Source organism: Punica granatum, chromosome 1 (genome assembly GCF_007655135.1).
Source record: "Punica granatum isolate Tunisia-2019 chromosome 1, ASM765513v2, whole genome shotgun sequence".
Lineage (NCBI taxonomy): Eukaryota > Viridiplantae > Streptophyta > Magnoliopsida > Myrtales > Lythraceae > Punica > Punica granatum.
In genome coordinates, this window is record NC_045127.1 from 16520499 (window position 1) to 16578589 (window position 58091).

General features: G+C 35.6%; 4 protein-coding genes across 5 annotated transcripts; 2 read left to right on the forward strand and 2 right to left on the reverse strand.

The window, feature by feature from the left end:
• Positions 1-7840: 7840 nt before the first annotated feature.
• LOC116188987 (PITH domain-containing protein 1) lies at positions 7841-12349 on the reverse strand. Its single transcript, XM_031518467.1, has 9 exons — positions 12168-12349; positions 10843-10923; positions 10332-10381; positions 9893-9970; positions 9081-9138; positions 8945-8994; positions 8653-8761; positions 8500-8561; positions 7841-8102 (listed from the first exon to the last, which is right to left on the reverse strand). Exons 1-9 carry the CDS (start codon positions 12249-12251, stop codon positions 8060-8062), a joined length of 615 nt encoding a protein of 204 aa, XP_031374327.1. The 5' UTR covers positions 12252-12349; the 3' UTR covers positions 7841-8059.
• Positions 12350-31903: 19554 nt separating this feature from the next.
• On the forward strand, positions 31904-34838 carry LOC116186977 (probable protein phosphatase 2C 72). The gene is made up of 5 exons (XM_031515576.1): positions 31904-32275; positions 32760-33074; positions 33718-33835; positions 33990-34213; positions 34377-34838. Exons 1-5 carry the CDS (start codon positions 32072-32074, stop codon positions 34569-34571), a joined length of 1056 nt encoding a protein of 351 aa, XP_031371436.1. The 5' UTR covers positions 31904-32071; the 3' UTR covers positions 34572-34838.
• Positions 34839-36499: 1661 nt separating this feature from the next.
• On the reverse strand, positions 36500-41299 carry LOC116193064. Of its 2 annotated transcripts, none has more exons than XM_031521814.1 (5): positions 41138-41299; positions 40615-40874; positions 40071-40176; positions 38320-38463; positions 36500-37095 (listed from the first exon to the last, which is right to left on the reverse strand). In XM_031521814.1, the coding sequence occupies exons 2-5, from the start codon at positions 40863-40865 to the stop codon at positions 36859-36861; spliced, it is 738 nt and encodes a 245-aa protein (XP_031377674.1). In that variant the 5' UTR covers positions 40866-40874; positions 41138-41299; the 3' UTR covers positions 36500-36858. The 2 variants fall into 2 exon arrangements, with proteins under 2 accessions (XP_031377674.1, XP_031377673.1); XM_031521813.1 differs by having other exon boundaries at positions 36500-37092; positions 41138-41297.
• Positions 41300-42851: 1552 nt separating this feature from the next.
• On the forward strand, positions 42852-47881 carry LOC116190925 (vacuolar-processing enzyme-like). Its single transcript, XM_031520193.1, has 9 exons — positions 42852-43145; positions 44112-44276; positions 44374-44530; positions 45089-45174; positions 45300-45499; positions 45961-46009; positions 46227-46436; positions 46789-46995; positions 47399-47881. The coding sequence occupies exons 1-9, from the start codon at positions 42921-42923 to the stop codon at positions 47579-47581; spliced, it is 1482 nt and encodes a 493-aa protein (XP_031376053.1). The 5' UTR covers positions 42852-42920; the 3' UTR covers positions 47582-47881.
• Positions 47882-58091: the final 10210 nt, after the last annotated feature.

Here is a 58091-nt window from a genome sequence, read left to right on the forward strand (position 1 = left end):
ACACAGATATATAAGAGAATAAAAAAAAGATAATCATAAAACTATTTCAACTAAAATATCATTATATCAATTGAAATATCATTATTTCTTGTAGTTAAGAGATTTGTTGAAGTTTTAGGTGTACTCGTTATGAAAGAATTACAAAAACCAATGAAGAAATCCAAAATGGTAAAATTTATTTAAGAAACAACAACCAAAGTCTAATTTTCGTAAAGATTCAAAACCATAAAATTTCTCTTAGAAGAATTAAAGTTGAACAGATGCTTAATTGATCGTGAATGCAAACTTTTACACACATATCTAACTCTTATTTCCTATAATTGCTTGTTAATGCGTGTGACAACTTTGCGCTCCACAACGAAAAAACAATTGCGTTTGCAATTTCAACTGTAAAACAATAGCACTAACCAAATTGATTCTGTTAATTTTATTTAAGAAACCAACCACAACTCACACCTCCTCCTCACATCTCCCTCTTACTTCCTATTTCCACTAAGTTAAGTGTTTTTCATGCTTGCAGGCACCATTTATGCCTTTTCACTCTTTTTTTTTTTAATAAAAAAAATTGATTTTATTTTTGTCCTGCAGATATGCCCTTTCTCCAAATAAGTGTTCCTTTTTAAGCCAGCCTACATCAGGACCCCTTCTTCGTCTTTCCCCCCGTTTCCCGCCAATTCAAAAGCACCACAACGCCTGTGATCATTATCGTCAAATTCCATCGATCAGATCAATTTATGTGCCCGTGCCCGCTCCCTCTCCCTCAGAGACGCCTCCGTCATTATGCGTCGAGCCCAAAGCTTTGACCTACCATCTTCCCCGCCCTCATTTCTCGGACCTTTGCTACAGCCTTCATTTACATAATTACGTCCTCACTGTTCTGACATCTCACCAGTTTATTGCACGTTGCTGCTCGATGACACTCACTGTTCTCCCTCTCCATCAGACGTCCTATATGCTATCTTGATGATGTTCTTAGTCTTCCTTATCATGTGCGGATTAAACTTCGATAAAATGCCCCAACCATACGCTATGAATATTTATATCATGGTTTGGCCCTTCCATCCTTGATCTTCTGTTATTAAATATAAAATTGTCCAACATTGACTTACTATTCTCAGAAAAGCTTACAACTCATTGCACTATGAATCTTTAATTTGAATTAATATCCTTTTTCTTTGGAAATTTTAGACATGATTATAAGCCAAAGTGACTGCGTTATGGCTTTCTTGTGCTGGTCATGTTGCATAATATATGGGTCCAGTGGAACCATTAGAACAAGAAGACCTAGCATGCATGTGTCACGAGCTTGCTATTTTATCTAGCGTTCCCTACCCGTGCGGCCCTAGAATTGCTATTCTAGGCAGCCTTTCCCTTCACAGAACTTCTAGAGAGAGAAACTAGAGAGAGAAGCTCTAGAGAATGATATTTGTATTCCTTTTTCAAGTGTATCTATAAATGAGAAGGTGGGGCCTTTATATAGGCACTCGGTATTTAATGTACATCAAACTACTTCTACCATCTACTGGTATAAATGCAATTATCCCAACTACCGACATTAATTACAGAAGACTCGGGAGACTTCTAGAAGGTTCGGGGACCGAGGCTCTCTAAAAGACTCCATCGCACGCATTCCCTATCAAACCTCAGTAACTTCGGGCTCTCTCGATTATCTTCATGGTTAGGAAGGTCCGTTTGTAACACATGCATCTTAATATTCATTCTGTAATTCTTTTCCTACAATTTGTTAAAATGCTTAGAAAGAAAGGATCGATGCTCATGATGTTTGTCTTCATTCTTTTCGTTGACACATATCTTCTGCAGATCCCGCGATTGCTTTATAATCTAGATTCGTTATGGATCCTCTTGTAAATACAAAGATTGCTATATTACCAAGACACCTTCACTGTCATGCAAATTGTATGGTAAAAAATATCGGCAAAAGCAACTCTCTCTTCTTATAATTGTTTATCGTGCCTCCAATCTCAAACTCCGAATTCCCAGTCCTAGAAAGTTCTTTTGGTTCGAAACGGGAGAAGACATCATCTTGTGGAGTTCTAGGTTTTTATTATTCATGTGCATTATCTCCTACTTATCAGCATCTTTCGGATGGATTGTGTACAGGTTTATCGGGATAGTAGCCACGATCATTTTGTTCTTCTTCCTTTTGGTCAGTGGTATTGTATATGTATAGATGAGTTATTCTTATATATTTACTATCAGGTGCTTTTAAGGGCTGAATTTGATGATTATAAATTTTGTGATGTGAGCTCGATAAATGTGATCAGGAAGCGGAACGCGTACCTACCAAGACATAAATACACCAGCAGAACGCGTACCTAACTTTTGAGGTTCATAATTGGAAAAATATTCCTTGATTCTCATGATTAATGTCGTGTTAAACTATTCATGTAAGGATGTTTCATTAAACTATTTTATGAAATTAGGTGAAGAGCTCCGGTATGATGCCAATTATATTCTTGACATCCTAACAAGCTCTTCCTAGAACACTAGTGCACGCTTTACCAGTATATAAGTGCTTTAAACAAGACTGTAGTTGCTTGGCTCTAGGAGGTGAATTTGTCTCTTAAAGTTGATTCTATTTACAAATGTCGCATTTTTGCTGGTATGAATTTTTTTCCCCTGCAAATGCTCTTTATCTTCCCACCAACATATTACTAATCATTTTTTTTCAACTATTAATACACGTTTCTACATTCGAACACCAATGATGTGAGCGGACAATTGAAACAACAAGGAGCATGAACTGTGGAACTGCTGACTAGATAGATTCAATTTTTGGTTGGTACCCTTATACTTTATTATAATTTTTGTACTTGCATCATGATTCATGAATTTGAGCTTTGCACAACTTATATATTATGTACTTACTTATTAACTATTCAAGTGAGATGCACATTTTACGAACTAAAAAATTTTGGACAAAAACAAGAAAAAAAAAAAAGAAATTCAAGCTTATCTTATATTTGTTCGCTTATCAAATGAAGAACTTATGGACATGCAAAATACGTGCAACGCGCGTAGCCTTCCGACTAATAATATATAAAAGTTGAAGTCCACAATATAAGAGCTCCGTTTGAAAACCCTCAGCTCTTGGTTCAACATCATTAGCGGTTAGAATGATTTAGTTCAAAAACCCTCAATTACTCCATTTCAAGACATTATTTGTATATTTAATGAGGTTCATGTGTTACGCTGCGCCACCTATATTTCTTCTTTTTTTAAAATTACTTTCCCAAATATAAATTGTTCGATTTCATGGGAAATACATAATACGACTTAACCGGGGTTAATGAGAGCATATGCATGCACTTTAAACTCAAAACAAACATAAGTTAACTTTGATTCCAAGAAAAATCAATAACACTCACATATGAATAAATAAGTAGTTAACATAAAACTCATAGGTTGTGATTCCGATTCAATTCATATACTTCCGCAAAATTTTATGACATGTATCTTACGATCGAGGATGTCGGTGGGCTCACTCTACCGGCAAGCTTGGTCGGAGGGTGGGGTCACCAGCGAGGGCAACCCCACCCCGACACCAGATCTGTAACTTCTATAATTTCTATACCATTATGTAACTTCTATAAAACATTTTGTACTATTAAGTTACAATTTCAAAAAAGTTTGCACCATCATGTAACTTATGTAAAATATTTTGGCACCCTTCTGTTTACTGTTTTGGTCATGTTACAAAGGTGCTGACACGTAGTGTGCCACGTTAGCGTCGAACTAACGGTGTCAATCACGAGATGACATAATGTACTATATTGAAATGGTTTTGAAACTTAATGTACCAAAAAGTTATCAAAAAATATTTTGGACCAACTTGTAATATTTATGAAACTTTTTGAACCACCAGTGCAATTAACCCCAAAAATTAATATGGTGTCATCTTAGAGTGACGTTGATTTCATGAGAAATGCATAATACGACTGAAGCAGGGTTACAAAGAGCATATGCATGCACTTTAAACTCAAAAGGAACATAATTTAACTTTGATTCCAAAAAAAAAAATCAATAACACACACATATGAACAAATGATTAGTAAACAAAAATTTACCGATCATGATTTCGACTCAATGCATATATTATCACTTACGTAAATTTCTATGAAGTGTATCTTATGATCGGGAGCCTGCAGATTTGATGATTTTTTTTAAAGCGGCAAAGGAGAGATTAAAAATTAAAATAAATATGATAAATTTAAAAAATAGTAAATTTGAAAAGAAATTTCTAGAAAATAAAAAAGTAAAATGATAATTTAAATAAATTTCTTTTAAAAAAAGAAATAAAAAAGATGATTGTCCAGTAGAGACTCGGCTCATTGAGAGCCCGAGTAGCACCGGCGCAAACGAACCCCACCAGGAGGTGGAATAGGTACTTCACTAGCCAAAAACCGACCCCACCGAAAGGTGAGACCTTGGAAGCGGCACTCCACTAGCCGAAGGCACGCAGCCGACTCTCGGCTAGGGCCCAGGCTTGCAGGTGCAATTAGCACATACCTACCCCAATGATAAGAAGCCCATAACCCATCGCCTTAATGCCCCCACTTGGATCACAAGCCGGTGCTACCGAGTTCGGCGGTTAAATACCGTCGTCACACGTATAAACTTGTGTAGAAACTAATATATTTTCAATGTGGGAATCTCTTGCCCATTATTTACCTGAAAAATTGCATTAAACAAATGGGGATGAGTAGGCCTGACACATGCATGCGCCAAACCATATCTCCGGCTGGTATGCCACGACATTTCTGCAAATATATATATATATATATATATATATATACACACTAGTTATTTCCCAATTCTTTGAAAAAGTTGATTAGATAAAATTTATTTCGCATTATCAAATTAATATTGCAAATTGAGATAAACTTTGTTTTGCAGGACCAAATTAATATTGAAAAGTAATTCAATTTTTGCACATTTATTTATATGTGTCGAAAAATATGATGAGTATGGTACATTTTCTGGAATGTATTTAACTAACAAAGGCTAAAAGGAGGTCGTGTATGATATATTGGTATTCATAATCAAGTAATTATAATATTATATCAATTAACAAAGTTAATATCCAGCATTCAATTAATCAAAAAATTGAAAAAAGGAAGCTTGATGTAATAATTATAAAACACGACGTTTTAATATATACAAATATTTGAAATGTCTATATATGGAATTAAGTTTATGATTATATAAATATTTATCCTATTACCTACATAGGGGTAAAACTTATATATTGATAAACATATAGATATGATGAAATTTTTAATTGACTCTATTTCATTTATTTAAATCCTACAATTGAATCTTTTTAATATCCCTATTAACTGCATGAGAGTAAAAATTTCATATGTCTATTGATATATAGATATGATAACTTTTTAAAAAATAATTGATTATTTATTTATTTATTTAAATGGTAAATTGTATTGATGGTCCAAAAAGTTTTACAAATGTTTCAATATGGTACAAAAAGTTTTTTTTTTTTGCTACTTGATGGTACAAAATATTTCAAAGTTATTTCAGTATAGTACAAACCGTCATCTCGCCATTGATGTCGTAAAGCCGTCCTTTACAAAATCTGTAAATTTTACACCATCATGTAACTTACGTAAAATATTTTGTATTATTAAGTTACAACTTCAAAACATTTTGCACAATCATATAATGTCCCACAAAAATCGATTTTGCACCATCAGCGTCGACTTGACGGCGTTAATGGCGAGATGACAATTTGTACCATATTAAAACAACTTTGAAATATTTTGTATTATCAAATAGTAAAAAAAACTCTTTGTACCATTATTTATAAAAAAAATTTGGACCACCAATACAATTTACCATTATTTAAATCTTAAGACTGAATCTTTTTAACCTATATATTATTATTTATTTTAAAAAATTGTAAATTATATTAAAATAATTTTTTCATATAATTCAATATTTTATTAAAATTTTGCATTTAATGCGGTGTCAAACATAGAATTTATATTTTCCTTATGAATAGTATTTTTAAAGATATTTACCTTTCTAATACAACATTATTTAAATATTTACCTTTATAACCTTACATATTGTCTTATTATTAAGTATATATAAATAAATATATATATATATATATATATATATATATATATATATATATATGTAGAATATAGATTATTTTAAGCAAATTATATTTTATCAAATACAGTCTCGCGTTGCGGTGGTACTTTAAAATATACGTGAATATTAATAGGGATTATAATGACCTGTTTTTTCCTTCGAACATTAGGCACATCTTTTGAAGGATTTAACATTTTTTTATATTTATAATCTCCCGTATCATAATCGTAAAATTATTTTAAAAAAAAACTGTCATATCATAAACCCAATCTCCGTTTGTTTGTTAAGTAATAGTTTTTTTTTTTCCAATTCCTTTTAATTTTTTAAAACCTCATTGGTTGAACAAACAGCGAATCAGACCTGCTGTCAGCGGTAAGGTCTGGTGGGGACTCGTTAGGGTTTTGGTTCTCCTCCTCCTCCTCCTCCTCCTCCTCCTATATAAAATCAAATCCTCACTCTCGCTCTCACTCATCCCCATTTCCTTTCCCTTCCGTTCCCTTCCCACAATCACAGTCTCTCCGGCGGCCGCAGACGTCTCTCCTCTGGAACATTGAGGTGAATGCCCCGTTCCCCGTCCCACCAAATCCGAAGCAACGTTGTGATTTCTTACATTTGTTTATTATCAATTGTTCAACTGATTTGATTGCTCTGCGTCGACAGTCAGTCCAATTTTGAATACGAAGTCCGTCGTCCGCGTCAATTAGTTGATTAGTTGCATGAAGTCGATATTTTTGCGTGTTCCGTTTGTCGTCGGAAAGCTTTGGATCTATGTAGCTAGGGATCGATGAGAGGTTGGTGGTGCGGTGACTGATCGGATCGGATGGATGGATGGCTCTACAAACCGAGTCAACAGCGGGCACCGGTCGATGGTGACCTGACTGCCGCTTGGAGCCTACATTGATCAGCTATATAAAAAGCTGCAGCCGGTTGAAGATCCCTGAAACTCAAAAGAACTTGGTAGTTTCATGATACAATACCCGGCTACATTCCCATCACCTCCTCACCATCAGTCACTCTTGAATATCGATCGATTCTTCGATTTGATCAATTGATCTTTTCACTGTCGATTTACGATTTGGCACTTCAGTCAGACACGGGTGTTTGTTGATGATGTTGAAAACAAGCAACCTTTTGCATGGTGCCCATATAAAGGCTACCCAACACGATTGGAGGCTGCCGATGTTTTTCTACGGCTTTCTTCAAATTTAAGGTAGCCAAATCTTTTGCCCACATTTTCAAAGTTCAACTGAATATCATGAAGTGTTCACACACTTTCAACTCGGTTTTGGCGTTGTCTTCTGCATCGTGACTTGATCCTCATCGGGAGTTCATCGTTGTAGTGCTTATTGGGAGTTGTTTGACGGAGTCATTGAATCATTATGGAGTTGCACGTTCAGACTCGAAGATCCAATAACATTTCATGACACATTGTTAACTATAATGACCTGATATTTGATTGATTTAGTGAAATATTTGTATGTATGTTCAAATAATTTTAAATTCTAGAGAAGGAAAATGATCAGGAACGAATGGGAATAATAATGAAGTTTGGCTTGGCCCGGAAGAGGAGAGCTGTTGAGGATAGAGTTTTTGCGATAATCATACTGGATTACCTTTCTACCAAGTGAAACTGATGTAACTCCATTAGCAATTCGACCTGCGCCTGTGGTGCCTCGGCATGTAATGCATAGCGAAGAAAAAGTTTGCAGAAGATGACAAACACTATCTTACAGATAGCTGATAATTGCGATTACATAAGCTGCTTCAAAGTTTGGTTTGGTTGAAAATTTGTACAGTTTAAACAAACAGGATCAAGCTCCCGGGAGATTATGCTATTGAAGAAAGCCGCCTGTGGACTAAGGAATCAAACAACCTCAGTTAGGCAACATCATCAACTCTTGTCTGGAATAGAGTGATTCCATCATTCAATGTGCGATAGACCGCCACCGCTTTCAGCCTTTGTCCTGTGTACATAAGCCCGAACATATCAGTAGAAGCACCAAAGTACAACAGAATTCCACATCAAGAGTCAAACTTGTTCAAGAGTGAGTCAAGAATGTAAAAGTTATTCGAGTTAAAGATTGAATCAATTCGACCCCATCAAGAGCAACGTGCTAATAAAACAAGCAAGACTAACTGGTCGTGAGCCTCTTATGAGGCCATTAAGCACAAGGTGAGGACAATGCCAAGAAAAAGATAAGTAAACCAATCATCCTAATTGTTGCAGTTAGCGACCAGGTTGGTTCAAAGATTAACTACACTATAAACTTCATCTATTTCAACTTTCAAATCCAAACTGAAGATTATGAAAGAAGGACAGAGGACAAGCAAGAATCAATTTGAAAGAGAGAAATGGCTTACTTATGGTCAGAGGGGTTTGGCATCAGCTCGTATACAATTGTTGCAACCACGTCCCTCTTCAGCTGTTGAAAATGGACAAACAGATCAGTTGCATGGGAAGAAAAGGAAAAGGAAGAAGGAAAGAACTAAGTCCTGATCTTGGAGAGAGATTACCTGAGTGGCCTCTCCTTTGAATCCAATATAGTGTATCTGAGTTGTGTCGCCCCCAAAATTGTCGGGAAAATGCAAAGTGATATTGCCTACGCTTTGAAACTTAGAATATCTAAAGAAAATAAAAAGCTGTAAAATATCACTTTCTGGAAACAGGAAAGGTGAATATCACTGAAGTAAGGGCACGAGTTGCTCAGAACACCATTATTATAGGAAAAGGGAACAAAAATATGTAGGTATTTATAAGCAAAGAAAATGCAGCAAGACAACTAAGATACTGGAAAGTTTTAATTACCTCGTCTGGTATTCTAAGGCCCCATTCAAGTTTTCTACCAGATCCCATTCCTAAAAAGAAGCATGCATCAAAGTCAATAGGTTAAGCACAGGAACTGTTCAGTAAGATTCACAAAGAGGCTAAGTATGGGAAATACCTGTACAGCTTGCATACTTTGTGCATCTGAGAAGTCAATACCTTCTCGGTTGATAAACCTTAGATATAATCAGAGTACCAAGAATTTAGAAAAAATATGAAATGTCTAAATATAACCATAAGTTATGCAAACCGCTTAAAAAAGTGCGAGTCGTTATTCCCTTGAGAAATCAATGCCAATTCCAAAATGAAACTTACGAACATATATATGGAAGAGGACATGCATCTGTCTGGTGAGCTCATTTTTTCTTTTCTTCTCTCTCTCTCTCTCTCCCCTTCGCGGAATTGTCTAGTTAGATTTTGGCCTAGCAATCGAACTAAATTTTGATAATAAAGAAGTTCTAAGAATGTATCAGATATTCATTCTTAAAGGAGAAATTTGATTATGCTACCGCATTATATGTTAAGAAACTCATGTCAGTCTTCTTGTAGACAGCAGAGGAGAAGCCCCACACTAACCTCTTAATCCATCACTTATGGTTCTGATTTCCCGAATATTTGTTGAAATTAATTAATCAAACCTTTCCCAGTTTCTTACAGTAATGTCTGAAAATTGCTCTAGGAAAGGCTTAACCAAGACTTTTAACAAGTATTATTCAAAACATCCAAGTAAACCATGAAAAGATAAGAGCCATGGCTAGGAAAAAACTTATGCTGGAAATCATTCAAAAATAGATAGTTGTGTAAATTTATTTATCCTAACCTCATCTGCTAGTGGTAAAAATTGTCAATTAGTTCTAAAGTGCAAAACTTCAGTAATTGCATCAAGATAAGCTAACTTATAACAAGTATGTGTTGAAGAATTGAACTTACACCCTCAACTTTGACGGGCTAGTTCCATCAGCACCCCCAACAACAGAAATGCTTTTGATTTTAACATCTGACGTGAAGCTGTATAAATTGAACATGTATAATTTTATGAGAACTATCTTTCCTAACCAATAAAAAACTGCTATATATATAACACATAAGTTTAAAGGTCAATGACTTGTCTTATAAAAACATAAATATGTATTAACAGAATGTCATCTTATGCATATTTTGTAATCAAATGAAAATGAAAAACAAACCAAGATAAATCAGAAGAGCTTTCTGTAACTACCAAGTTCTTAAGAAGCATGGTAGAGTATATTCACACAGAGAAAAGAGTGGCCAGGTTGTACACTTGTTGCATGAAATGATGAATGACTTCCAACAGATGAAGAACTGCATTGAAGAGAACGATAGCAAGAGAAAAGGGTAGGGTACTCACGGAATGAAAACAAGTAACTCAGGATCACCATCGTTGCTTTCTAAGTGCCCCTGTCATGGCAAAAGTGATTTCACTATGCTATCAAGCGTGGTTCAACGGGATTAGCAGCTCAGCAAAGGCAAAATTAGTTATAAGAGTAAACTTGGCAACGCACAATTGTTTATTGCCAATCTTCTAATTTAGGAGTAAAGTCTCCCAGTGCATCAGATCAATGTGCTGGAGCATTTATGTGGGATCATGCTTTTACATAAGAAGATTTGAAGCTACAATGTGAAAATATAGAGGCATCAGGGTTGCCAACTGAGAAAGCTTACTTCATAAAAAAATCTCTTAAGACATTTGCTAGACAAGCAAATGCTTTAGCCTCTGTCTCATATAGAACGCACAAATAGTTTGGCTACTAGAAACAGCTTCGAACTAACTATCCTTGAAATGTTAAAGCTGCAGGTAAAACACATAAGGTTGCGTTCTAGTGATAGATATTATTATATTGCCTGTGGGTTGAATTTACCTCGGAAGAATTAAGACGCTGCTCCCAAGCTTTAAACACTGACTTTACACTTCCAGGAACAGCTTCATTTAATGCTGATACCTGAATGAAATTTTGAAGAAGAAAGGGGCTGTATAAGACTAGCGGTATAGACAACAGGGAATTTCTCAAGAGTGAGAAGAAAAAGCAGTCTCCCATCAAGAGTTCTTCTCTTTTATGTAAAGCACATAAAAACAACAAGAGAGAGGACCTTTTGATGAGTATTAACAGAATGAGTAACCAGCAGGTTCCTAGCAAGTAATTCTTGCTGCTCCATCCATTTGTATCATTACATACTTTACTACATTAACTTGCAGAACACCATTTCTCTGTCTCACTTCTTTAGTTCATACATTTCATGCTTTCTGCAAATTATATATGATGCAATAAGAGCCGTAAGTAAAAACAGAACAAGTTATAGTTGTCATGTGAGCCTATAGCTAATCAACTCAAGATGACCTTCAAATTATCTCTACTAGGTGTTTTTACTATTGCCAGAACCATGAAAATAATGGTATCATCACTCTGTACTTTCGCAGCTTGAGGCAGATAATATAGTTGAATACCAGCTCACATGGATCATTTTATGAATTCCCCGGACGTAGTGTGTGCAATGGGTTATTCAGTGGAGACCCAGCTCAATTATTTTAAGGTTAAAAGAGGAAACAACCCCAATAATGCACAATAACACTGGAAAAAGTTCTAGAACTATTTGGTGGAAATGATGGGAAAGGCAAAAGGATCTCGACCGAGATCACTGTATTCACTCGGAACACAACATGTCAGGAATCAAAGATGGACAGCACATAATGCTGGATATGATAAGAATTCGCTACTAATGTACAGTTTTGCTCGATATTAGACTCGACGTCACTGCAAATGCATCATTTGCTCTTCATGATGCGTGCATTTACTTAACGATGGCCAGTACTGAGCATTTTTTGTCACACAAGATGGAAAACAATCTCAATGTTTTGGCTCATAAATGAATCACCGGAACAGTCGAATAAGAGATAAAGCGCACCTGAGCTAGTCATCATCAGAACCAGACAAAAAACGAAGAACAGCGTGTAAACCAAGCGACGATGCGAAACAACAGAAACCTCAAGAAAAAGTTTAACTAGTCATGAATAAAGATACTGCAGAATTCGTCCCAACAGATTAAACATTGAGCTTAATCGAAGATTCTATGGACAAGAAACCTTAGCAAGCTCGAGATGAATCTGACAAGGGAAGCGATCAAACAGACAGAAAGAGCACGAAGAGAGAGAGAGAGAGAGAGAGAGATGGGATAGGAAAAACGGGACCTTGGAGAGGTCGATGTGCTTGTAGAGAGACCAATTGGAGGAGCAATCGTGGTCCTCGCAGCTGTGATCGTGCATACACGCCATTGTCGCTTTTTCACCTTCACTCCGAGAGCTCTCTGCTCTGCTCTGCCCTTCCTTTCTCTTTCTGCTGTTTCACGCTTTCACTTCCATTGATTCCATGATTTCCATCCAAGGAAGAAGAAAGGCAGAAGAAATGGGGGCTGTTCCTGGGCTGAGCATGAGTTGGGCTGGGCCAATGATTCGGCCCATGGGCTTTGGGTTTCTCTAATTCTATTATGATTTGATCATCCATTTTTTGATAAGTTGATAATTTGATAGATTCATTATTTAATGTTTGTTAACACCTGATTTCAGATTTTTCAAAATGAAGGCTCAATCGATGAAATTGACTGGAAGCCTGTCGCAATATTGTGCCGAATTGATTTGTTGGGCCCTATTTGGAAATTATATGAGGATTGAGTCAAAGCCTAGCATGGTCGATAAAAAACCCACCATTGTGGATTTATTGCTTATAAAAATAAACGAAGAAAAGAAAAAAGAAGAACCTCAGCATGTTGATTTGTTCAGCCGTATTCAAAAATTATATGAGGCCTAGGTTTGTTGGAAATATAAAAGTCAATTGAAAAAAGTTAATTTCACATCGAAAGACTTATCAGCTCGAGCTTTTAAGTTGAAAGTTGAGTTTAAGCCTATATAAGTCCGATAGAATTTATATAGTATCAGAGCCCCATGGTAATGATCCTGGGACCACACCAGTGAAGTCTGATACCGGAAGTAGAAGCCCAGCTCGTAGTAGTTGATCCCTCTCGCTCGAGTGTGGAAGAAATAGCCCACATCGAGGCAGTTAAGGCCCGAGTCCGGAAGAGATGAGAGACCAGCTCGAGGTAAGTTGTTGAGGGCGAGCGATTAAGGTTCACGTGGCCCGTGTAGGCAAATCATGAGAAAGACCGCACGGTGCCACGTGAGGACTGGTGTTGGGAATATAAAAGTCAATTGGGAAAAGTTAATCCCTCAAAGACTAAAAGAAAATATGATGGGTCTCACAACTTATCAGTTCGAACTTTTAACTTGAAAGTTGAGTTTAAACCCATGTAAACCCGATATAATTTAGAAGGTTGAAGATTAACATGGTAGATAGAAGCCCCGCGTAAGAGGAAGGAGGCAGATTTGGTCGTCGGAGGCCAATGGGGCTCCTGGCGACCCAATCTCAGCATGGTTGGCGGGAGCACCCACCTTCTTGGTCGGAAGATCGTCCGAGAGGGAGGAGTAAAATAAAATATTAGGATGTTATTATATAAATATGTGATTTTTTTTGTCACATTGACTATTTACTCAAGCAAGTCCCTCTATAACACTTTATTGTCTCAATTAGCCCCCCCTTTAACTTAATGAATGTTGGATGGAAGGACCTCTGTTTTTTCGGAGACCCAACAGATGTAGTCATGATCTAATTTATGTGCGAGGGACTTAATTAATGTATTGCCTTTAGTTGGGGATATAATTGAGTAGTGAGGTACTTAAATAATGTATTCAAGATCTAATTGATGCAATCAGGGACCCAATTAATGCAAATTTTATATATTAGATATCCAAGTTAAGAAAGAAAAGGACTGAAGGATTAAAGTGATGCAACCCCATCTCTCAGGGGTCTAATTGTCTATTTACTCTTATAAAAGTTTTTACGTAAATAATGTACAATAGATGAATGTGAAAATGGATATTGAATGGACTTGTATTATAGAGTAAATTGACTATATTTTGCAATAATTGCTATTAACAGATGCAAAAATTATTCTAAGATATTACATGAATAATATATGATAAATAAGTGTGGAATTGATTATTGAATAATTAACTGGAAAATAACCAATTAAGCATAAACATAAATTATCGCAAAATCACTAATCATATGAGTATGTGATCCTATTAAAAAGAACAGAAATTTAACACTTGAAATCGAGAATTTCGAACAACACTATATTGAGAAAAATGTGGGGAAATGTCATTTGTACAACTAAATTGAATATCTGTAATTTATCTGTGTATTATATTATTGATAAATAAATATGATGCATATTAAATAAAGCTAGACGAACTATGAGCGGGCAAGATGTATTATGCCTAATTTAATTTTCTAAAATTCATATATTTGTTTAAGGAAATTCTAGAATAAAAGTTAGTCTTACCTCCGGTCCGAGCAAGTTTTTATTTCCCTTCAAATCTAAAAATTCTTTTCTTCAATCACTTGCTATGCTTTTCAAATGAATTCAATCCCGACCAACATGATCACAAACAATTTTTAAATCACTTCAACTACCTCTACGTAAAAATGCAAATAGAACCTTACAATTTTATAGAGCAGTCAATTCAACTGAAGAACATTACCACTACCTTTATAGAATACTATCCCAACCTACAAAGGATGAATTTTTTTTCTCATAATCGTGAAGAGTGACTTTCACTCTCAAATGAGATATATTATGCAATCTCACTCCCTTCATTGAAGCCTCATCAAAGCCTATGCATCAGAGCAACTATACTCAATATTACAATATTACTCATTTCTCTTATAAGAGATTTTAATTTCCGTGAATTGAAATATCACAAAATGTGATAATTTTATTTATATTCATTATAATATAGTCTTATCATCTTTCATGAGTACAAGTTTTTTTTTTAATTATTTCCAAGAGCAAGGTGGTGACATAATATTGTGTCACTTGTGACATTTCTATTTATGGCCACACGAATAATCACATAATATAAGGCTTCCTTTGTCCTGCGCGGCGCATTCTTATGTCTTGTTCCTACTTTTACTATTGAATATCGATAAGCAGTTAGAAAATTATTGAGCATAATTTTCATTATAAAACAACTGATACAGAATATTAGAAAAATAATTATATATCAAGTACTAATTGATCTAGAACGATCTTGAGTAATATGTAAGTAGGTCTAGGAGGGTTGTTGCTAATGAAAAAGTGCTGAAACAGAATTGTTAAAAAATAAATATTAATTCCAAAATAAGTTAAAGTATTTTGGAGATACTAATTTTAGTAGTGTTGAAATTAAAATTAGTGCTTAAACTAGAGAATAAACATAAACAATTTTCTTAAACATCTATTAACTTACTGGAAAAAATTACATTTGCAACTGCTAAAAATAGGCGAAGTCATAGTTTTGAAAATGATCACAAAACACCATTTATGCTTTAAAAAAATGAAAAAATGTTTATTCAACTTTCTACGCACTCCTAAACGAACTTGTACATGATTAAATAAGTATTTAGTGCACATTAAATATAAGAATCAATTGCAAAATTGTCACTAAATAAACAGTTTAATATTAGTCAAAAGTTTAATGTATAAGACATTATTATTCAAAATTAAAAATTAATTATTAAAAATTCTTATTAATATATGTCAATAGACCCGTGCAACAAACGGGACTAGATTAAAATCTAATTACAAGATAAAATTTGCACTAACAATCTTATTAATAGTGCCATAACTTTTTTTTGGGTATATTGCCATAACTCTTGAAAATATAAATACCCAACTCATATTTGCATAAAATTTCACTTGCAACGCACGAGTTATTGTCTAATTGGTATAACTCCTAGCCGAATTTTATTCCTTAAAACAGATTTACCTGTATAAAGAATACATGGACGCACATATCATTTTTGGAACTAAATTTAAATAAATGTTAAAATACAAACTTTTTTTTCGATAATGAAGGTTGATAAACTTAGTATAATAAAATGAAAATATAACTAGCTAATAAAGGGGAATGGGTAGTCCCAACACGAATATCTTTCGGAACCTTTTAGTCACGAGGGTGTGTGCCAATGCATTACCCCTCTTAAATATACAAATTCTCTAAAATCGGAATTTGGTAAGTGTATCTTTTCACATAGAATTTATTTATAAAACAATAAAAACGGCTCTGTGTTCACATAATTGTGCCCCGTGTTCCCCAATTTTTTATTCCAAAAACTTCCATCAACTTTTCATTATTTCTCATTTGTAACCTTTTTATTGGTTTTTATATTCCGTAAGTTCTTTAAGTAGTTTCTTGTAGGGGTCTATGGGTCCGAGTACCCTATTTTTTTCATAATAGCCGGACTCTACCTTGTAGAGGTCGTGTTTCAAGATTTTGGAACTAGACCCTATCTTGTTGGAACTTGGAATCGGAACTTACTTGGAACTTGAATTATACTAAAGGTTCCGAGTACTCTGTTAGAACTTGTAATATTTTTTTTTAATCTTCAACCACAATAAATTAAATAAATAACCAAAATCGAAAAGATCTCATTCACAATCAATCAAAAAAAATATATATATATATATATATGGACGTAAATTAATCGGATCACATCCATCCATAGAACTAAATGAGTATGTAACTCTCCTTAGGATTATATAATAGACAAACTAAATACGCAACTAAAAGATTATGTAGCTATTTAGCAAAAAAAGGATGATGTAGCTCTTCTTAGTAAACAAAGCAAATAAGTTCTCCTTAGAATTCTATAGCTACTACATCGCATATAGAGAATTATGTAAATATAAAACAATTTTTTCATAAAAAAATATAGATCTCGAGTACTAGTTCCGTGGGTACCATGTATGTTGAAACCGGAACCGGAACTTATTTTAACCGGTTCCCGGACCCTACCCTATTTTCAATTGGAGTTACCCGGACCCTACCTTAATGGGTATATTTCAACCGGTTCTGGGTATACCCGATATCCATGAACACCTAGTTTCTTGCATATATGTTTGCTCTTGGGGGTTTGCTTACACAATAATGTACCACGTGTCCCAGAATTTTTTATTTCAAAAATCAACTTTTCATTATTTTTCATTTGCATCCTTTTCATTCTCTTTCCATATTCCGCAATTTTTTTAGGTACTTTCTCGAATATATACATCTGTGGCCAATTTTAAATTATATTCTTTTCAGTCATAAATGTATTAAATTAGAATAGTGATGATCTACGATACATTTAAAATCGGTATAGTAAAACTTTTAGAGAGCGACTGTACCGTTTATTTTTATAGACTGCTCATCGTATTTTATTTTTGATAGGTATATATTTGATACTAATAAAACAAAGTGCTACCATCGGTGAACTAAAAACATTTGGTGTAGTGATGATGGTGCCCTTCCCTGCCCCAAATGTCCCAGTTTAATTCCTACCTTTGACTGCTCTTTTTCTCTGTTTTTTTCCCCCTATTATTACTTTTTTTACTCATAATTTGATCTTACATTTCTTCTAGACAAGTTATGATAAAATAAGATAACGTAAATGAAGCCCAGACGAAGGCCTGGCCAAAAAAAAAAAAGATAACGTAAATGAAAAACTTACACATAACATTCTTTTGACATGGCAACTATTAAACAACAAAAAATAAGTTTTACTGCAACTGACTCTTAAAAGAGGTAGTAATAATATACATTTTCGAGCTTATAAGGATTTGCAAGACTTTTGGGATTGTTATATGGGTAAAACTCAAAAGGTGACCCTCATATATATATATATATATATATATAATCAAGGATTATTATCTAAGAAGAAATAGCGAGAATTGGAAATAGATGTTCGGTTTTTGGCATTTACTATTCAATATACTCTTTTATTTGTAAAATATACAAAAAAGTTAATGTACTAATACTAACTAAGTCACAAAAAAAAAAGAGTTGATTTTTTTTTTGTTACAAAAGAGGCTTAAAGCTTAGTACAATGAAAGAGAAATCATAAATAACTAATAAATTGGCACGGGTAGTCTCAGTAGGTATCAAACTTATAATCTCTAGTTCAACAAGAGAGAGCGTTCACCACTACGCTATACAGAGATAGGGCTAGGTGGAGGAGTGGGGGCAATTGCCCCCCTAAGATCTTTGACAAAAATCATAATTCTACTTGTAATTGATGCATTTGTTATTAGTGCCCTACAACTATCAAGAAATGCCCCCTGCTCTGCTTATATTTGAAAACTTATCTAATTTTCCCCTCAATACATATAACTGTCCACATATTATTCTCTTTCCATCCTTTTGTTTTTGGTAAATTTGGGAGCTCTTTCCTTTTCGTGTAGGTAAAATGAGATGAGTAATTATTCCCTCTATTTTAGGTAATTAGAAAATTTCAAGATCATCCTACAATAAATTCGATGAGTTTTCTATTTCTCCCTTTTCCTTTTTCTATTTTTTTCCTTTGGCTTTGTAACATTAACAAGTATTTATTTAAAAATAAAATTACTTTATCTTATTTTTTTCTTTTTCTTTTTTGCAAGGGGGACTTTGTTGAAAATTTTAAAGAGTAAATAAACGATAACAATAATACGAACTTCTAAGAGATAATTCCCTTACAACTCCGTGTGAAAAAATTTGAATGAAAGTTTTTTCGAGAAAACTTTTTCATGAAAATCCGTAAGAAACCAATATTTTTCGATAGATTTCTAACTAATTTATCGCTCGGGAATTTCTTGTAGTAATATGTCTATCAACTATTTTGTACCCTAAAAATATTCCGGGCTCCATCCTCTTTTGATAAAATAAAAAAAAGGAGTTTATTCACCATTGAGTATCCATAATTTATATAAATAATGATTCCGATTATATACTTAAGTTTCTTTTATATATTTTTTCGGTAGTTTCCTTTATATAAATTAGTTCATAAACGAATATTTGTGATAACGATATTATTGGTGGAAACAATCCGAAGGTGGGAACGCACGCGATTTATCCTAGTAGTTTCATGTTTTTAAACCAACTTAGGATTAACCCCCACACATATAACATACTAGATGATCTTTTTTTTTCAGTAACATTGTAGATGATCGACTATGCATGACGTCTAGGCAATGCATGGAGGTAGCTATTAACCGAGTTGTCTCACTGTCACATTAGATGAAGATGGGAAATTAATGGGCTCTATGATGAGAGCTGATAATTTCTCCTCGCAAGAGGTCTGCTGGAGACGTGAATTCAGTTCTTTTCCTAAATATTCAATAGTTGGGATCGGTATAGCTTACCCCCCGAGATGTTGAGGTAGCATTCTCATCCATAGAATTAATCATTGAATTGTTATATTGTAAACCGATTGAATCATTGTGTTGATAATATTTCCAACTGTGTGATGTGATGATTCATCAGTCAACCCAAATTTTATATTCAGATGTATTTCTTTAAATTAAATGGACAATTATTTTGTACCTGATTTGGTCCACAAGTCACCTGAATATTCTGCATTTCCACAACCCTTTAAATAACATTAATAGGAATCCATTATTGTTATATAATAAACGAAATAGGAGGAGGAAGACAGAATATTCCAAGAAATTTAATTTGAGATGCAGCTTATATGGTATGGTTCTCTCCTCATGTTCTGTTGACCTTCACAAATGGGTTGTCCATGTTTATCTTATTTTTCTAATTCATCCAAACGGGTTCTCTAAATCAATATTCTATGAGTTTGATGATATATTTTTACAAAAATTAATAATATCTTATGATCTTATCATATAGAATCCCTAATTGCGGAATTGTTGTGTTGAGTATGGAGGAAGATAGAATATTGCAAGAACTTTAATTTGAGATGCAGCTTATATGGTAAGGTTCTCTCCTCATGTTAGGTTGACCTTCACAATTGAGTTGTCCATGTTCATCTTATTTTTCTAATTCATCCAAACGGGTTCTTTAAATCAATATTCTATGAGTTTGATGATATATCTTTACAAAAATTAATAATATCTTATGATCTTATCATATAGAATCCCTAATTGCGGAATTGTTGTGTTGAGTATGTCTCGTATTTAATGGAGAATCCAAAGACTCGAAGACTGGAGCGGTAACTAGATCAGACGAAAAAGGAATGACGAAATATTAGATTATCCTGAGATTATATTTCCTATTTTATAAGAATTTCGTTATATCTCTTAGATTTTTAAACAGAGAAATTATTTTTAGAGATATTAGATATAGTTCTTGAATAATTTTGGAATATTTGAAAGGGAAAAATATCATAGAATTATATTAGAATATCTTTGAGATATTAGGAATGTACTGTATCTATTTAAAATGGATAAAGTATTGTATTAAGACAACACGTTGTGTGGGAATCATGGATAATCTTCTTGGAAATTCTCAGGTTTACTCTCTTGAAGTCTCTAGAGTGCATAGAGTAAGAGGGTAGTGAGAATTGAGAGGATTGTGATGTTATTCTCGAGTTGGGTCTTGTAAAGGGGGTTGAAAACACGAGTGTGATCCCGAGTGTGTAATATCCGGTTTATTGATATAGTGGAATCTCCCTACTTTGTCAGTAGATGTTTCCCTTGTCTTGAGGGTTTTACCATGTATATTCCGGTGTTATTTCTTTTCTTTTCTCGGTCTAGATTTCTCGAATTCGGCATCTTCTACAACAAATTGGTATCAAAGAGAAGTCTTGGAGAGGATGAAGATGTTGGGAGCAAAGTTCGAGATGGAGAAATTTGACGGATCGAACGACTTCGAGCTATGAAGGTCAAAATAAAGGCTTTGTTAGTGCAACACGGTCTTGAGGGAGCGCTAGAAAGAGAAAAGAGGCAACTTGCGACCCTGTCACCGAAGGAGAGGAAGACGATAATGTCGAAGGCTCTAAGCGTCATCCAATGGTGCCTGTCAAATAAAGTTCTACGAGAGTTATACGATCAGGACTCGGCACCGGAAATGTTTGGGAAGCTGGAATCTCTTTATCAGTAGAAGTCCTTGACGGGCCGGTTGTACTTGAAGTGGCGATTGTACCAGTTGAAGATGACTCTGGGTACTTCCGTAGAAGATCACGTGGACCTCTTTAATCAGATCGTGATGGATCTCGCAAACGCGGAGGACAAGATTGAAGACGAGGATTGGGCTCTAATGTTGTTGTGATCTGTCCCAAAGGCATACGAGAGTTTCGTGGATACCATGCTCTACGGTAGAATGAGTATCACCTTGGAAGATGTTAAGGCATCATTGAACTCGAAAAAGTTGCAAAAAAAGGTGATGGAGCACCATGGAGACAACGGTGAAGGCCTAATAGCAAGGGGCAGATGGAGCGAGAAAAGGGTCTCGTGGCATGAGCAAGTCAAGGGGTAAAAGCTGATTTGTTAGAACTGCAACGAGGAAGGTCATCTCAAGAGGGATTGTCCAAGGAGAAGAGGCAAGAAAGGCCAGCTCTCAGGGGATGCGATGGTAGCTGAGAAAAGTCACAAGGGAAGAGATATTTTGATAGCAATAGGTTTTGGGAATGCAGCTGCCAAATTTTTCACTATATTTGGCACGTCACGTATCTTGTGGTTTCTTGATTCGAGATGCACTCATCCATGTTTGCTATGATAAAGAATTGTTTTCTACTTATCGGTACATAGAAGATGAAAAAGTTCGTATAACTAATGGTGACACATATGATGTTGTCGGATTAGGTGAAGTATGAATCGAACTGCATACTGGGGTAGTGAGATGTTATTAGGGGATGTTAAGCATGTCCCAGGATTAAAGAAAAATATGATCTTGTTGGGTACACTTGACAAGCTTGGCTATAAGTACAAGTGCCAATGTAAAGTTGTAATAATCTCGAAGGGCGCTCTCATGATGAAGAAGGGACTGTTGTGGAAGGGCCTATAGGTTCTGCAAGGAATGCCTTCTACGACAACATTCAAGTGTTCGATTCTCGAAAAAAAGTACTTGGATTCACGAAGGGATGGCGGGGACTTGCTTGGAACTGATAATGCGAAAAAGTATAGGTTGTACACACGTGGTAAGGCCTCGAAAATCCTTATCAGTAATGTGGTTTTTGATGTTCCTACTTTGATGTCAAAGAGATCGAGAGCTCATATCAAGGACAGGTGGATAAACCTAGGAGAAAGGTGGAGCTTGGGCCGAAAGCTCCGATAACTCAACTTAGCGTGGAGATTATTCAGGGTGGATCTGAATGGATGCCGAAATCTTTGCGGTGAAATAGCTTGCAAGCGGGAGACAAGCGAAGTAAGCAGTTGAGACTGCGAGAATGTTGTGGGTTTGCGTAGTTGTTGGTTTCATGTGATGCTCTAAAGTCGTGAATACGACTTGTTGAAAGATCTGTTTTGGAGGGTGCACCATACTGAAGCTGAAGAAGCCTAGCACCTTGGAATAGTCCAAGGGTGGCTTGGACTTGAGTGGTTGCACAAGATGAGGTGGAGCCCATGAAGGGCTATGACAAAGAAGGTCAAGTCTAGATCGATGTAGACTTGGTGAAATACGAGCCAAGGTGAAGATTTGTTAAATATGTCTCAATGGAGAACTCGAAGACCAAAAGACCGGAGTGGTAATGAGATCAGACGAAAAAGAAAGGGTAAGATCTCGGATTATCCTGAAACTATATTTTTTATTTTGTTGGGATTTCGCTATATATCTTAGATCTTTAAATAGAGAAATTATCTCTTAGCTATGTTTGATAACAAAATCAAATTTTACTTAACTTAACTTAACTTTATTTTTCCCTCAATTTAACAATAAAATTATTATTTTTTAATTTTTTCTTCAAATTCTCTCTCATACTCTTTTCTTATCTATTATTTAAATTAATTTTTTAACACTAATTTTTCTCAACTATTCAACACTTTTTCCTCATTTCAACAACATAATTATTACTTATTTATCTTCTTCTTCAAATTCTCTCACATATTTGTCCCAACTACTTTTGTCTTCATTTTTTCAAATCAAATTCAATCAAACTTAACTTCATTACCAAATGTTATATTAATGCCAATTCTAAAAATAGAATGAAGAGACTTGGACCAAAGAAAACAAGTTGGAATCTCGAAAAGCGCATTTATTTAGAGGAAGAATTATCTTAAATACTCAATTTTTCAAAATTACGAGAGTAATGTCCTTCATAATTTTTAATTCCAACAGAAGAAAAACATATAACGCCATTTGCACGGTATGTGGTATGTGCTAGTTCCAATTAAATGTCAAAAATATAAAAAAAGAAATAAAGGTTGTGAGCTCAATAAAACAATATGTCAGACACTAAGTAAAGAACTACACACCATAATGTGTGTTAGCATCACCTATAATATGTGGTAATTTTAAAACATTTTGCAGAAATATAATTATTTTCATAATATCTTCATATATATATATTGATTATTTTATATACATGTTAATAGAAAGTTTAGTAATTTTAATATCACATTATAAAGTTGGAAAAAAAAAGTTGACAAAGAGAAGTATGTGAGCCGTACGACCTAGGGAAGCGAGAAGAGAGAGAGAGAGAGAGAGAGAGAGAGAGAAGAGTAGTGAAGTAATAGGTAGTTAGATTAAAAAAAAAGTTATAGGTAACTATAAAGATATAAATTGATTTATGGTCTCCTACCCAAAAAAAGAAGAAAATTGTGGTCATTTTTGAGAGAAGGAGAATTACCCCCATTATTAATTTGTTAGTATAGATATAGACATAAGGCATATGTTAAGGTTTTTTCAATTTTATGAGGGTTTTTCATTTGGAGAGGATACGTAACAAAGTTTGATTTTAACTTATCTTAACTTAATTATTCCCTCAATTCAATAATACAATCATTAATTTTTTATTTTTTAAAATTATCTCTCATACTTTTTCTTATCTAATTAATTTTTTAATATTAAATCATCTCAACTATTCAACACATTTCTTCAATTTTAACATTTTTTTATTCAATTCAACAACGCAATCATTACTTTTTTTTATCTTTTTTTTTCAAATTCTCTCACATACTTTTCTCAAATACTTTTGTCTTTATCTTCTAAAATAAAATAAATCAAATTAAATTAAACTTAAGTTTGTTACTAAATAAGGCTTGTTTGGTTTCAAAGTGTGATTTTAAAATTACACTTCACTTAATTCTACTCACAACAAAACAAAATAACTTATACAAAGTTAAATGGTGAGTCCCATTTATACCATTATTTTTTCCACAACAAAACAAAATAACTCATACAAAATTAAAAGGTGGGCCTCATACATAACCATTTATACCACTCTTTTTCAAAATTTGATTTTAAAATTTTACTTTGAAACCAAACGCAACATATGTTACAATTTTATATGTGTTGCCCTTTCATGCTTAGCTTAAATTTCTCCCTTAATTAAATTACGGTTGACCTAAGGTTTAATATTTGGTTAATTAGATTCCGCTGTTTATTTATTAATGCTTAAAAATGCTGTATATGCAAACGTAACTATGCTCGATAATAACTATAAAATAATTGAAGTAATAAAATAGAATTTTTATATTTATTATGTATTAATTGCTTTTTACATAATTTACTGGCAGGTTTTTCAAGGCAAAAAGTTTATTCCTTTTAGTTTAATTTTTAAAATATCGCGCATCTATGGATAAAGAAATTAACATTATGCTATGATTTTACTTTCAAACTGTATAAAAGCTCATCCATTCACGGAAAAAGGTTAGTTCCTAAAAAATATGAATAAGAAGTGCGTAACAATTCAGAATTTTGAACAAGATAATTTTTTATTGGAGCACATACGTCAAGTACTAACTCTTCATCGTTCATAGAGATGATCAATGACTAAACTATACATGGTTTTCATTTTTTTAAATATGTCATTTAACTCTTGGATGGCATAAAAATCCAAAGCAGATATATGGCAAAATAAAAGATTGCATATTTATATATCATATGTACGTGGTATGTGCTTCCTTCTTCTTTTTTCCTTTTTGATAATATTATTGTAAGTTGATATATGCCTCTATGAGAAAATCTTGTGGGTAAAAGATATATTACGCGACATATATCGGGTATAAGACTTAACAAAAAATTTAATTTTTCTTGGAACAGAATTATATATATGATCACTTACTTGAGCCTTCAAAGAGGAACAGTAGCTACATCATCGTTCTTCCAGATAATACCGTATAGATTTATTTCCTCGTGCATTTAGAATATCCTCAAAGATTCTTTGCATATTAAAACTTCCACAACTAGGCATGCGGAGCTGACTGTGTGCTCATGGAACTGATTATAAGTACGTTTCACCATCTATCGATTCAATACCCCGAACAGATCCTGACTGTTGCGTCGTCTACCGACCGATAGTGTTGTAGAAAGCCCCTAGCAAACAAATCGGAGCCATATGTTTCTAATTCATTTTCAATTGGTCAAGAAATGTGCATGATACGTCGATGAGATTGGGCGACAATGAACAAACCTTCACCTAATTTGAGCACAGTGGATCCTCCTTTCAATCCAACCGACCTTTTTAATTTGAGAAGTCAACGCATTCCGTGGTCAGAAATATAAGGCCTGGCCGACCAAATTATGTGGCGAATATATACGGTTCGGCGTGACCATTGAAATTGGTATCCTAGATTAGGATATATTTCTTTTTTCGGTAGTAATTAGAATATATATTTCATATAAAATGTTTAATATCTTACTGTTAAATAATTCTCTTATAATGTTAATTAACACCTTACCGTTAAATTATAATTCTCCAAATATATGCAGGCCTTTTCACATCGTCTATAATATTATCGTACACTGGAATTACTAGATTATATATATGTACAGACCTCAAAGACTAATGAGGTGGTACCTCATTTCATAACGCGCTAATATTCCAAGTTTTATATCAGTAGATCAAGTCTTCATTGATGAGATTGAATAAGGGAATTGGAAAGGTTTCCTTATTTACTATTTAACCCGCTTGTAATAATAGTACTTTCATAATGATTTCTTAGTCAGAGTACTACTACTCCAAGTTTCAGATTAGTGGATCAAGTCTCTTTGAAGACTTGAGAGTAAATACGGGGACTGGAAAGGTCCCCCTAGCTATCTATGGATGAGTAGGTTTTCTCCGAAGGCTTATTAGGATACAGTAACAATTCTTAGATCCCCTTGAGTCCTAGTGTAAGATATGGCTCAAATCGAATATTGAGTGGTAGGGTTCGGCCCATATAATTATACCATGTAAGAGTTGCTACGCGAATCTTCCCCGAATCACTTTTACTGATAAAAAATGGTACAGACCATAGAGTTTAGTAGTGCGTAAGTGCACTTCATAAAAGAGCCGACAAGAAATTTCTCATCCTTTTATATATATATATATATATATATATTTAATTACATTAACATTTTTTTTCTGAATAATAATTACATTATATAAGACCACAGAGTTATAAGACCACAGGGTCATCAGAGTTAGCAATCAAGTTGACTAATTATATAAGCAAGGTTACTTGCATAAAAGGGTAAAGTTTAAATAGGCAGGACTACCGGTTCTGTCATCCAAACGACGAAAAAATTGCCAATAGTACGTTAAGGCAATCATTTGGGCTAATTTGCCTCTTAAACTTTTTATTGGTGGACAATTGATCCACGGTTGAAGAAGAATGGTGGTATAATACAGTATTAATCACATTTGACTGAAATTAATAAGTTATGAATTCGATTTTGTTCAGTAGAAGTTGTAATGTTACTTTATTTTTATTCTCCTATCCCTAGCTATTGCGTTTATTAATGTTACTTTATTTTTATTCTCCTATCCCTAGCTATTGCGTTTATTAATGTTACTTTATTTTTATTCTCCTATCCCTAGCTATTGCGTTTATGTCTCTATAACCCATAAATAAAGGGAAAAAAAGAAGGGAAAAAAAAAAGAAAGAAGAAAATTGAGCCAGTTGACAAAGTTTTCCTTCCATACAATTCAATTTCAAAAATAACAAGCCAAAATATGAAAAACTACTAAGATTCATGATCTTTTATGTTTAAGCCACATTCACACATGCTTGGTTGATTCCCATCGTCGTACTGGTAAAACCATACGGTTGATAGATGAGGTCGGCTATTTAACATAGGGCGGCTAGCTGGATGAGGTCGAACCTTAAGTTGTTGAGGCAGCCTAGAAAAACCGAGAAGGCCTCTGTGCGGACCAAATTTGGTTCGAAGAGGCTATGCATTGAACCATAAAAATAGTTAAAATCAACATTAATTAAGGAGGGTGTGAATTATAGTTTTCTTTAGGTTGATTGGAGCAATAAAATATTTTTATTAATGACGAGCAAGCATACCGCCTATAGTTTTGAAACAATACATTGCACTCTAGAGTCGTCCAACCAATTAAATAATTTTTCTAACATTGCCCTAATAAGATTAGGACGCAGTTAAATTTAGGTGAATAATGTCGATGAAAGTGAAACTAACAGAATTTTAGTTAGGTTTTACTTTCTTTTCTTCTTTTTTTATTTGTGTACCATGATATCCTGATATCCAATGGACCCCGAATAATCCAGTTCGAGCTGGATTAGATACTAAGGGAGAGAAAACATACCAATAAAAGCTAGGTTTTACTTTTTTTTTTAAGTAAAATTATGGGAGACATTGCTCTCGCAATTTTAGGGGATCGAATATTCCCTTCCGACAAGTGCGTTTCTCGGGACTGAAACTTGTGTTATTCTCCTCATGAGAGTTGGAGTACCACTTAACCAACTCTTTGTTGGTGAAGCTAGGTTTTACTATTATGGTCTATCTTCCTTACAACTCAAAAATTCAAAATAATTTTATTTACCTAAATAATTTTGAGGGGCTGATATGGAAGGGCAGCACATTGAGCTCATAGACATGATCAAGTTGGAGAGAAGTCAAGATATATAGGGCCAATTGCGGACGGTCAATATCCTTCCAAATCAGCTGAACTGTTCCAACACCATGCCATCACAAGCATATCACATCTTGGAAAAGAAAGAAGAAGAGGAGATAGAGAATATAATGCCATAGCGCACATTTTCGTATGTCAATTATTTGATTTTCGCTATACGATTATCCGTTACCCTTATTAAATATTTAGAATTTTATTTTATTATATTAAATGTACGAACTTCTTTTATAATAATAAAAAAAACACACACACAATCCTGGGAAAAGAAAATAACCTTTTGAGAATTGCATATTTGGCCTTTTCTTTTTGGTAATCATCTCATCCCATCCGTTCGTGCGTAAAGGAGAGGGAAACCAGCCGACCAAACCAACATTTCATGCATCAGTGGCACGACAAACTGAGACAATATGCTGACAAGGCTGCCATTTCCGGCATGTGTATGGGTTCGTGAAGTTCTCATGCAATACCCTTAACCCTTTAATTATTATGCTCATATATACACACCATGCATGCCCTGTAACAGTAATCATGATATCACCCAATCCTATACTTGTTATTCAATTAAAAACAAATTTGTTAAAAGATAAGTAAGTTCAACTTGAAGAGTAATAATATTATATGAGCACTTGTAGTTCATATTAATTCATCTTTTTCAATTAGCTAGATCGTGAATATTTTTTAGGGTATTTATTCCTTTCAAATGAACTTAATCATTACCATGCATGTAATTCCAACATATAAAATGAACTAGAGAAAAGAGAGCGTAATCATTACCATGCATGTAATTCCAACATATAAAATTAATTAGAGAAAGAGCGTAATGTGGTGTGCATTCGACTTTCGTCCAAGTATCAAGAACTTTTACCTTTGATTTTCATCATTAATAAACCCATTTGTGCAGTTTTATGTAGTTTTCTCTTTTCTTATACTAAGTTTATTTGTCTTCTTTATAATAATTGAAAAAAAATAATATTAACAATCTTGACCATCTTAATACTAGTCTCCCAAAGAACTTGATTCTTTTTTTTTTTTTCAGTGTAATACGTAGAAACTCAAAAAACAAAAGCTGGACATTAAGAAACACAAATACGCAGTGGGTATGTCTGCTCCAATATTTTGGTCAAGTAGGAGCAGAATGCGTGCCCATAGGAAAGTAAGGTACTCTTGGCCAACTACTTCTAATCAATGTATATAAACGTTTCGGAATGCTCTTTTTTTCGTTATAAAACCGCGGATACACGGAAGTCAAGGGATCTCGATTAATTCAAGTTCAAATCGGACTAATTCACTAAGAGTAAGGGAATATAATGGTCTTCTATTCGTGAATTTTCTTCATTTTCAAGAATCGAATAAGAGATCTTACTTAAAAATAAGATGTTATTAAATGATCCGAATCAACCCATTTTGATTGTTCTGGGGTACTCTTGCAAAGTACATTATATTGTATAAAAGTGATTATATTGGATTAAGTGAAATGATGCCCTTAAATCCCTCGGGAGTCATTAATGTCTATTTTCCTTTTCTTTTTCTTTGGATGTCTATTTTAGATATTGATATTTTAAAAACTGATAACTCCGTGAAAACCGAGTAAGAAGATCATATTTTGGGCAATAATTGACTGCTAGGGCTTAGAGTTGGTCTTGTTTTAGGTTGATTTTCGTTTAGGTTTAGTTTGAGTTCAGTTTATATAGGTTTAATCACTCTTAAATTGTTTTTAGTTGACTTTTCGATTTTCCCACGAACTTTCAGTTATTGATGTCATATGTAATGTTTTAGAGACAAGTTGGAAGCATAAAGGAGCCCATGGATCGTGATGGAAGCTCGGGATTGTTTGAAGAAGAATGAAGAAGCTTCCAGTATTTTGTGATGTAGCACAAGGGCCTCAGTGCGGTAGCACTCTATGTGCATTTGGATCACCAAAAGCCGTGTGGCAGCACACGGTGAAGATTGTTGCAGCACACTACTCTGTGAGTGCCCAACCGAAGATTTCGTGCATCAGAAGTAATTTTGGGCAATTTTGGGCTAGAAAACATCATGATGGAGATATATATTTTGTACTAGGATATCTTGAAGGCCAAGTCTATAACTCAATGGATTTCTTGTCTCATTTTAGGAATTTACTTTGGAAATTTAGGAAATTAGAATTATATATTTGGTAGAGAATTTTTTGGGATACTTCTGGGGATATTTAAGGGCCTCTTGGCTGAACGTAAAACGGGAGTCGACATTAGGGAAGCAAAGAAAAACGTTGGAGAGCAAAAAGGGATGAACATGAAGACCGGAGACGACCCGAGCCCAAGACCGGCTGTGTTTTTTCGACTTCTCTTTTGTCATATCTTTGTTTTATCATGTCTTCTTTGACCACTTGCTTATTGATTGAATGATTATGTTTATCCTATTCTATTCTTAATGCTTCTGATTGTCTGATCATCAATTAGATTGTTCTAGCAACTTAGATGAACTTGGGAATCAGATTCTAAGTTTAGGCTCTGAATAATATAACCTAAGATTAATTCAAGTCGGGAAACAAGATTAATTTGTGAGGGGATTAGGGGCAATGAATCGCCTTAGGTAGCCAATTCGGGTTCAATCATAATGGATTCTCACTAGTCGATTGCCTAGAAATAGTGTAGTCGATTTGATACATGGAGATACATTCTCGTAACTATCGGAAGACATGCGAGAAAATAGAAAATCCTAGGTTAACAAGAGAATCAATCAGTCAATACTAAGTGAAGGAAGTGATCGGATTAGGATTAGCCTTAGAAGAAGTTGTATGCTCTAAGTATCTTATCACCATTGGATTATAATTTTTTATTAATTTTCTTGTTTTATTTTAGTTAATCAAATCGCTGAAAAATCTATCATTTGAATAAAAGACTATTGTTCTAATCCTAGTAATTAGTGGTAGCTTAGATCAGTTCTTATGAAAAAGATACTCTACTCACTATTTATTACTTGTTCGATACGTATACATGCATGCTCATTGTTAGATTTATCGCAATAGAAACTCTACGAAAAATGCATATATTGAACATTTTTCAGTTGTAAAGGAGGCCTGTGAGATATATATTATCCTTAACAATGTTCTTGGATCGAATCAGATGGTTGACGAGTTAATAACGAAAGGGAGATGGAGCAGAGGACAATGGCATTTACATGGATATCCGAGCAATACTCTAACTTTGTTCTTCCCGATTATAAAGAAGGTCTATAGCCTTGTGGAAGGAAAGGGAAAAAGAAAAGGGAGCACGGACGTTCTCTTGCTGATATGTCACAAGTTGTCTTCTATAATATGTCAAACGTTCATAAATTTTGTTGAAAGGCTTCCTTGTGTGATATGTCAAACTTCTTACCATAAAAGGCTTTTTGGAAAATCAAAAGATTATCAGACTAGTTGGCTTAATTAATCCAGTTACTCGATCATGGCATATACCCAAAATCAGAAAAAGTTAGTTAAAGAAAAGCTTCGCTTTATTAGAGCACGCAACTATATGAGCCGAGAAAGTCCTATTTCTTCACGGAAAAGAGAGAGAGAGAGAGAGAGAGAGAGAGAGAGAGAGAGAGAGAGAGAGAGAGAGAGAGAGAGAGAGGGATCTGATTAATCATTATGCAAATGATGTAATAAATTAAAGAAGTTCCAAGTTGACCCACAAAGAATAAATACTAGTTATTCCCTCCAAAGATCCCAATATATACCAAGTCCAAGCTACTCAATTCCACCTCATGTGGCCTTTCAAATGAATCTTGGGGTACCTATAAAATCATACTTTATTTTGTTCCCATTAAAAAAACAAAAAATAAAAATACCAATTATGAGAATGAGGTCAATGTTAAACCGAGCTCTTAGTGGACGGACGATATCGATATTGTAGGGTATAATACAATTCGGAACTCACAGAAACACTTCATGGCCAGGTCAAGCCAACGGCTGGACCAAAATTAATCTTGGCTGAGGATATTTTGTGCTTGAACCGAAAACTAAATAGAAAACTAAATTTAATAATAATGAAAAGAAAAAAGAACTCAATTATTGAACCAATGCACGCTTTCATCTCTTCTTGGAGCCACCCACACACTCGAACATTATTTTATCCGAACTGAATTTTGAAATTCTCCACTGAGCTGGAGATCTATAAATTGATGAAGCCCTCTGAAGGAAGAAGGAAGAAAGAAAGGAAAAACGAACAGGGCCAATTGGCGCAGAGGTTTGATTGATATGGGACTGTGTGTGTCATCCCCTGTCTCTTCAGAGATACATAACAATGAGAGCACTGACCAAGAGATCTTCCACGAGAATGCTATCTACTGTGAAGCTGAGGGAAAGATTCATCTTCCTAATGGCACTCAGGGCATGGTTGGCTCGGTTTACTCGAGGACTGGAAGCAAAGGGCTTAACCAGGACTCCGCCATCCTCTACCAGGTACGCGTGTCTTCCGCGATTCCAGATATTGTGACAGGCTTAAGAACATCTAAATAAAGGATCAAGCGAATCCATTACTGAAGTTAACAGTTATGCTGTTGGTGCTCTCATAAACAGTCCCTCCGAGCATTCATCTTGCCCATTTTTCCTTTAAATCACGGCTTTTCTTATACTATTCGATGCTTGACTTTGGGATTCCTTTTCTTATGATCGTTTGTTTCCTGAACTATAACACGATAGTGTGATTCACCAGTTCGGAACGGTCCCATAAGGGGTTGGATTTTTGTTAAGAATAAATTTCCATGTTTTGTAATCAACCAAAGATTTTTCAACATGTTTCATTTTGAATTTCCTATGTACCAACAAAGTCAAAACCTATTTTAAATGAAATGAAGTAACTGGAAGCCGTTTTATTTATACACTATGCCCAGTCCCTATTGATTCGGACCATACTAATTGGCCTTCGCGTTCCCTCTTTTGTTAGGGCTATGGGATGCACGATGGAGCGTTTTGTGGAGTTTATGACGGGCATGGGAAGAATGGCCACCTCGTAAGCAATATCGTCAGGAACCGATTACACTCTCTCGTTTTGAACCAAAAGAACACCCTCGCAGGCATAAAAGTGCCATCGCTGCAATACAAAGAAACTGAGGAAATCACATCGGAAGAAACCGAAACATCCCGGATGTGGAGCAAGGCATGTGCGAGCGCGTTCAAGGTGATGGACAAGGAGGTCAAGCTCCAAGAGAATATAGACTACTCCACAAGTGGAACCACCGCGGTGGTGGTAATACGGCAGGTTCGACATAAATTTACATGTTCTCCTTGAAAAAATAATTTTTTTCGCAGTTAATTAATTTGAAAAGTTTATAAATTTTCTAATGGAGTTTTAAAAGAGAGAAATAGGAAAAAAAAAAAAGTCCAATAGCACGTAATTGCCTTGCCATGACTTTTACTTTTTCGACTTAAATCCTTCTTCTTCAACTTTGTCTGATCAAGTCCCTTAAATTTCAAGAAGCATATAGTTTAGCCCCTCGATTAGGAATCTGTCATTGACTGAGGAATATATATAAACACATGTGGCAATCTCCATGGCTTCATCAGGCAAGTCATGAATCCTCAACTCGGTTATCCTAATGCCAATTCGTTTTAGACAATTCATGATCGAGGCCATGGAGATTGCCAATCGGTGCTCATATAGGTTTCTGAATAAAGGGTCCTCCAATGCCAAACAAGGGCAAAAAACCCCTTGATAATACAAAGGATTGGCAAGGTTTCTCATGGAGGGTCGTAATTAGATTTTGAGCAAAGTTAAAGGGCTTGACCAAACAAAGTTGAATTAGATGAACCTAGATGGAAAATGATCCAAAATTTGGGGGTTCTTACATGCTTTTGGACCATTAGAAAGGGTTTTTGTGCTAATGGGGGAAGATCGATGACAGGGTGAAGAGCTTGTCATAGCAAACCTTGGAGACTCAAGAGCTGTGCTTGGGAGATTGACTGAGGATGGACGGCTCAGTGCTGTCCAATTGACTTCTGATCTGAAGCCTAGTGTTCCAAGTAAGCCCCAATTTCAATTCATTTTCTATGGTTTTTTTATTTATTTCCAACTTTTAATTTGTATTTCGTTCATTTCTTTTCATTTCGTTCCATTCAAGTATAAAGTGTGAGGTCGATCAGTTTTGGACTAACATTGACCTGTTTATATGGTTAGGTGAGGCGGAACGAATAAGGAAATGCAACGGTCGGGTCCTTGCCTTGAAGGACGAGCCACACATACAACGGGTGTGGCTCCCACACGAGGACATGCCGGGGCTAGCCATGTCACGTGCCTTTGGTGACTTCCTACTCAAGAATCATGGCATCATCGCCGTACCTGACATCTCCTACCACCGCATCTCTCCCGAGGACCAGTTCGTAGTTCTTGCCACTGATGGGGTACGTAACATGAGATACATACACGTGTGTATATATGTGATATTATATCATGTGTCGAGATAACTCAGATGGATTGTTTTGTGTTATCCATTTGAGCAAAGTACAACACAATAAAGTATACTTACATCGTTAGTCTGATTGTATCATCATCGTTTATATACAGGTGTGGGATGTGATGGGCAATGATGAAGTCATGGCAGTGGTTCGTTCAGCAATGGAAGTCGGGAACCCCACGGCCAAGGCAGTCGTGGATGCGGCGGTGTCAGCATGGAAGAGGAAGTTCCCGTCCTCAAAGATTGATGACTGCACCGTAGTGTGTCTCTTCTTGCAAAAGACACAAGACAAGGACGCGTCCTAATTTATGGAACACAAAAACATTACGAGGAGATTTATATTTGCATCTCCGTCGTTCGTCTACAGACTTGGAGGAGAAAATACCGACAAAGAAGGAAAAGAAGGGAAAAAAATAGAAAGGAATGATATGAAGGACATTTGGGGAATTTTTTGAGCCCAAAGATGTATGTATGAAGTGTATCACTTATCACTTATCAGAAGAAAATGGATTAGCAGATTGCAGATCAAATAATAGTAATGCAATTAAAGAAAGTAATATAATTGGATATAAGTTATAACAGTTTAAAATTTTAAATTGGAAATGAGCATAAAAATCTGTATAAGCCCAATATAAATTTAAGAAAAAAGTACAAAAATTCTCATTATAATTTGGGATCGAGACAAATTGAACCATGTGTTTTTATTATGGACAATTAGCCCATGTGGTATACTCCATTAGCCATATGAGGTTACGATGTTAGTTTTTTTTTTCATTTTTAGTCATCAATCTTTAACCTTTTGATCATTCTGATTCTAAATCTTTTTTCTTTTATTATTTCTATCCTCAACTTTCCATTTTTTTCATTTTAGTCCTAGAAAGAAGATCGAAAAGGAAGGAGGGGTCGGGGCCGCCGATCGGTGACCCCGAACTTTCCATCGAGGTCGCCAGCTTGTCGACTAAATCATGTTAGTAATAACAATCAATTCCAATATGTTGAACAGACATTCCAATCTTTAGCTCGTACAAGATACGGCGACAGGATAAACTGACAGCTAGTAATTCAGTTATAGTATATATATATCATGTTTATTGTACGTATTCATGCTTAATTATTTTATAAGTTATTATCCTATATGCTTTTATGTTTTTAGGCGAATAATGCACGTGCTGGCAGTGAAGATCAAATCCAAGATGTTCAACAAACGATCAACGCCTCAGTCCGTAAAAAGCTACGCGTTGAGCAAAAGTCTAATATGGAATTACGAGTTCTATTTGCTGAGGTGAATTGGTTAAGTGGGTATATACTTAGTTATGGTGAACGTTAATCATGCTTATATTTTTACCAAAGTTATGCGCCACTAGCTAGCTGTTCTCCTTTCATGCTATGAAATCTTTTTTTTCATTCGAATAAAGTGCGTGCTGGCAAGGATGCTGATTGCTCAAACCGATTGTGTACTTTACTTTATGAGCTTCTTCTTCAAATCATATGTTTTCTTCCACTAATGGATGCAGTGAAGACGAGTATCTTATCGAAAAGGTGGAGGCACTTGTCGCCGGTACCCAAGGATGACGCCAACGACCTCGGTGGAGGGGTCGGGGTCGTCGATTCACAGCTCCAGCTCGCGAATCGATTGAGAACTCCAACTCGGAGTCCCTTGTCGATTCTAGGATTGGGGCCGCCAATCGGCGACCCCAACCCCTCCACCGAGGTCGCCGGTACCCACGAAGAACACCGGCGACCTTGGTGGAAGGGTCGGGGTCGCTGATTGGCAGCCCCGACTCCTCCTTCCATTTTGATTTTATTTCTAGGACTAAAATGAAAAAATTAAAAGTTGAGGATAGAAATGATAAAAGAAAACAATTAGAACCAAAATAATTAAAATACTAAAGATTGAGGACTAAAAATGAAAAAAAAACTAACGTCGTACCTCTTATGACTAATAGAGTACACCACAAGGGACTAATTGTCCCTAACAAAAACAAATAATGCAATTTGCCCCACCCCTTAATCACAAGGAGAGTTTTTGTACTTTTTCCTAAATTTAATATGAAACAAGTAACCCCCTGCCCTTCATCGATTGCTATGCACGAGATCAATAGAAGTGGAGCCCGATTGCCGAAAACTGAACCTAACTTACAAAAAGATTGTCCAAAATAGAAAAACACTAACAAAAGATTAATTTCGTGTTTCAAAACGATCACTCGAAGGGCGACTTATCTTTGGCATCCACTGCATGAGAAGAGATCATTTGTTAGATGTTTACAGGCAGAAATTTGAGTTCACCAAATCTCATCACATCGAATCATCAAATGTCAAAACGGGTAAAATTCCTCTACTGTAAATTATGTGTTATCCCTCTTTTCCTCTGATAAAACCGAAAAGATGACATAGTAATGGTCAAAATGTACATCCTATGCACAAAAGGCAAACTAGAGCAAAGAAACAGTAACTCAGCCACCAAAGTTGCAGTATAGAAATGCACTTCTCCTCAGGCGATTCCCCAAACTCTCCCATAACTAGAGAATACGAATCGGCTCAAATTATAGCTCCACAACCGTACAATAAGTCAAACCTCGGTGGATGCAAATTTCACTCTGCTCCCTCTGCATCACCTACTATGTCCTCGTACGAGACTGGGACTCTCATACGATCCTTGATGGGTTTTCGAGTCTCTTCACTACAGAAGTGCCCACCTTGACTTTCTACATGAGGTGAACTATCAGAAGCCTCGGGATTACTGGCAGGATTTCCCTCTGAGGTTGGATTGGGAGATGCCTTATTTCCTTGCCCTGCTGCAAGTGCGGGATTCTGTGGCTTAAATTGCTTCTGCAGGAAGACACAGAATGAAACCTCAAAACCGCTATATTATACAGTGCGGCATTAATGAAAACTTCTCGAGGAAACAAATCAAAGGGTAATTCCTACAAAATCTAGAAGATCCACCTCAGCATAGATAAGAGCACACCAGAAAACAAATGAGCATAGTACTAAGTAGAAATGGAAGAGTCATCTAATGACCACCACACAATCTAAACAGCCTCATGAGATTTTTGTGTCTTCAATTTTTGTTTGGCAGGATAGCTTATAAGTTCATTCTATACAGTTTGGACTGAAGATTTCCGATCGATATAGCAATAAATAGATCTTATGAGGTGCGTGTTGATAGGAGAATAAAAGTGAATTGTCAGTTTTAGTGCATATGAAATTACATTAGCATAAGCCCTCATAGAGCAAACTAGCATAAGCTACTATGGGACTTCTAGCAATACATAAATTGTTTCTTGTATAACAAAAGGTTGCTACATGTAGTGAATGTAATCATTACTTTCCTTGATCAATAATCTATGTAATTAACTTAGACAAACCACAAAAACAAAAATTGGAAATAAACTTGTTAGTTTGCTTATGTTTATAAGGGAGTTGTGTTTGATCAATAATCTATGTAACACAACAGTATGTTGTGTTTGATTTCAGAGTTGAGTAGAGTTGATTTTTTATTTTAATTGGTTTGTAATGATTGTGTTATTGAATTATGAGAAGAATGAAAAAGTAATAAATAATTGAGAGAAAGTAATGATTGTGTTGTTGAATTGTGAAAAAAAAAGTAATGAATAGTTGAAAAAATTTAGTAAAAATTGAATTAAATGGTTGAAAAAATTGAAGAAAAAGGGAAAAGTAATAATTGTGTCGTTAAATTGAAGATAAATGGAGTTAAGTAGAGTAGAGTTAAAAATTGATTGTAAAACCAAACATATTTGGAATTACGAGAAGTCCAATTTGCAAATAACCACCTACTCCACCCCAGAATCTATGTTATCGTTCTACTTATAAGTGTGTTTTTTTCAAAAGTTGTATCAACATATATTGCCAAACACACCACTTATAAAAACACTACAGAGTAAATTTGAAAATTGATCCTGCAAACAAGTTTTGAAAAATACTCTCTGGGACACTTCCAAGCAGCTGCTAGATTGCTAAGGTATGTGGATATGTAAACCTATGCTTATTAACTCACTAAGTGCAAAAGCAAAAGGGAATGTCAACACGAACCTCAAATTCCTTTGCCCTCTTCATGATTTCTCTATAGGCATTTGGTTCTCTTACTTTGATGATGCCCCAGAGTATCCCTCCGCCTGTTCTTTGGCGTTTCCCATCAGCAGTTACCTGACCCCCACAAGCCTGAATTGCATCAACCTGAAATCAGCAAGATCTATTTTATCAGTTACAAGATAAACATCCATTGATTGAAAGTTCCAACAAGAGGCCTTGGAGAAAAATTCAAACTACATGATAGAGATGAGTTTCACATGAGATACTCAAAAGAAAAGCAGAAGGTAGATAAAAAGCAGTGGACACTCACTTTGCCTGACATAAGAAGTAAATCACCAAATTCTCTTGTATCTTACAAGTTCAAGAGTTTACGCTTGTAAATAGGCATCTTTAGCAATATCAGTTATACAGTAACCAAAGTATATCAACCATGAGCGACCACTTTCTTTGATTAAACTGAGTAATAATGAGCCACTCACAAGAGACCACCCAACAACAGCCCAACAAAGGCAAGCTTGCAAGGATAATTTATGTTAGAATATTTGCCAGCTTTGAGCACTTAAATAATTGAAACAAACTCTTAACCGATAGCAGCTCTGACCTATGAACATGAATTTCAAGCTTTAATAGCTATTCGAGTTGAGGATCTAAGGTAAAACGAAATCCTCTGACACTGACTACAAGCCTGTGAGGTTCTGACATAGTCAGCTCAAGAAGCTTGCTGAGAACCCGAAACATGCCACAGATATATCCCATTGTGTAAAACGTGATCTATTTGCAAACTAGCTTGATTTTGATACCGATCCTGTGATTAGGTTAGCTTTGACCTTAATACAGAGTATACATGAGAGACACAGCCTACCATAGCATCAACTCAAGCCAAAGTAACTCCTGAAAGAGAATTAAATGTGCTAACTTGCCTCGGCACAACTAAGCTCTACTAAAATGACAGATATTGCTCCAATACATATAAGAAATGCGACTAGAAGCTTCAAGCTACTTTCAGACAGATTCCAATATATTAGTTCCACAGCTAATAGAATCAATGTATCCAGCAAATGGAGGGGGGAAATAATTAAAAAAGCAGTTCAGGCAGGGATATTGGTAGGACCACAAAACTAGAAGCAACTAGCAGCACTTCTAGAAAATTGGCAAAGAGGACGGAGAGGTGATAACCTTCAGAATGAGACCACATGGAAGAGGACACATTTTATATATAACAGCATGAATTGACTTTTTTAGTGAATTTTTAAAGGTCCAATACAATAATCCTCCAAGGAAATGAAATCAGTAAAATCTCCCCGGGGGAAGCAGCCCTTAGACAGCTACTCACTGGCCAAATTCATAATCTCAAAACAGGATTTCAGAACATAACAGATAAAAAATAATAGAAAGCACCAAAAAGTCATAGCAGAAAAACAGACAAGCCATGAAATAGAAATAGTGTGTCTACAAAGAACTGAATCTTTGAGGAGAAAGAGCAAAAGCAGCAATAGCTCATAAAAACAAAAGCAATCATCATAGACATCTCATCACACATGCAAAGCAGAGAAGCCTAAACATCACTTATTAAACCAATAAAAGAAGATTACTTCCAAATATTCTTCAAAGTAATACCTATTTGAATGCATATTACCTTCTTCAAAGAACATCGGATCATTATACAGATGGCACTTTAAATGCATATACTCATCGTCCATATACTCTTAATAAATTGAACATCACAGCATGTAGAAGGGTATATACTATACCTCTCTGACAATATCACTCAATGCAGAAACCCCGAGACAACCAACAGCAGTGTACACCATGTAGGACTTCTTTTCCCTAAGTCTTTTACAAGTATCAATAACAAATCTGCAAAAATTGAAGGTGGAGAAGATTACTACCTCAAACATCAGCAAGGAAACCAACAAAAAGATTAAATATAAAGCGTAATGATACTTCCATTTTCCATTGCATCTATCATTGAAGCATAAAGAGGATATCAACAGGAGGAACAATGCAATGCAAGTCAGGTATGACTCTGAGCTGAAACAAAAGTTAACAGTAAGCATCAAATGAAAGAAGTGCACTGCCTACAGACATTCTCAACCAGGATGTTTCTCATCGCTCCCCCAGCAAACCACCCCATCACACAGTTCAAGTCGCTCTAAGAACCACAAAAAACCTCTGCAGGAAGAACCCCACGAACTATTCAAGTTAAACCACCACAAGATAAAGGTAAGATCTCACTGTACGACAGCAAAATTTTCGGCTTCAATCTCGAGGCCAGCATGACCATAATTTCACTACCTGTTAATATCCGTGACATTAGTCTCTGGGCCACTCCTCTTCCTCTTATTCTTCTTCTTGTTGGCCCTCCGCCTGCGATTTTTACTTCCCTTCTCTTGCTTCAAACCCTTGGAATCATCGGCACTGGACTGCCTCTGATCATTCATGGAATCGGGGTCGACTAACTCACCCTCCTCGGCATCAAGCATCTCAATATCTCCATACTCGTCCTCCGTCAAACTGGCCTCTAACATCTTACCTCCCTCCTCCATTGTACGCAGCTGAATCAACACGTAGTTTCGAAAGGCATTAGCAGCAGTACTCATCAACAACAAAACAAGACACGAGCGTATTCAGATGTTATACATGGAAACGGGAAAAAGAAAAAACGATCAAAGAAATCACAAAAATGAAAGGGAAAAGAAAACCCATTATGCTCTGGCGTTGGAGAACAAGAACACATACTTGAGACCTAACAAGAACGGAAAAGACAAGCGAACGAAGAAGCGGACGGAGGGGGAGAAGAAGGGCAATCGGAACTTACGAAGTTAGGGTAGAAGACGGCAATATGAACCGGAAAGCGACCGACGGAGAGGCGGGAGTGGCTGTGGTGATACCGCCGCAGCCAGAGACTGTTGAGGGAGGAGAAGAAGGGAGCGAGACCTGCCTGAAACGTGATGTGACAAGCAACCGGGGAATTTGCAATTCAGTCCTCATAATAAAATCAGATTTGCAGACCAGTTTATATATATATATATATATACATATATATATTTTTTTTTCGATGGGATGTCGATATTTATTTATGTTATCGATTTATTCTCACTCAAGTCTCAATTTGCTCTCGATCTCATCATGAGATGATTCAGTCGATTCTAGCTAGAAGGAAGTTTTAGAAACCAAACCCATAAAAACAAAAGTACTAATTGTTTTTCCTTATACGATTCGATTTCATTACGTGTTTTTAATTTAGTTTGGATAGCGGAAAGCCCTACCAAAAATTGTCACCGACACTATCTTGGATAAGAGTAAGGTGGCCTTCCAAAGGTCATCTCTACGCCAATCAACTCCGTAAGCCACGGTTGATGTCGCAAATGGCCTTTCCTTACAACCTCATGGCAACTGTCCTTTCAAGTAGTAGTGTTTTTGAACTTTGTTTTCTTTTTTTTCCCCCCTCCCCCAATACTTCGTTTTGTTTTTCATAAAATTGAAAATAGTGCATATTTAAAGTTATTTGAAGATTATCCGAAAAGTTAGCAATTTTTTATGTACTTTTTCTTCAGCCAATAAACATTTTTTATTGTGCAATACTATTTCAGCTTGTCCTTTTGGCCTCCGGGCTTCGAGATGCAAAACCAAAACCAAAACCAAAAGCGAAATGAACATGTAATTAATTGTAAACCAAGTCGAATCTCAAGGAAACCGAACTGGTCGATTGCTTATGGTTGAGGAAAATTGTAAACGATTTCCCCTTTTTTATATTCTCCTTATCGTAAATGATAAATAAGAATGAAATTTATCGGCTACTTCGGGCCCTCTTTTTACCGAGAATGAAAATAAAAACAAACGAAATTTAATGAATTACTCCTCGTAAAAAAAGATACAAAATAAATGTCAAATTTATCGAATTATATTGCACTAGTCCTATAATTTTAGGATTCTTGAAAAATAATATTTTTTAAATAGATAATGGATTTTATTTAAAAAAAAAGGGATATTCTCCGTGATCAATTTTTTTTCTGATTGTAGGAGATATACATAAATCTATGGAAAAATAAAAAAGCACGGTAATTTTTTTAATTAAAAAGAAACACTAATTTTCAAAACACCCGAAATTGGGTGTAACTAAACTAGTTGTATTCCCTCTTATATATCCAATCAAACATACAAAGCACTGCTAGAGGCCACCATATTAGGTTTACGCCACATAGTTATACTTTTTTTTAGTATAAAGAAAAAGTGGTTAAGAAAATACCATAACGCTAAAAATTGAATTTGAAATTTTTTGATTCTTAGGCGACGGATGTGGCATTGCATCACATTGATGTTCCCATTTGATTTTTAGTTTAGAAGCTCATGATTGTGTGTCCTTTCGGTTGTTGTTAACAATAAGATAGAGCATTAGCTACTCTTGACAGGGTACCATGTCAAGATTTAAGGACTCAATCGAGACAAAACAAAAGTAGAGGCGTCATATTTGAAAAAAGAACAGATTGTGACCAAATTCAAATTTTTGTTTGATATATAGAATACTTGCTTGCTCATAATAAACTTCCTCCCTCCATCAGCTCCTCCCCTCCAATCATCATCAACTACCAGTCTCTGCCATGAGCCGCCCCTCCACCGCCATGGCCAGCCTCCTCCTCCTCCTGTTATTCGCCGTTGCCGGCCTCTCCTCTGCCGCTCGGAACCTCGACGGAGACGTCATAAAGCTCCCATCCGAGTCATCCAGATTCTTCCACAACGATGGCGACGCCGACGGCGATTCTGTCGAGACCCGCTGGGCGGTCCTGATCGCCGGATCCAGCGGCTTCTGGAACTACAGGCATCAGGTTCTGCTTCATCTTTGTTCCGATGGATTTTCGAAATTTGTCCGTTTGGTTTTCGTCTTCTGGAAGAAAGGTTTCGTTCCTACTTTCTATGGGTAGCTTTTGGGGGCTTCTTAGCAGTTGGCGCATCGAGTGTCCTTCTGAAAGATAATATATTAGTCTGAAAGTGCCTTTGAGTTAGCATGGAAGGACATGAATTACTTGCAGAGATTATATTACATTGTAGAATGAGATTGCGGAACAGATTACGGCAAGTGTTGGATGAAAACGTAAACGAAATGAATAGGTGGGCTTAATTTTTCATTTATTAGCTTTGTTCCAGCTGCCAAGTTAGTATTTGGAACTCATTCATGGATGTACTTGGTTTCTATTTTTAGATGGCCGAAGCTGAATACCATATGATACCGACAAGTTCACTTTGAGAGGAAGTGTGCTTCCTGAATCGTTCATATTAAATTCCTAACCTTGTAAAATACAGTGCGGAACTTTCAGTATCTGGGACATCTTTAGTTGCAAAGCTTTGCAGATATTGCAAATAGGACAATGATTCCTCGACTTGGAGCTCCTTAACTCTTGAGTTCATTTTTACGAAATGCATCTCAGAGAATGAGTTCAAGACATGCATGTGGCCAAGTCTTTGAAAAGATGCTGAAAAATGTTCTGGGTGGGTTTGAAGGTGGTAACCACTCATACAACAATAAGCAGATGAACAAATAATGTATGACATAAGAGAGAATATGATTAATACTTGCAATACAAAGTTCTAGGGAACCCCTCTTACATCCTATCAACAACCAGCTCAATGAGCAACGAGTCAACCTGACTGTTTTGTGCAGTCTATTTGTTTCGTAAGCGCCACATACATTTAAAGCTCAGGCAAGAAGTTTTTGCTTAAAAAGAAATACAGATTGGTTTTAGCAATGCTTACTTAATGGCAACTGAGCTTTCTATTTCAACATTTTTTTCCAGGCTGATGTTTGCCACGCATATCAAGTCCTGAAGAGAGGAGGATTGAAGGATGAAAACATTATTGTGTTCATGTATGATGATATTGCATCCAATGAAGAGAACCCCAGGCCAGGAGTCATCATCAACAGTCCTCATGGAGATGATGTTTATGGAGGAGTCCCCAAGGTCTGATACTTGATTACCTCCGTCCAATTACCAGAAGGAAAATGCAACGGATCAATTTTTATTTTTTTCTTCCTGACTCTGGTCGCTCTGGTGGCAGGATTATACTGGCGAAGATGTCACAGCAAACAACTTTTTTGCTGTTATACTTGGAAATAAGAGTGCTCTTACAGGCGGTAGTGGGAAGGTCGTGGATAGTGGTCCAAATGATCACGTCTTCATATACTATTCTGATCATGGCGGTCCTGGAGTGCTTGGTTAGTATCTGTAGAAGTTATGTTGTCAATTTCTGAGTTTTAGCTTCAAATAATGTTCCGTTCATATTAGGCACCATAGGGGATGTCATGGGGCGAACACTACCTTCATATCAAAATCAATGAACCAACAAAATCCTCGTCTCTTAATAAGTTCATTGTATCTCCTTGTCCTTGAGATGAGATATATCTGCTGAAGTCCCACCCCCCCCCAATCTCCAAACACCACAAGTTTCAGTCAATTGTCTCACCTGTTAAGTTTGTGTTTTGTCTACTCTTGCTTGCCAATGGCCAAAAAAGGATCAGCAGTCGTGGGAGAAGATAACAACAATCATACTATATTGGCATTACAGAATCACTGGGGTGGGCCTAGAATGGTTGCGTTTGTGGGCATTAGAAACATGTCAATTTCCATTTTGAAAGGACATCTAAGTTCATTTATTAGTTTTCACTTCTATTTTCTCTCTCTTCTCAAAGCTAAATGATATCCAAGATCATGTTCTTTTCAGATTCTTAATGATGGGACTGATGGAGTTCTTTGCACATGATGTATTCTTGCAGGAATGCCTGCTGGTCCTTTCCTCTATGCTAATGATTTGATAGATGTCTTGAAAAAGAAGCATGCTTCAGGGACTTATAGAAGCATGGTGAGTTATTCTTCCAAACGCACTTCTTATGTGCTGTTTTATTTATCTCTTTTTATTTTATAGTTTTTGGTAAATCAGTGGGTTTCTAATGCAATCTTTCCTGATCGTGGGGATGGAAATTGCAGGTTTTTTATCTTGAAGCTTGTGAGTCAGGAAGTATCTTTGAAGGCCTTCTTCCTGAAGGTTTGAACATCTATGCTACGACTGCAGCAAATGCAGAGGAGAGCAGCTGGGGAACTTATTGCCCTGGAGAGACTCCTGGTCCTCCCCCAGAGTATGAGACATGTCTGGCTGACTTGTATAGTGTTGCTTGGATGGAGGACAGGTAATTTCCTAGCGCTTCCCGTAAAACCAATGTAATATCAACATCTTCATGGTTCACAGATAAAGTAATTCTGGATGCAAATATTTAGAGCCAAAATGATCTTAAGATCGAGTCGGGAGGCGTTGTGGTGAGATTTAGATTGATTAATTAAAATTGTTGTGAATTAACTCAAAGTTCTAAACAGAATGATTATTTTTTCTGAATGAGATCTCGAGTAATTGGGTAGGCCACTCTGGAGATGGAGTTAATTGAAGTTGAGAGGACATTTTCTTTAACCAAATTATGTACTGCTATTATTCTTATGTACAGCAGCTTAAATGCTATTATCTGTAATTACAGAAAGTAGAATTCTTGTGTTATGCCTTAATGTTTTCAGTTTTTTTTTTTTGGATGATTAGTTACTCTGTTGGAAAAATAATACTTTCTTTAAGGGACTGAATCCTCATGTCTTATGTGTGCAGTGATGCACATAACATGCAGAGGGAAACTTTGCACCAGCAGTATGAATTGGTAAGAACTTCAATCAAAATTTGCATTTGTCAGCAATGATAAGATTGGATGTAGTAGATATTAACCATGCATTTTAGGTATATTGTATTATTTTTTCTGTCTCGGCTTATTTATGTTTGGGCATACTTCGCATTCTAATACAGAATGCCTTCTCTGTGAAATGGCGTCTTAATTGCTGGATACTTTTCTTATTTTGCAATCCTGCCTCTAATAACAGGTGAAAAGGAGGACTGCTAATGACAACTCTGCTTACGGTTCCCATGTAATGCAATATGGTGACATAAGATTAAGCATGGAAAATCTCTACCTGTATATTGGTTCCAATCCTGCAAATGATAATCTCACTTTTGTGGATGACAATGCCTTGAGGCCTTCCTCGAAGGGTGTTAACCAACGGGATGCTGACCTCCTCCATTTCTGGCACAAGGTCTGTCATGCATCTTTTATTATCCTTTTAAAGTTCCATCTCAAGCATTGAATTAGTGGCGTTCGAGTAAATGCCAATTTCCAATTTTGTGCTGCAGTCATCTATTTCTACTGGTTAATGATATATATATTGTTGGCAATATAAGTAAGTCAGTCCACACAAAATTGAGAAATAGCAACTGTAAGGAATTTGAGGTTGCATTTAACTAATGGAGGTTTGGGACCTGCATTAAGCTGGAGTGAGCATTATTAACTCTTGATCCTGATCATGTAGACCAAGGCATTTTGGGATTATTATTCGGTTTCAGCTTTTTCATATTCATCAAACTCAAATCCTCTTTTCTTATTTGCAGTTTAAGAAGGCCCCGGAGGGCTCTACCAGGAAATCTGAGGCTCAAAAGCAGTTTGTTGAAGTTATGACACACAGAATGCACGTGGATCACGGTATAAAACTGATAGGGAAGCTTCTTTTTGGAATCGAGAAAGGTCCAGAGGTTCTGAGCAGTGTTCGATCTGCTGGACAGCCTCTTGTTGATGATTGGAGTTGCCTTAAAGGCCTGGTAATTACTACAATCCACTACCTAGCTGTTTTCTTCAGTTTCGAAAACAGAAACATCATATGCAATTCGAGTGAGTTGGATACGAGGAAACACCTTGAAAACTGGGGTAACTGTAGCTTGAAAATTGATGATATGGGAGAAGTTCAATCAGGCTTTTAATTTAGAGTTGAGTATTGCCGGGCAGCTCGACCAGGAAGTCTTTAGCATTTTTAAATATGAGAATTTACTAGGTCAGGTATGACTGCCCAGTTTTATGTGTAGGAAAGTTGATTTTTGGCAGCGTGGCCAAAATTATTTCACAGAATAATAATTATACAACTCATTGGACAGCCTTTAGTACTAGACAATCCTTTTTAAGATATGAATGAACCTACAAAATGTTTGTTGCTGAATCTCTTTACAGGTGAGGACATTCGAGACTCACTGCGGGTCCCTCTCTCAGTACGGCATGAAGCATATGCGAGCCTTTGCAAACATCTGCAATGCCGGGATTACCAAGCGGCAAATGGCGGAAGCATCAGCTCAAGCCTGTGACCGTATCCCACAAGGTCCTTGGAGCTCTCTCAGCCGAGGGTTCAGTTCATAAAAATTCTGACAGAAAAGTGCTCTGCTGATTTAAAGAAATCTGTGGATCATTCCGCCTCAAAATTGTTATTCCATGTAAATAGTGTTTGTGGCGCGGATGCGCTTAAGTAGTTAAGTTCATTGTACTGGGCACGTTGTCTGGGTATTTTAAGGGTGGATCTCTGTAATGCGGCGGGTTGACACATACATTGCCTGCATTATCTCCGAATGGATTAGTATCTTTTGCGGAAGACTTTCGGAGTCCGGTAAAAGTACTAGGCACAGGTACTGGAATAGGGGCATGGCTTATCATTTGACTGAATGACTTGCTGTTACGAACATAAACGCATTGACGTTCAATAGTTATTATTAACATGATGCATATTTTAAGTGAAGTTTAGTTAAATTAAATAGAGTATTAGAGAGTTTTCTTGGAGAAGCAACACCTGTGTCTACTACATTGACAGAGTCTCGAACTAACTAATGAAGTTGTAGTCGAATGGTATCTTTCGAATTAATCGAATAAGTTGGATAAATCAGTTCAATCAAAGGAGCTTATTAGTGGCAAAAGTCGGGAAGGAGCAGCACTCCCAGTACAACATCTCTTAAAAGAATCTTCAAGGATCAAATATTGAAAACCGAGAAAATCTTAAAATGGTTATCTCACATTAATATATACATAAAAGCAATCGATTTGTCCATCTCTCGCCCAGCCACATCTCAAAGTTAAAAAATGGAGAAATCGCGTCATCAAATTATAATCTATTTCAAGAGGCTACGTTGATCCCTCTGGTGAAAAAATATCGTCTTTTTAATTATATAACTATTATATATAGAATATTTTAAATTTAATGAAATATAGTATTGACAGCCGAAGATAACGTAAAAACTTACGTTATAGAAATAAATATATGATTTTGATTCAATAAAATATAGAGTGGAGCTAAATACACATCCCACATATCTAGGGTCATCCTTTTGACGGTAGATGGACAAAATTATCCTTAAAATAGTGGGTCTACAAGATTGGGTTTTATAAAGGATGAATAATGACTTTATCTATTTGCCATAAAAGGAGAGGTCCTAGCCATATGGGCTGTATATTTAGCCCCAGCCTAGAATATAGTGTAATTTTTATATTGGCGGGTTTAGATATATACGTTTGATGCATTATAGGAATATAATATATATATATATATATATATTACTATATTAAACTCGAATCCATGACCAAATATATATATTTAGTAAAATATATCAAGTTTCTTATTTGGACTTTATTATTGGCAATTTGTATATTTAATATTATTCCTTCTAATTATTTTAAATCGTATATATAGTAAAAATTTAAAAATATATATAATAAATTATGCATATATTTATGTTCTAATTATATATATATTATTATTACGAAATATTAAATATTATATTTCTTTTTATGGAATTTAGACATCTATCTTTAGTTGACTATATGCTTTATGAGGCTTTTTACAAGCAACAATGCATTGGTTCTCAAATGATTGTCGTTTTTCTCCTTTTCTTTTATGAATTTCACATGCAGATTTTTGTACCATGTTTGAAGCTCCCCAAGTCTGGCTTCACATTTAAGTGGCAGAAGATCCAATCGGGATGATTGATTTCTTATCTGCATAAGAATAGTTTATAAAAGAGAGTATCCATATTTTCTTTTTTATATTGTATTAGAATTTTTGGTCGACAATTTAAATTTCCGTTATCATATTGATAACTATGTTAAGATGAGTAGGTATAGTATGAAAAGTTAGATATTAGATGTGTTTTATACTTACTTTTCGAGTTTTTTGACGAGCAATAATCCATAACTTCTCTAACAAATGTCGTTTTTCTGCTATTTCTTTTTCTTTTTATGAACTTCATAGGTAGATTCTCCACTATTAATTATGTATGTTTTATGCTAGTGTAACATGATTTATATCAATATAATACTATAAGACAATTCTTTATTAATTATTTAATTATTTTATAATGTTTATAGTCAATAAAATCACAAATATTTCCCTATGCAACAGGCGAGTTTCCATCTAGTCAATATGGTAAGGAAAAATCAATTAGATTGCTTGAACTAAGATTGTTGAGGGAAATCTATTGATGCTTACTCCCACAACTTGGCGAGATAGAATCATTGAAAACTTGTCGCGAAAAGCATAACTAATCATCCTACCTGATGTATATTATGTAATCCAGACTTTCATGTAACAATGTATCTTATAATCTATATATCTTTATATTAGGCTAAATGAGAGTTACAAATAAGCTCTCTTAAGTCTCCACAAGTCATTGACAAGATGAAAGAAATACATTTTTTTTAATTTATTTGAAAAAATAAATCTTCTATATATTAAAAAAATAAAGATTTGGTGGTGGGATTTCAATAATTTAATATTTCAAAGTGGTAATAAGTTTTTTATTTAAGACCTATTTCTTTTATATTTTTGAATTAGTTTTATTTTCAAATAAGTTATTTTTTTAATTATATGACCCTCTTTCAAATGTCAATAAGGAGAATTTCATATTGAACAATAAATATTGTTATGCTTAATTTTTGAGAGATTTGACCACGTAAAAAAAAACACTATGGAATCCACCAAAAAATTATAACATTTTTTTGTTAATATATATATATATATGTATCTAAATTAGGAATTTTTTTGTCAATTTCTAAATTAAGATTATTGAAACAATAATTCAAACAACATTTTCTAAATAATGTGATATTTCAAATTACTTTAATTTCTCTATAAATTTTTAACTATCTTTTTAGATTTAGCTGTTGAGTAACATACTAAATGATATTTATATATCATTGCCCAACTGTTTTTGGTCATTATTGAGGAGTTGATATTGTATATAATAAAAATAAATTATCTTTCGCCGCAAAGCGCAGAATGTTTCACTAGTTAAGCTAAAGGAGAGTGTCAACGGGCTCTCCTAAGCTTGCTACATGTCAAATGATGATAGGAGAGAAGGTGGGAAGGGATAGAGAGGTGAAAGAGAGTGATGAATTGATTAATTATTGGGGGGTCTTTTAAGAAAATCTAATAAAATATTTTGTACATCTCATTTCATTCAAAACAACTTCCTTCTTTATATAAAAACAAATGAATTTTTTTATATCTCTTTACTAGAGTTTACCATGCTACGCAGTATTGCACATATTTTTCAAATTCTTCAATATAATTTGCATTATTTAAATAAAAACAAAACTAATATAACAAATAATAATAACTTAACTAAAAAGGTCATATTTCAATAAGAAATTTAAATAAAAAAAATATTCTTTTTAGAGTTTTAATATCTATGCTCCGTCAGTATTATATATATTAATATCCTCTCAACATTATATAATCTCTAAAATTATTAGTTTTTTTTCTAAATTCCTATTTCTATCTAATATGCATATAACAAATTTAACATTAGAAAAAAAAAGTTAACGTTCATCACATAAAGAGAACGATGAAAATGAATTAAGATATGATGGTTTTTAGAAATGGTGGCCATCGAAAAGGAGTTGGTAGTATGTTATTTATTACTTAATTATCATTATATCCTCAAACGCAATGGTCCATATAAAAAATGAAGTTAATGTGTGTATTTCAGAAAAGTGGAAGTGAGACTAAATGAATGAGGGGTTTGGCTTCATAAAATATAATATAGATTATTGGGTGATTTTTCTATTTGAATTGTTCAATTGAAGCCTTTTCATATGTAGTGTTGCATGAAATAAAAAATTAATTAATTTGAATATAGAAAATGTACTTCTATAATTTGATTAAAATTATCATAAAATTGTATTTGTAAATTTTAGTAAGAGATTGTTGCTCATGCCGAATCAGTATAAGCGAATAACTCACATATGGCACTTCTTTAATTTCGGAGAACTTTCGTGGTAGTTTCATACACGAAGGGGTTGGGCAGATTTTCCTCCGAAAATTTTTGGGGGAAATATGTCTTTCCTTTTAGTAATTGGTCCATGTATTGCACCGATCTTTATTAGTTGAAGCCAATGGAGTGTTTTAAGGAGAATTCTCCTTTAGGCACATGTCAATCAAAGAAGCATGTTTGGAAGAAGTAATTTAAAAAAAATGCAAAGTTTTTTTCAACCTCCTTGAAAGGCAAATAAAAGGACTTTATAAGAGAAAAGGTTTGAATTTTTTTATTGTTTCACTGAAGTATATACATCCAAATCAAATTCTTATTCATGTAAAAAGATTTTTGTGTTTCTTTTTCGAAAATATGGCTTCAATTGTTGGAGCAAATCTAATCAAATATTACTACTATTCTGAACTTAATGACTTTCCGAGATTTAACAGATTTTTGCTTCTGACTTTGCTTTTCTGTGGGTCAATATACTGCTTGTACACGCTCAAATTTCCTATCATTGCAATTGAGTAATATAGGATATAATGCAGACAAAATATAGAAATCCAAATTTTATTTATGTTTATGTAAGGAACTATCATCAAAAGTCATAAAAGAATACGATTCTTCCTCTATGTATTACCCACAAATGTTGACTGTTTTTCGTTTTTCTCTCTTTTGATTTTTTTTTAACATCCTCCAAAAATATTTTAAATTAACATACTTTAACTATCTATAAAAAAAAGTGATATTTCTCAGAATGATACTGTTGGGATCACGAAAGTCAAGTCAGTATTAAGAGCACGCCACGTGCGAGCAATTGATAAAGAGTCGACGGTCCACGACCCACTACCCAATGACAAACACTACACAAGAGGAACTCGGGGGTGGTGTCTCGATTTTCCTCTCCGATGCTCAAGTCAGATTGTCTTGTGCGAGGAAAAAGTAATGTGAGGTCCCAAATACGTAGCAAGTATTTATAAGGAGTTTAAGGATAGATTACGTTATCAACATTGGAGAGATACTCGAAATATTGTTGAATCTCATATCTCAATGTAACAGGAAATATACTTGGAAATTACCTGATGTCCCTTTAATAAACTATGCCCATGGATGGGCTTCGCTGGTGGGCCTCGCTTAGAGAACCTTACCTCGTGTCACGTAATAATAAGTCAGACCTCGCTGGGCTTCGCTAGGCTCATCGAGCCTCGTGGGCCTTACCGAGTCAGGGGCTAAAATCCAGTCCCAAATATTACCCCCCTACTCAGGCAAGTGTGACGCGCGTGGTCGACAAAATCCTTAACACATGTCACCTAATGACTCGCGAAGCGTACCCCATCAAAAGCACACTTCAAGCACTCTGGAGTCGTTAGATCAAATCCAATGTAACCGTCACTGGGGGTCAACCCACTTCAAATCATCCCATACCCCTTAGTCATTGGATTAAAATTGCAAGACGAGCCCCTGACCTTTAGATTCACTGTTGTTTTCACCTTCGCCGCATGTCAGAGACCATGTGAGGGGTAACTGTCACGTCACCGCGACTCTTGACTCGGTTGAATTCCGGTTTCTATAAAAGGGCTCATGTAGAATAATTTTCCATCTTGCTTCCCTTGTTTTGAAGTTCTTGCAATTGCCTTCTATGAGTGTCTACAATCATCTCCTACGATTGACATCTTCGATCATTCTCCAATCTCCTCAACAATTTCAACAATGGCCTCATAAAGAAAAACCACCCCTCCAGGGCTAGCTCAGGTACTAGGGCCGATCCCTCTGCTCTTCGATCAGGGGAGACACGAGAGGTTTTCGCTCGCAATCATATTACTAACAATGAATTCAGGGATGTGGTCTTATTAGGCCGCCTCATTGACGTGGAGAACCTCCACTTCCTAAAACCCAAACGCAGGCTAGATGACCCTAGGAAGGGGAAAATTCCCATGTGGGCTACGCTAATTGAGGCAGGGTTTCGCTAGCCCCTTCACCTCCGATAGCCCTGTCACAATTGCCCTTGAACTCCTGGAGGTTATGGTTCACGTTCTACTTGTACTGCAAACTTCATGGAATTGTCTACTGCTTCAACGCTTTTCTCCACTTCTTCCACTTCTAGGAGAATACTCATGGACTAAGCCACAAGTATTAATTCACCCCTTGCAATGGCAAGGTGAAAATCCTCCATGACTACCCCAGCACCAACTCAAACTGGCGAAATAAGTGATTTTTATCAACCAAGTGAAGCCTTGGAACACCAAGCAGAACTGGGTGTAGCACGAAGCTGCCCTAAATTTTGACATAACACTCTTAGACGAGGAGTGGTCGGTGATGGAGACTTGGAAAGGGATGTCCAACCAAACGATGGGGATCCCATCAGGCCTATCTCCATCCATGTGACCCTGTGCGAGGTTGCTGTCAAAGCTGCACACCTCATTCTCAACAAACCAATACACATCAATTGGGTATATGTTAATCTCTATCATTTTCCTTTGATTGATAGGTCGTTTGTCGACCATTGCGCACTTACCGCGTCCATTGCAGGCTTGATGCCATTTGCCTCCGACCCACCAAGGAGCACCAATAGAGGTCAACATCCCTGCTTTGCTCGTCATACCAGTCCCAGTTGCCTCTGCAGCGAGGAGTCCTCAAGCAAACGAGGAAGGCAAGGCATCCTTCGCAGTGCAAAGAAGGAAGAAAGCGAGGACATAGTGTTAGAAAACCGAGCATGTTTGCAGTTGAAAGTTTAATTACGGTAAAAATCAAAAAAAATTTATCGTGTGCTCATTTAGTCAAAACTTCAAGATCACATCTTGACGTAAGAAGTGCCTCCTAAACAAATAGATAACATCACATAACGAATCCACAAGAAAAGTTACGAACTTTTCACTAATTAATCCACATTAATTAATAAATCATAAATGAGTCCTCACAAGTTAAGTCATCCAATGACTTGCCCTTATAGTTAGAAAGAAAGATTAAACAAGTCCTTAACACGAGTTTCTATCAATAGACAATCTATTTATAGAAACTCTCCAAATAAGGAAACTATCGTATTTCCTTAATTAGATTTATCCTTGATATTGAACTCGGCTTCAGGATGTGCTAGCATCCTTGCAACCACATTGCAAGTCTCGTTCGATAATTAATTTCTAATTAACTTCCTTAATTAGAATTAATTCTTTTCTCGGTTTAGACACGCTCAATGTGTGTGACTAACTAGGTTCATCATCAAATGGCAATGGGATTATAGTATCAACTCATTTGACACCACCAAAAACTCTTTATGTAACCAAAAGCATAATTCCCAAAATACCCTTGGTTCCCAAAGTTCACGAGTGACACCTAGCAGCATATCGTGGCAATCCAAATGATGACGAATGTATAATTGAAACATTCTGATGAACCTCTGATCGTATGTACCATGCATTGAGTCCCTTCACTACAAGATCCTGATCTAGCCAAAGCTACGGTAAATGCCAAACTCTATAGTCGATTACACGGACTCTCTAATTTCATTCGTAGATCTGTAGTACTTGAACAAAAACTCTTTCCTATTCGAGTCTATCTACCCCGACCGAGGATTTCTCGATCCAAAACAAAACTCATATTCATATGACCTTTTCCCTGTTTACTCAAGTTAGCGAATCCCATCTTGATCGGACACCTAACTCCAAGTATAACTAACTAGGATCACTATCTGCTGAGTAATCATGCTAAGCACAAATATATTAGTAGTAGCAAATCCTAATCACCTATACTTGAGATAGTGTTCCATCTTAGGTCTAAGGACTATATGCACTAATACGATCCAGATAATATTCATTAACATTAGTAAATTACCGTATGAATATTATCTACGCGTCACGTTCGATTACTTATCATATAAGTATCCACATATCTGTCATAATAACAGTTATCAAATAGCATGAGACTCACTACTCCATCTTCATTAGTATCTGTATACTAATCAAGGAAACAGACAGAGGTGACGATCTATCTGGAGAAATAATGTCCAGTTAAGTCTCCTACGATCGTGAACAGTTTAAAGATATTCTTACCGAAATAATTCGTCACTCATATTCTTAACTCTTAAGAATGAAGTATTCAAAATATCTTAATAACTTTATTCTAATAAACATAGACAATATACGAATAATATAATAAACTTTATTGCCATAAAAGGAATTATCCAAATACATAAATCAAGTTCTAGGGCATATCACTAATAATCTCCCACTTGCACTGGAGCCACTCAGTACAGTATCTAAGACCCATCTTCTCAAGATGTTTCTCTTGCTGTTGCCGCGTCGTGGCCTTCGTGAGTGGATCAACGACATTATCTGCTGAAGCTACTTTCTACATATCTATATCGCCTCTCCCGATAATCTCTCTGATAATATGATATCTCCTCTCAATGTGTTTGGACTTCTGATGTGACCTCAGTTCCTTTGCTTGAGCAATCGCTCCAGTATTATCAAAGTACAGCTCTACTGGTGAAGATATGGAGGGAACAATACCGAGTTCAGTCACAAACTTTCGAATCCAAACTGCCTTCATTGTTGCATCAAATGCAGCAATATACTCAGCCTCTGTAGTAGAATCTGCAGTCGTCTCTTGCTTAGAACTCTTCCAGCTAACTGCACCTCCATAACAGGTGAATATGTAACCGGAGATAGACTTTCTATCATCTACATCTGACTGAAAATCAGAATCTGTAAACCCGTCTAGTCTCAACTCACCTTCTCCATATACCAGAACCATATCCTTAGTTCTTCGCAAGTACTTAAGGATATTCTTGACAACAGTCCAATGATCAGGTCCTGGGTTGGATTGATACCTGCTAGTCACACTAACAGCATACGCGATATCCGGCCTTGTACACAGCATAGTGTACATCAGGCTACCTATAGCCGAAGCATAAGGCACATTTGCCATCTTTTCTCTCTCCTCAGGAGTCTTGGGAGACATCGATTTAGAGAGATGGATACCGTGTCTCACAGGGAGCAATCCTATTATAGAATCTTGCATATTGAACCTCTTCAACACCTTATCTAGATACAGGACTTGGGATAGACCTATTAATCTTTTCGGTATATCTCTATAGATCCGAATACCCAGAATGTAGGTCGCTTCTCCCAAATCTTTCATGGAGAAAGTATTAGACAACCAGACCTTTATAGAAGTGAGCATACCAACATCATTACTCATCAGCAGAATGTCATCCACGTATAATACAAGAAATGCGATCATGCTCCCACTAGCCTTCTTATACACACATGGTTCATCTTCGGTCTTGATGAAGCCAAAGGACTTTACGGCCTCATCAAAACGTCGATTCCAGCTCCTCGAAGCCTGCTTAAAACCATAAATGGATCTCTTAAGCTTGCACACCTTGGACTTATCCTTGGATTCAAAACCCTTAGGTTGGTCCATGAAAATGTCTTCCTCAATCTATCCGTTGAGAAAGGTGGTCTTGACATTGTTGGGAATTGGTGTATGCCCTAGAGGCAATCTATCATAAGTTATGTAATATGACATGTATTTCATTATAATACGAGGCATTTCTGTTATTGTGTAGATTGCGCTAAATATAATTTTACACAATACTGTCCTTGAAATAGTAGGTTCTATAGGCATCAAGTGTGACTTGATTGCGAGATCCTATAATTACCGAACATTGTTCCTAAATGTCCCTAGTTAAAGTATTATCGTTAATTAGGACAACGATAATACAGTTAGACTAGTGTGGGTGTTGATTGATGACCAAGTCTCACAGGTCATGGATATAGAGATATCAAGTCACACTACATGTATACATTAAGAGTAATGTGTATTGGACTAACCCGCCATGAGATTGCTACATGTGTGACTATCATCAGCATATCTTAAAGTGACTATAGTGTAATGGTCCTTTGACTTGAGGTCACCATGGATTCCTACATGTAATGTCATATACTTTGATATTGTCAAATGCTACCGTAACAGGTTGGTTATAAAGATAGTTATTGGGTATATCACAGAGCATGGAGAGGAATGTGAGTGACCAAGATAGGATTTGTCCCTCTTACAAAATGGGAGAGATATCTCACGGCCACTTGGTGGTTAAGTCTAAAAGTGTATGCATACCCAAATGAGTCGATATAGCGATATTGAGTTCATTTGTTCTGATAGACTTACCCGGTAAACCAAGAAAGAGAGATATTGAACCATACAAGGATGTCATTGACTATGCCTTGAGCTCAATAGAGATATAGAGAACAATTGATTATATTACACGGTAATGTAGGTCATGAGGTTCATCGAGAAATTGACTTTCCGATTACTTGAGTAACAGTGATGCATTGCTAGATGCCGTTCACTATTTGTAATATTGAAATAGAGATTTCGATAGTATTATCAACGTAATTGGGAACCTATAGGGTCACACACGACGACTAAATCGACGGGATATTTTGAAACAATAAAATCGTCTAATAGAGATTAGATGATTTAAGGTGCGACCGATTAATCGGATATTTAATGAGATTAAATTTACCGATTAATTAGACATAATTTATTTGACCGATTTATACATACACATGGGCCATACATATGTCTACATTTATACATACACCTGGGCTAATTAAATGATGCCATTTACCTAG

Excerpts from the sequence above, each read along its gene's own strand:
- LOC116188987 (XM_031518467.1), bottom strand. The coding sequence starts at position 12,251 with ATGGCGTGTATGCACGATCACAGCTGCGAGGACCACGATTGCTCCTCC. Across the intron at positions 10,924-12,167 it reads AGCACATCGACCTCTCCAAG|GTATCAGCATTAAATGAAGC; the intron begins GTCCCGTTTTTC and ends AATTTCATTCAG. Across the intron at positions 9,971-10,331 it reads GAGTTACTTGTTTTCATTCC|CTTCACGTCAGATGTTAAAA; the intron begins GTGAGTACCCTA and ends CAATTTATACAG.
- LOC116190925 (XM_031520193.1), top strand. The coding sequence starts at position 42,921 with ATGAGCCGCCCCTCCACCGCCATGGCCAGCCTCCTCCTCCTCCTGTTA. Across the intron at positions 44,277-44,373 it reads TTTATGGAGGAGTCCCCAAG|GATTATACTGGCGAAGATGT; the intron begins GTCTGATACTTG and ends CTCTGGTGGCAG. Across the intron at positions 45,500-45,960 it reads GTTGCTTGGATGGAGGACAG|TGATGCACATAACATGCAGA; the intron begins GTAATTTCCTAG and ends TTATGTGTGCAG.
- LOC116193064 (XM_031521814.1), bottom strand. The coding sequence starts at position 40,865 with ATGGAGGAGGGAGGTAAGATGTTAGAGGCCAGTTTGACGGAGGACGAG. Across the intron at positions 38,464-40,070 it reads TGAGTGATATTGTCAGAGAG|GTTGATGCAATTCAGGCTTG; the intron begins GTATAGTATATA and ends TGCTGATTTCAG. Across the intron at positions 37,096-38,319 it reads AGAGGGCAAAGGAATTTGAG|AAGCAATTTAAGCCACAGAA; the intron begins GTTCGTGTTGAC and ends GTCTTCCTGCAG.
- LOC116186977 (XM_031515576.1), top strand. The coding sequence starts at position 32,072 with ATGGGACTGTGTGTGTCATCCCCTGTCTCTTCAGAGATACATAACAAT. Across the intron at positions 32,276-32,759 it reads ACTCCGCCATCCTCTACCAG|GGCTATGGGATGCACGATGG; the intron begins GTACGCGTGTCT and ends CTCTTTTGTTAG. Across the intron at positions 34,214-34,376 it reads TAGTTCTTGCCACTGATGGG|GTGTGGGATGTGATGGGCAA; the intron begins GTACGTAACATG and ends GTTTATATACAG.